This window comes from Martes martes, assembly GCF_963455335.1.
Source record: "Martes martes genome assembly, chromosome: 1".
Classification (NCBI taxonomy): Eukaryota; Metazoa; Chordata; class Mammalia; order Carnivora; family Mustelidae; genus Martes; species Martes martes.
This window is the reverse complement of record NC_137888.1, coordinates 56941125-57013213: the sequence shown is the minus strand read 5'-3', so window position 1 is coordinate 57013213 and position 72089 is coordinate 56941125.

Here is a 72089-nt window from a genome sequence, read left to right as displayed (position 1 = left end):
TGAAAAACCCACCGCAAATATCATTCTCAATGGAGAAAAACTGAAAGCTTTTCCGCTAAGGTCAGGAACACGGCAGGGATGTCCGTTATCACCACTGCTGTTCAATATAGTACTAGAAGACCTAGCCTCAGCAATCAGACAACAAAAAGAAATTAAAGGCATCCAAATCGGCAAAGAAGAAGTCAAACTATCACTCTTTGCAGATGATATGATACTATATGTGGAAAACCCAAAAGGCTCCACTCCAAAACTGCTAGAACTTGTACAGGAATTCAGTAAAGTGTCAGGATATAAAGTCAATGCACAGAAATCAGTCGCATTTCTTTACACTAACAACAAGACAGAAGAAAGAGAAATTGAGGAGTCAGTCCCACTTACAATCGTACCCAAAACCATAAGATACCTAGGAATAAATCTAACCAAAGAGGCAAAGAATCTATACTCAGAAAACTATAAAGTACTCATGAAAGAAATTGAGGAAGACACAAAGAAATGGAAAAAGATTCCATGCTCATGGATTGGAAGAACAAATATTGTGAAAATGTCTATGCTACCTAAAGCAATCTATGCATTTAATGCAATCCCTATCAAAATCCCATCCATTTTTTTTAAAGAAATAGAACAAATAATCCTAAAATTCATATGGAACCAGAAAAGACCTCGAATAGCCAAAGGAATATTGAAAAAGAAAGCCAATATTGAAAAAGAAAGTTGGTGGCATCACAATTCCAGACTTCAAGCTCTAGTACAAAGCTGTCATCATCAAGACAGTATGGTACTGGCACAAAAACAGACATATAGACCAATGGAACAGAATAGAGAGCCCAGAAATAGACCCTCAACTCTATGGTCAACTAATCTTCGACAAAGCAGGAAAGAATATCCAATGGAAAAAAGACAGCCTCTTCAACAAATGGTGCTGGGAAAATTGGACAGCCACATGCAGAAAAATGAAATTGGACTATTTCCTTACACCACACACGAAAATAGACTCAAAATGGATGAAGGACCTCAATGTGCAAAAGGAATCTATCAAAATCCTTGAGGACAATGCAGGCAGCAACCTCTTTGACCTCAACCGCAGCAACTTCTTCCTAGGAACATCGCCAAAGGCAACAGAAGCAAGGGCAAAAATGAACTATTGGGATTTCATTCAAGATCAAAAGCTTTTGCACAGCAAAGGAAACAGTCAACAAAACCAAAAGACAACTGATAAAATGGGAGAAGATATTTGCAAACGACATATCAGATAAAGGGCTAGTCCAAAATCTATAAAGAGCTTATCAAACTCAATACCCAAAGAACAAATAATCCAGTCAAGAAATGGGCAGAGGACATGAACAGACATTTCTGCAAAGAAGACATCCAGATGGCCAACAGACACATGAAAAAATGCTCCACATCATTCGGCATCAGGGAAATACAAATCAAAACCACAATGAGATACCACCTCACACCAGTCAGAATGGCTAAAATTAACAAGTCAAGAAATGATAGATGCTGGCGAGGATGCGGAGAGAGGGGAACCCTCCTACACTGCTGGTGGGAATGCAAGCTGGTGCAACCACTCTGGAAAACAGTGTGGAGGTTCCTCAAAAAACTGAAAATAGAGCTACCCTACGACCCAGCAATTGCACTCCTGGGTATATATCCTAAAGATACAAACGTGGTGCTCCGAAGGGGCACGTGCACCCGAATGTTTATAGCAGCGATGTCCACAATAGCCAAACTGTGGAAAGAGCCTAGATGTCCATCAACAGATGAATGGATAAAGAAGAGGTGGTATATATACACAATGGAATACTATGCAGCCATCAAAAGACATGAAATCTTGCCATTTGCGACGACGTGGATGGAACTAGAGGGTATCATGCTTAGCGAAATAAGTCAATCGGAGAAAGACAACTATCATATGATCTCTTTGATATGAGGAAGTGGAGATGCAAGGCGGGGGGGTTGGGGGGAGGTAAGAAAAGAAAAAATGAAAAGATGGGATTGGGAGGGAGACAAACCATAAAAGACTCAATCTCAAGAAACAGACTGAGGGTTGCGGGGGGGAGGGGGGACGGGAGAGGGTGGTGGGGAAATGGACAATGATGAGTGCTGTGAAATGTGTAAACCTGACAATTCACAGACCTGTACCCCTGGGGATAAAAATACATTATATGTTTATTAAAATAAAAAAAAAATATATATATATATATATATATATATATATATATATATCTGTTTGCAGTAGCTGTATCCTGGAATATTAAGGTTTGAACTGACATCCACTTTTTGCTAAATATAAATCCACATTCAAATACAATTGTTAGTATTTTCTTCATATGAAGCGTGAGATGTTTAAAAAAGACGTTTCTCTAAGTATATCTGCTCTAGTCATCCTTAAAAATGGAGTCTGTCAGGCCCTCTGAATGTTTGAAATTTCCTCTGTGGGGATGGACGTGTGGGGTAGAGGAGCTAATCCTTCCTGAGTAATCTTTCCTGAGCCCTGAAGTACCATCGCTTGTCCCATTTGCCTCTTCTGGTTCGCTGTTCCATCCCTCCGTCCCTCCAGGGTCAGCAAACAGGCTGTCCAAATCCGCAGGTATTTCAAGAGCTGACAAACCTGACGTGGAAATCCCTGACAACCACTTAGCATAGGGGCTGATTTTGTACTTCTGCTGACCATAGCGAGTTTCCTCATGTGATTCTGATGCTAATGCATGCTCTGTACATACAGAGAGAGACAGGAGTATGCGAGGAAATCTGCTAGTGATGCAGAAAAACGGAGAGAGATTAAGAGGCCAACTCTATCATCCATTTCCTTATCTCAAAATGAGGCAGGGATGCCTCTGTCAGACAGAGGCGATCAAAGAGATGGATATATTTGTCTTTTGATCTCAGAGAACAAAACCCATGTTTCTGTTTTTCCACAGCTTCTGGAATGATAAGGAGAAGAATCTATCTCTTTGTTGGGGGGTGGGGTGGGCCCTGAATAGTTGATGTCCTTTTATTTCTTGCCTTCCAATTGGGAACAGTAGTTTTTCTTGGTTCATTAAATTATCATATAAAATAATGTATGTGAAAAATGGGCACTTAATATGTTTATTGAAATTGTATGCATTCCTCCTTAATGAATAATTAAATTTCATATCATGTTTATAGAGCGGGCCTTTACAATTGTGGAAAGGGAATAAAAGATTACAACCATTACTTTTCCCCGAGATGACCATGACTGTGATGGTCAGAGAAAATCCTGTTGCTGTAATGCAAGAGGACACAATTTCTACTTACTTGGCTACTCTGCCTAGATCCTATATTGACAATGATTTTTGACCGAGTCTATTCCTGTGCACTAAAAAGTGTTCTGAACTTTGAGATGAAATGCTCTGTCACTCAGCCGACTGGGAGGGCAGGTGAATTGGGGCAATTTGAGGAAAGGTGAGAAAAATTATTGTCTTTTCCTTCACGGAATGGGGATAAGAATTATTTACATGGGGATAATAGAAAGCCTAAATTCAGTGGTCAAAAAGGCCAAATAGTGTTCTTGACTCAAACTTTCATTTATTATGTTTGTTCACTCATTCATCATTCCATTTCCAAATTGTAGTTATTAAATGACACTGACACTTTTTGTGTCAGATATTGTGCTAGAGATACAGAGAAAAATGAGACATAGATGTTACTAATTCAATGAGCTCACACTCTGGTAGGAGAGAAGATAGCCTTATTAAGAAATAATGATACATGGGGAAACTGGGTGGCTCAGTTGGTTAAGTATCTGCTTCAGCTCAGGTCATGATCCCAGGGTCCTGGGATCAGGTCCGTTGTTGGACTCCTTGCTGAGAGGGGAGTTTGCTTCTCCCTTTGCCCTTTCCCCTGTTCCTGATCTCTCTCTCTCTCTCTCTCCCACAAATAAATAAATAAATCTTTAGAAAGAAAGAAATAATGATGCATTACCGTATTATTTGTATAGTACGTAGATGCAGCTATACGGTACATAGTGAAGAGAAAAGAAAACAATGCTTTTCCTGCCTGGGGCTGGGGTCAGTAAGGAGGTGACAGAGGCCATGATGTGTGATGTGGGTCTTGAAGAATGGGTAAGAATGTAAATTTAAAAACTTAAAATTATTTGTATCCTGTACAGGATCAGCAATCTTACTTCTTATACTTAGGGTAATTTCTTAAGGAAGTAACCAGGCATATACATGTTATCACAACAATGAATAAAAACAAAATGCAATTCTGAACAATAGAGCATTGAGTAAATACATTATAGTGCATCCACACTGGGAAATGTAGCTGTTAAAAATTTTGTTGTAGAAAATAGGAGAAAAATGATCATTACATCGTTGAATGAAAAACAGTACTTATAAGTTTGTACATGTTATTTCCAAGTGTGTGCATATTTGTGTATATATATATAAACATACATATATATGTATATAAACATGCATATAATGAGAAAAAAACACAAGCTCCAGAATGCTAGCTCTCATTATCTTCATTTGTGTTCCCAGGTTTGTTGAGATAAAATTGACACGTAGCACTATATAAATTAATGTGTATAGTGTGTTGACTTGATATACTTCTACGTTGTGAAATGACTGCCCTAGGAGCGTTGGTTAATACTTCCATTACCTCACATAATTCGTTTCTTTTTTGTGGTAAGAGTATTTAAGAGTTATTCCCTTAGCCAACTTTCAAGAATACAATGCAGTATTGTGAACTATACTCCCCGTGCTGTAATCAGATTCCAAGAACTTATTCATCTTATTACTGGAAGTTTGTACCCTTTGACCAGCACCTCCCTGTTCCCCCACCCTCAGGCCCTGGCAACCACCGCTCTGCTCAATGAGTTCGGCTTTTTTAGATGTTGCATATAAATGAGATCATGCAGTATTTGTTTTTCTCTGTCTGACTTAGGTATTCGATAATCCTTTTAAAAATCAATAAAGTTTTTCATCATCCACCTTCCTCCAAGGGCAAAATTCCTTGAAGAATTTTGATTGTGCTCTTTATTTTCTGTAAAAGAATAATCACCTGATTTCTAGTAAGAATAAAAACATGGCGAGCTGCCCTTTCCAGATATGGCAACTTCAAACTATTATCAAAGGTATGGCAAGAGAAGTGGCGAAGGACACATAGGCCAGTCGTTTCTCTAAATTTCCTCTGCTCCCTCCTTGGATCCAGACAGCCTCCAGATCCAGGGGACAAGATGCTGTCCTCTTGGACCACTGCCTTCACCAAATCGGGCAGCAGTATTCTCTTTTAGGTTCACTGATGCTCCAGGAAAACATGAGACCTGTTACATTTCCTAACGGAATATTTTGAGAGGATTGCATCTCTCAAAAAGCCTACACGAGAAATCGCTTTTCTAGAAAAAAAAAATGTACTGGAAAAATGCGCTGCTTTTATTTCATCAATAGAAACTGTATAACTTACTCCATTTTTTTTTTGGCTTAGGCTAGTAAGCTTAGGGCCAAATTTGTGGGGATTTTGTGGTTGTTGTTATTTCTTTTTTGGGGGGGGTTAGCAGCTATTTACTACTTATGGTGGAAGTCTGGGATCTCGAAGAACTTTCATCCCGCGTAGCAGAAACATCTGGAGCACTGGCTGAAGGGCTAGGTGACAGCACCCAAGCTTACAGGGAGGAGAGCTGGGACCCATTGCTTACTCTTCCAGTGGCAAGAATGGAAGGGAGGTGGTGCACCTGTGCATTTGCTGGTCATGAGCTAGGTATTCTGTTTAGTTACCCTAACTTCACTTTTGACTCTATTTAATTTCCCTTGGCTCCAGGGTTTGAATTTCTTTTTTTAGCATCATAATCCATGTAACTTTGTATCAATTTCTCCAGGCAGTTGGTGCCATGAAGTATTTTAAGGTGAATGAATCAACGTTCCCCAAACTGGATACCATTTGAAACAAAGAGCAAGTGATCTTTCTGTAAAATAATATTAAGAAGTTTAATTCATAAAAACACTCAAATTAATACTCTTTATTATAGAGGGAGAATAAACAAATACTCTAATATTATATATAATATATACTATAATATGTAAGTGGTATATATTATGTATATGTATATATTATTTGAAATATACCAAATTTAGGAGCACATGAATAGTACCGAGGGGTCTTTAGTCTATAAAATCTATTCAAATCATCACTTCATAATCAGTAACTCTTAATTTCTTTTCCTGAAAAGCATGGAGTTTTTTATCTTGCGTCTTCCATCCCTCTCTCAAGTTCCCCAAGACTCATGAGTATGGGCTAACTTTTAAATTCTTTCTTTCTTTTTTTTTTTTTTTTTTTTTTGAGAGAGAGAGAGTGTAAGCGGGGTGGGGAGGTATAAAGGGAGAAAGAGAGAGAGAGAATCTAAAGCAGGTTCCATATCCAGACTGGAGCCCAATGCGGGTTTCAATCTTACCACCCTGAGATCATGACCTGAACTGGAATCAAGAGTCAGACACTTAACCAACTGAGCCACCCAGGCACTATGGGCTGACTTTTAGAGGAATTATTTCTCAGCGTTGTCTGGGTAAAACCGGTCTCCTTCTCCTCACTGTGTATTTATAGCATGCCCGGCCCTGTTCTATGTGCCAGGAATTTAGTAGTGAAGGCAGATGTCCATCGCCCCTGCTCTCTCAGGGATTCCAACCCAGATCCTGTCCTTTGAGCCAGATCTCTTGACATTTGTCTTCAGGAAGCCATCCATGATGGTGGGTAGCTCTTCCTGTTGAACTGGGGATCATACGACACAACCACGCTTCTTAATGTCACCGTGCTGAGAGGGCATCAATTCTCACCTTTCTTGTCTCTCATCCTTCTGGCTGTCTATGCTGACTTGGAAGAAGAACTGCTTCTTACATTCTGATCCATGGCTAACCTGTGTGCTCAAAGAACACTCTCTCTTCCTCCTCAATTTTACCCATGCATTTAATGCATTTATAGTAAGCAGTTCCATTTTTTCTTTATAATGAGACAGTTGATAGACAATTGATATTCTAATGAAATCTTGGCATCAGAGGGGTATGTGTTTTCTATTGATACATAACATAAGCTTGTTAAATATGTGGAGATTGTAAGGCTCCTGGAAACTGATGATTTATTTAACATAAACCTCCAATGTTTAAATCAATTCTCTTCTCTTGTCTTTGCTTTTCCTTTTTCCCTTATCTTCTGTCTGTACTCTTTCTTTCTCTTTCCCTTTCAGTACTTTCTGACACTAAACAATGTTCACATCAGTGGATGAGATTTACATTTCCCTCAGCCACTGCCTGATTTGTCCTTAAAGAGAAACAAAGGTTGTTGCCCTACATGATGATGATAACTCTTCCTTGAAAATTTATAGTCAGAGTTAATGCTGTTGATAGCTGAGGCATTTCTTCTCCTATGGCAATTACGCTGAACTTGGTCAATGTGGCAGCTGGTTGGATGAAGCCAGGAGGCTATTAAATAACAAACAACAACAACAACAACAACAACAAACAACACCTGGACTCTCAAAACATTTTCAAGCATAAATTTAATAAAAAAGATGCCTCAACTTCCCATACTTCTCATTAAACTTTGATATGCTATTCCCTCAGGCTTGGGGATTTGTTCTACTCTAAATCTCTGCTGAAACAACTTCTGAAGTATATCTTATTCAGCCGGGGGTTATTGTTCAAGAGGGGCCTCTGGTCTATACTGTCTTTAGGAGAGTTGGCTCCTAAAACACCACTTTTTCCTTCCTGACTGAAATGTGTAAGGAAAACACAACAAAACGTATAACTGCCTGTGAATTGCTGAGGCCCTCCCAAGCCTGTCCAGGTGAGTCCCATCTGCTGTGGGACATTAAACTCTGTCCAACTCCAATAGAACAAGAAAAGGAGTTGACAAAGGAAATAGCAGCTCTAAGCTCTGCTGGTTGGCATTCTTAGACGAAGTCCAGATCAGCTATTTAAAATACCACCAGGAGACTCTCCAGACTGGCTCTAGTAAACTTTGCTAGAATGGTTTAGGAAACTGCCCAGTTTATTACCGCTTCATAGAAGAAAAGCCGGCCATGGGTAGGGGACAATGGGGCATGCCCGGTGCACAAAGGGGGTCTCTCAGTTACTAATTGTCCAAGACCAGAGCAGCAGTTGGCTGCCTCAGCTTCCTGCAGTCCAAAGTTCCACTCTGTTTCCTGTGACATTTGAAGGAAACGTCTGAGTTTGCCCTTCCTTTCTCTTCGGTTCCTTCACAGCTGGGAACATCAGTGAAGTTTTCAGCTGAAGGTATAAGTTTCTCTTGTTATAGAAGCAAAGTAAGATTCAACAGAGTATGAGGTGACTCTAAGGATAATGTGTCAATTTTGGAAGCCATCACTTCTCACCTGGCTCAGTACACCCTCCACCCTAATTTTCCATAGCTGTCATAGCCACAGAGATGGAAAAGACCTTGAACGACTACTTGGCTCAGGTTCGTGCCTTCAGCAAAGTCATGGTCCCTCTCTGCCTGGTCCCCAGGAGGTCCATCTCAAGAAGCAGCCTCCGAAGAGTGATTTTCAGTAGCAGCACAGCTGGCCAAAATAACAACGCAAAGGGATTCACATTTATCTTTGGGGATTTTCACTTCCCTTCTGAGACCTTTTCCATCTCCTTAGCCACCTTTCACCAGTCCCTTAGTCCTTTGATGTCCTTTGAATGACCAGAGCAGGTCATTTGAGTGTCTACGCAGACTCTCCTTCTCTTCTTTCTATTCTTGGGGCTCTAAGTTTTGAATGTTGGTGTGCATCAGAATCACCCAGAGTGGTTACTAAAGAAATTCAGGGCGTGGGTTACTTCTGGGGAATACTTGGAGGGGTGGGAGCTATAAAAATACCAATTGAAAGTGGGAAAAAAAACCATGCACAGACACTTTGCTAAAGAGGATATATAAATGACAAGTAAGCCCATGAAAAGGTGTTCAACATCATTAGCCATTAGACATCATGCAAATTAAAGTCACAGTGAGATAGTAATCTATACTTTACCAGAATGGCTGAAACAAAAAATAGTAACATCAAATGCTGGAAAGGATGTACATAAACTCAATCACTCATACGTTGTGCGTGGAAGAGTTAAATACTATAGTCTCTCTAGAAAATAGTTTGGCAGTTTCCTTCCAAACTAAAATGCACCTGCCATAAGACCTGGCAATTATGTGGTAGACATTTATCCTAGAGAAATGAAGACTTTCGTATGAAAACTTGGACACAAATATCTCTAGCTTGTTTTTTCATAATATTCCAGACTTGAAGGCACCCAAACCTCCTTTAATGGATTGGTGGTTAAATAAGCTAGTATGTTCATATCATGGGATATGATTCAGTAATAAAAAGGAATACTTTATTCATAACACTGTAACTTAGAAGGTCCTCAAGAAAATCTGCTGAATGAAAAAGGCTAATTTCAAAAGGATACATACTTTATGATTCCATTTATGTATTATTTGTGAAGTAGCGTAATTACAGAAATGAAGAATCAACTTATTGTTCATGGTGGTCGGGAATTGGAGGAAGAGGGATGGGTAGGTCTGCGAGGGAGTAACATGAGAGGTCTTGTGATGTTACATTTGAATATCTTGATTGCAGTGGTGGTTTCGTAAGGCAACAGATTTGATAAAATTGTATAGAGCTATATACACACATAAACACAAATACACACACAATGCATGTGCCATTGGTGAAAATGAATAAGCTCTATGGATTGTATCAGTGTCAATTTTTTGGGTTAGACATTGAGTTACAGTTGTTTAAGGCATTAATATTGGGGCAGGCTGGAGAGAGGTATATGGCATTGCTCTGTACATTTCTTTGCAAACTCTTATGAATCTAGAAATTTTTTATAAGTAAAAAAAAAAAAAATAGCTGTAAGCCCAATCCAAACGCAAGGGGAGGATTTATATAAGAGTGAGGAAATCAAGAATTAGAATTGATGAGAGGGTCATCTTTGAATGCTAATTACCAGACATCTCCAACAAGTCATCTCAGATCATATAATGGCCACTTGGCCTGTAGACTTGTGATATTGAATAAATGCTTACACTGAATGCTCTGAGACTTAGTGGTTGTTATACAGCATTAATATGGTCATGATATAGGTAGGATCTGTTTTTATTTTAGTTTTAATTTTGTCCAATTAAACACTCAAGACGAAGGTGATGAATTGTATTTATCTGTGTTCGCTATAATTTTTGATAGTATGGTCAGAATATAGTGAGACTCAATAAATATGGATTGCTTTCTGAATATTGATAATTACCAAGTTCAAGATGATTTTGATGAAAATATTCCCCAATCCTTTATCCTCTGTGTCATCAGTATGTTGGAAATTTTTAATCACGAGAAAGCAATGGATCTTGCTCTTGAGGCTTTGGAACACTTCATGTTCAAGATATATTACTCATATGATAAATTTGTTCTGGAACTAATGCCATCATCTTTTCTGATAAATTGGTAAGTTTTGTGAACATTTTTCAAAAAATGCAAATATATAAACCATCATGTTTCCATTTGTCTCTTGGCAGTCATGACACTCAGAGCCAAATTTAATGTTCAGTAATATCAAATTTCATATTATTTTCATCCAAAAGCCTCACTTCCCACTTATGCTCTATATTTTTAGTCAGTCAACAATTGATAACTTAATAATTTTAACCTTTCATGAGTCAATAGAAAGATGTTAGAACATACAACGCTTTGTTTTCTGCAAAGTTCCTCATTTAAGCAAATTTAATTGAAGTATAACATATATACAAAAAAGGCTACAAATCGTAAGTACACATCTTAATATACACAAAAAGAGAATATCAATTCAACACTACTCCCCTTAGGAAATAGCATTGCTATCCTAGCAGAAATTTCTTAAGACATCTCCCCCCTCAGACTCCTCAAAAATTCTCCCTAATTCTAATCTCACAATTAGGGTAGCATGTTTTAGAACTTTCTATAAATAGACTTACACAATATGTACTTTTTGGGGGGCTATCTTATTTTAATCAAACTTTGTGTGTGAGATTCAGCCAGGTGGTTGTGCATAGCAGCAGTTCATTTATTTTCATTGTCATATGGAATTCCTTATGTATATATGCCACTGTTTTGTATTATTCTACTTTTTTTTTTTAAATTTATTTGACAGAAAGAGAGACATCACAAGTAGGCAGAGAGGCAGGCAGAGGAGGAGGGGGAAGCGGGCTCCCCACAGAGCGGAGAGCCCGATGTGGGGCTGGATCCCAGGACCCTGAGATCAGGACCTGAGCCGAAGGCAGAGGCTTAACCCACTGAGCCACCCAGGCGCCCCGTATTATTCTACTTTTGATGGACATTTGTAACATTGTACAGTTTAGTGTTACTATGAGTAGTAGTAACAGGAACATTAACAGGAATGCACATATTTATGAATTGCCATGGGACGGATACCCAGGAGTGCAATGCCAAGGTCAACCAAGAGCATGTCTAGGTTCAGTGTTCATAGTTATCACCAAGCAGGTTTCCTAACTTACACTCCCAGCAGCAGTATGTGTATTCACCACAGTCCATCACATTCTGGCTGACCCTTGGTATTATGAATCTATTTAATTTTAGTTATTCTGGTTGGTGTGAAGGGGGATCTCACTGGGTTTTAATTATTTTCCAGAGGAAGCTGAAAAACTTTCATATGCCTAATGGCCATGTGGATATCTTCTTTGGTGGAGTGCCTCTATGGACACTGTTGGTTCTCTGCCCAGAAGCCCCTAGTCCTTATTGTGTGTATGCATTTCTCCCCCAGCTTCTGGGCACAGTTCCTTCTAATGATCATAACTGAGACTGACTCTTTTCAGGGGAGCATCTTTGGGTTTCTGGAGTTTGCTTATTCAGTGTGCTGGTTTAGATTTTTCTTTAACATCTTTAGCAGATTTTAGAACCTAGGCTATGCTTGACTAACAAAAAGAGTTAGAAAGTTTTTCTACTTTTTCAGACCCTGGAAGAGTTTGCCTAAGATTGTTCTTTCTAGTTTATGAAAAGGCATACTGAAAAAGTACTTTCTTTTCACCTTGAATTACAATTTTTTCTTATTTCCACATACTACCAATGATCATAATTCTGAAATTGGGGTCTCTGTATTTCTAAGGGGATCTCTAGAAAAGTATGAACACATCATATGCTCCAGGACATCCATTTACATAAAGACATAAATTTACTTGTATAATAAAACAAATAGGAAAGTATTATTGAGTAGGAAACAAAACTTGTACACATTTTTAAGATAAAACTTGCTATCACTTCTGGCTAGATCTGTAGTCAGCTCTGGATTATTGCCTACTCTCTTTTACATTAAGGGGACTTTGGGGTGGGAATTTGGAGGAACAGTGAAATAATGTGTCTTTCATATTGACGGGAGGGTGTCATGATACAGTAGGAAAAAATGTGTCTTTTCTAATCAAAAGACATATGGTTTCAAATCTCAAGTCTCTCTCTTTCTGGCTCTATTACCTTAAGCCAATCCTTTATTTGTTTAAAGGTTCAATAACTATAAATTTGATATAGCACAGGATGATTATATTGCAATACATGTACAGTGGCTAGATATAAAAGTTACTTCCCATTATTTTGCCAAAGGTTTGCAACGGACATCTAGGTGTGGAGCCTTTGTCAAGAAAGAAAATGCTGCTTGGGGAAGGGAGACCAGAAAAAACAGAACTGGAACGTCTGGTTGGGGTGGAAGTCACCAGGATAGATGCAGGGATATGGATAAAAGAAAGTCATGAATTCTGGGTTCAAGGCTTCTCCTAGTTGCTGAGCAGTCTCTTGGAGATGTATTGACCTGTTGGTCCTCAACTTGTAGTGTAGGCGAATGAATGTTCCATTAATTCATATTGTCTTTGAACTTCAGCAGCACCTAGTTGCTTTAACTAAGCACCTGCTTACAGAATAATCTTGTTTCCAAATGCAATCTTGTTTCCCCAAGGATGCTGTAAATTCCCCTGGGAAGAAGCCCCTCACCATCTTGCGCACGGTAGTCGCATACCCAGTAGAGATTCAGATGGTCTTGTCAGTTACGGAATGTTTGACAGTACGACACAAATCACAACATGATATAAAGACTTGGTTTTCCTACTGCGAATGAACACGTCTTCTTTCATTGGCCAATAGTTTATTCAGAGGAAATGTGCGGCCTTTATAATAAGATGTATCTGGAATATTATTATTTTTTCTGTTTTTAAAGATTTTATTTTATTTTAGAGAGAGAGAGAGAGAGAGGGAGAGAGAGCATGTGCACAAGCTGGGGAGGGACAGAGAGAGAGGGAGAAGCAGGCTTCCCACTGAGCTGGAAGCCCAGTGCAGGACTGGATGTGGGGTTCCATCTCAGGACCCTGGGATCATGACCTGAGCCAAAGGCAGATGCTTACCCGACTGAGCCATCCAGGTGCCCTTATCACTTTTTCTCTAATTGGTGTGAGTGAACTGTGTCTCTCAGTTTAGGAACTTGTCTGCATGTTGCCCTCTCTCCCCCACTGAACACACCAGTACCCTTGCAGGGAGTTTCTGCCTGTTGCCGGTACACAAGAAGACCTTGTCACCAAATCTGGGCTAGGAATAAGTCATCTGGTTGCTGTTGTGGTGGAAGACTTTTTATTTCATTTTTTTTAAATGAAATTATCCTGAGTAAGTTTCTGTTTTGCTGCTTCTGAACAAAATGTTTGATCTGGTCTCTCATCATTAGCAGAAAGTAATTATTATGAACGTTCTTCTTGCATCTCACCTAAGCAGGGCTGGCTGATGGGTAGGCCCACTTCTTATGACAAAATATTTCCTTTTCTGGTCTGCCACAATTTCCAAAATTCTGAAAGTCCTTTGGGGGTAATAATGTGTGTTTTGTTCTACTTCAATGAACTTATCTGAATGAGGAAAACATCAATGTATTCATATCTTGTATATTAATTTATCAATTTGAGTGGTTTTTGGAAACCAGGGGCTTAGTTTGCTTAGGGATTAGGACAATGGTCCAATAAGTTTTATATGGAATTTCAGAGCCAGGAAAGGCAAAAAATCAAGGACCCTGGGGTCTGGGTATTTTGAGACAGAAAGGAAAACATACCTAAAGTGTGTATAAGCATAGAGGATTAACATTTCATCTCTTTGACCATTTTCCCTCAAGTTTAAAAATATCTCTAGTACCCACATTTATCTAAGAGTATTTAAATCTAGAACTCAGAGGAGGAGGTCTGCACATTGCTGTAGTAGGAATCACCAGTGAAAATGTCCATAGGCAGCAGGCATGGGTCATGAATGGATTGGATTTGGTGAGGCCAGTGGTGAACTGGAGATGATAAACCCAATAAAATAAACCCAATAAAATATTTCTCCATAGACCAAATTTGATTGGTAAACCAACCAGTTTCCACTGCTTGCTTTCAATAATTATTACTTCACTTGTATGGATACAATTAGAATAGCAACAGATTTTTTTTTTTTTCTTTTCCTGAGCTGAAGGGACCTTCACAGGGCATCCTACTATTTAAAAGTCAATATTCACAAAATTGGAGGCTAGATTAGGAAGCAGTAAATGGCTTCTTTTGTTGGTTTACTGCTTAAGCCAACTTAAGGCACTTTTATTAAGGTCCTTCCACAAAGCCAGATTTCTCAAACATGGTTTTAATCAGACCACAAGATAAGAGCATAGAATGCTATAATAGAAGAGATAATACTGTTTTAAGAACTGGTGTGTTTGGAAGTATTAGGTGTACCTAGACTTTTCAAGAAGGCTGCTCGACACCATCTGATATTTCATGTTCCATGAGGCTGCATTTGAATCAGGTATGGAGATACCTTTGCTTTGCTTTCTTGGAGGCATTGCCAACCTTGTCAGTCTCTTTTTCTTTTTTTCCTTCAAGCACTCTGCAGCAGATACATCGACATTTGAGCTGTAAATGTTTAGTAGCACAACCCAAAGCCTAGCAGAGAATTTTGAAGGGAAAACTTTTACTGCAAATACTTTGGTCAGGGATTCTTCATGCATTTCCCTGACTATTCTGCCAAACTCCAGTCCATCTGTCTCCAGCACAGAGAGACAATTGCATGAAATCTCTTTTAATTCCACTGCATTCTCCCTTTGTTTTTTCCTTTTTTTCAAGGAGTAGTTTTTCCAAGGTCTTACTTTAATGTATCTACTAAATCGATTGCAAACTGTCCACAAATTTTTCTTGAAGTGGAAGATTGCATGGGCATTGCAGTGGTTAATATTGTCAATAAAGAGCCACTTAAGGGTATTTTTGAAAGAGTAATCATTGTGATTCCCTTGTGTTTATTTGTCGCTTTAAAAAAAAAAGATTTTATTTATTTATTTGACAGAGAGAGAGATCAGAAGTAGGCAGAGAAGCAGGCAGAGAGAGAGGGGGAAGTAGGTTCTCTAGTGAGCAGAGAGCCCGATGTGGGGCTTGATCCCAGGACCCTGAGACCATGACCTGAGCTAAAGGCAGAGCCTTAACCTACTGAGCCACGCAGTCACCCCTGTTGTCGTTGTTGTTGTTGTTGTTGTTTGATGTTTCAAATTCTTATGTATAAATACGGAAGATTTCACCATAATTTTTTTTTATTGATGTGGTAACATACTTTAGTAAGTAAAGCCTCAAGTGTGAGCTGTGTTGTTGAATTAAACCACCAGTTTAAGAGCATCATGAGCTAGGAGTCAACGCAAAATGCCTGGATTGAATTCTTGACCTTGTGTTTGAATTTTCTTGTATATGAATTACCCCTCAAAGTTTCACTTTTGGTTCCAACCATTAGTAAATTCCAAGAAGTGTTTCTTCAAAACTGAAGACATCTGAACAACAAATAATCTAATTTTTTTTTCCTAGCAAGCTGGGAAGATGGAATTTTTTAATGTATGTGTGGTGCTATTGTATATGGGAGGCTGTGGTACCATTTGGTGCAGTAATTTTCCATGAAATCTCATGGCTCTGCCAAACATGAAAGTGTGGTGGCATTAAATATCTTTAGATCCTAAGTTAACTTAGTATTGAGACTTATAATTCTGGCACTTCAAAACCCCAGATGGGCTACAGAGTCTCAAAAAGTTTAACATTTTCTGACCTTCTGTGGTTGAAAGAGAATTGGACTGGAAGCCAGAATACGTGGGTTCTAGTCTTGGCTCTGTTACTAACCAGCTGTGTAATTTTGGACAAGTTAATTTTCTTCTGTGATCCAGGCTCTATCCCATTATAAAATGAAGCCATTAGGCTAAATGACTTCATAGGTCCCTACCGATCTAACCCTATGTTACACAGGTGATATCAGGGGTCAAATACTACATTTATCATGTGCTAGTCAAATCTGCTAAGGTAAATGAATTTCTCTGTTCCTCAATTTTATTAATGGTAAAAGAGGTATAATAATAGTATAAGGTAAGGAATAAATGAGGGGTATATACAGCTTACCACATAGTGTTCAATAAAGGGTAGATATCATTATTGTGGATCTGAGCCTATCTAGCAAATTGAACACTGAATTTGAGTCAAATCACTTGTATTTGAGATTTGCATTCTCCACTGAGCATGTGACCTTATCAGAGGTCATTTGATTTTTAGAGAAATAGCTACACTCTTCCAACCTCCTCCACTTAAAATTTAGATAAATTAATAAAAAACTGGAAGAAATTTGAATCTTTAAGAGTCCATGTGCTATATAAATAAAGAAATAGCGGTAGCACTACCTCTATGCTCTTAAACACATTTCTTTGTCAGGGTTTTAGCATAGTGGAATCACACCTCATTGCAGAGAAGCTTTGTGGGGGCGGGGTGGGGGGGTGTTGGAAGCACAAATTGATCTGTAGATCTTGAAAGTTTTACCCTAAATGCAGTGGCACCTCTAACCTCAAACTAAAATTAGCTCTGTCTTTATTAAAAATCAGAAATCTATGAGTTTTTTTTTTTTTAATGAAACAATTCAACCATGCACTTAATGTAAATGTTATAGACGTCACCTAGAACTCTCAGAAAATGGTCTTGGGTACTCAGTTTCTACTTCAATGGTAATTGTTCACCTGGATTTCTGTTGAATGTATGGAGTAAATAGCCAAGGACTTACTGAACACATCTAGTTCCATGGCTAGTAAATACAAATAATACAGAAAATTTTATACCATGAAATAGTAGTCCCCTCCTCTGTCCTCCAGTCCCAGCTCCACACCCCTGAAGCAATTACCTCCTACCATTTCTCTACTTAGTTCATCTGGTGGTTGCCTCTGTAACTCTATTAACCATGCTGCCAAAACTACTGATCAACATACTAACTTTAGAAATTATTTTTAGATGTCCTTCCTCTGATGTGAAATATAAATATTCTCATTTCCCCATCTCTGGCTCTGACTTATTGCTAAATGTATGTATTACAATACTCCATTCTTTCACTTCAACTTCTATCCACATCACTTAAATATTTATTTCTGATGACATCAATCATATGGAATATTTTGATCTTCACGCTGGAACATGAGGACCTAGTTCCTTTGTCTGTTCTCAACCCTTTTACCTAGAAACTTACAATGACCTACTCAAGGTGAAGCTTAATGACTCCTGCAATTTGTCTCTAGATTGATCTTAAAACTTGAAAAAGGAAAACTGTGCTTACATCAAAATGAGAAATAAAAATTGTTCACAATATACCTAAGTCATTTACAAGGATTGCATATCTTTTTCTACAGTTCCAGTATCACAGCCTCTGTGACTCACAAAATAGATTAGTCTTGGTATCAATTTCAAGTTTCATTTTTTTTGGGGGGGGGTGGTAATATATTTCACCAATCACCCACTCATGCTGCTGTGTTATAGTTTTCCCTTTTATTTGGACCATGCCTTTCTTATGGCATTATGGTTCTTTTCCTGGAGTTCTGATTGATTTATTTTATTCCTTTTCGGTCTTTGCACTTACGGGATTTTTCAAAGTATTTTGGATAAATATTAAAAGTCTGCTATTCTCTCGGTCAGAGTTGTGACTATCTTTCAAATCATTATGTTATATGGCAGTATGACAAACTGCCATCTTAATGCTCTGGTAACTGGATGGTTGAGTAAGGCCAGGGGGCCAGGACCAAAAATAGGAGACAAGAGCAATACTTGAATCCTGGACTCCCTTTGCATCTTGTTGCCAAGACAACGGAGTACTGTCTTACTCGTTGTGGCTACTCTGCCTATCAAAAATGGCTTTATAACTCTGAGCCACTTACTGCTGAGAAGTCAGAGGTGAAAATAAATTCCAGAAGACATCATTGTGAAAACTCGGTGCTACAGCTATTATGACAATACAAGATGCTTAGGGGTGCCTGGGTGGCTCAGTGGGTTAAAGCCTCTGCCTTCAGTTCAGGTCATGATCCCGGGGTCCTGGGATGGAGCTCTGCATCGGGCTCTCTGCTCAGCAGGAAGCCTGCTTCTTCCTCTCTCTCTGCCTGCTTCTCTGCCTACTTGTGATCTCCATCTGTCAAATAAATAAATAAAATCTTTTAAAAAAAATACAAGATGCTTAAAGGCTTGTTGTTAGTTCATAATATAGGCATAAATGGTATTATTGTCTCTTAGGACTTCTGAACTCTAAGTATTTGGGTACAACTGTGGGCAAATATTTATCTCTGATCTCTGAGTTCTTTGGTTCATCTTGAATCTTTCTAAAATGCCTAATTAAATGATGTCTGAGAAGAAGGTAGTGATGGATTAGATGATTACAGCTGTCTGAGGTAAAATTGCCACCTGAATTCAAGGGACATTTAAACCTATTACAGTTGCCAGGTGGTATGTTGTTCAGACTGATACATTGTGGTAGTAGGTAGGTGGGGTTGTGGATGGGCTTGAGTATATTCTAAAACATTTTACAACTTAAAGGTTGAGTCGGGATCTTATTCAAATGACCGCAGATTAAAAGATTTCATAGTTTTTTTTTTTTTTTTTTTTGCTCAAATATTCCCAGTTTGTTCAATGGAGGTGTGAACAGGTGAGTTCAGACACTCCTCCATACTTTCTGAGGTAGAGTTCTTGTCTGACTATGTCTTCTTCAGCAGATGGTAGACTTGGGAGGGAACATGTATGGAGTAGTGTGAAAGACATAGCATACCTAACAGTCAAATACACTGAGTTACAAGGCTGACCTTGTAAGCATGACAGATATCAGAGCCGGATCATGCTAACATCTAATCCCTGCACATAATCCCCTTTGCCAGATTTTTAAAAATAGGATGTTAAACAGTTTCAATGGAATTCTATCAAGCTAGGAGAGAAGATCAATAACTACTCAAGTCCCTGGAAGTGAAATGACTCTCAATCTATGCAGGCTATGTGGATTACTAGAAGGAAATGGAAAAATGAATCCTGATCTCACCCAGGTCAGGATAGAAAGTTTTCAAGGTGGACTTTGCTATAGCCATGGCGTTATTACTGTCAATTCCACTATTCACCCACACGTGGCTCAATTCCATGTAAAAATGTGTCTTACTTTAAAAAAAAACAACAACAAAAAACAAAAACAAAAAAAACACCCCAAACTTAAATAGAATGAGGTTAGGCAGTCAAATGCCCTAGAGTCCATTAACATAGAAGCAATAGGACAGACTAGAATTTTCACATAAAGGTGAAATAAATTAATAATGTTTTCTGGGCAATAGGTAATACTATTCATTCTGATTTAGCCTAGAGGACTCAGACATTTTTTTGCATATTTGAGGGACTTCCTTGTGGAAAAGGGACTTGATTTATTATAGGTAGCTTTAGGGAGCAAAAGTCAGACCAATGGGTAGCTGTTAGAAATCTCAGAGGCAAACTGTTGTCCCATTTTTAGCAAATGTACAAGATCAAGGGCAGCCTTGTATGCAGTAATTTACTTCCTGGTTTTACCCTGTTTTCCCTTTCATTTTCTCGGATTTTTTTCATTTGCTTAATTTAAATTTTATTTTATCCTATTTAATTGATTACATGTTCCTAAGTAATGAGAGAGCATGAAATAAACAAACACATAAATAGCCAATGAATGAAACCTGCAGTGTAGCAGATTTTCTCTTATATTAGGGGAAAGAAAAACACAAAGGAACTTAGTAGTTGTGTGGCAGATGCTGTTAGTTGCTGCACCATATACCCATGACCACAATGAGAGAGGTACTGGGGCTGTACCCTTTGGGATTATTCAAAGATTTAGCAATTCTTTTATGCTGATGCAAAGTTTTAAAGAATGTCCTATTCTCTATAAATTCTTGACATAATGAGAAGGAAGAAAAATCTTTTGGAGTATAAAAAGAATGAAAAAAAGACATACCATCAAGATTCCTTCTTGGACATATCATTACTGATTTGTGTCGCTTCTGTTAAAAATGGAAGGATAAGACTGACTTTTTCAGTTGCTTCTAACTGCCTGGCTAACAATCACAAATGATTATGCTTAGAATTTTGAGGACAGCTGTTTTATAGAGAACGTGTGTTACATCAGCTCATTTCTGTTGCAGGCAAAAAATTGAAGCAGAAAAAGTTGAAGGACTTGACCACAGTGACAGCCAATCAGTAACCAAGATGGGAAATAGATTTTCAGCTTCCTGTCATTCAGGGTAATTTGCCATTCACCAGATATGTACTAAGGTGTGGCCAAGTTCTAACTGGCTGCATACCTAAAGTGATTATTTTGATCAGCACTTTATAAAACAAGCCAAATTCAAGGATTCTCTACAATCGCTGCTAATGGAAGATACATAATCTCATTTCTAATTGGCATTCAGTGGACACACAGTCCACAAACAGCCACGAGATTTGGTTTAAAAATAAATCCAGTCCAAGCCCTACCTTAGATTTAATCTCTATATAATCCTGACATAATTATAGTATTTTTCTGATACTCCTTTTGCAGATAGAGAAGTTTTTCAGGTATAGAACTATCTGTCATCCCATCAGGTTTTCCTTTTTCTCCATTAGTTTTGAGTTAATAACCAGTATAAGAAGCTCATGGCCCCAATTTACTGAGAGGGAATTCAATGAAAGGCAGCTGCTGTTATCTGAGGGAGGGATGCACTGACAGGACAGAGACCAACCATGGATGGCTACTTGCATCCATGTTGTTTGGAGAGGAATTAGGAGGATGCTGTAAGAGAATCTGGGCCAAGATATAAAGGATCAAGCAATAGAGGGGTGCCTGGTTAGTTCAGTCAGTAGAGAACGCAACTCTTGATCTCAGGGTTGTGAGTTCAAGTCCCATGTTGGGTGTAGAGCTTATATAAAATAAAATAAAATAAAATAAAATAAAATAAAATAAAATAAAATAAAATATCAAGCAATAGAAAAGAAAAGGGAAATTGAGAGAATGAGGTTTGAGAGAGTTTAAACAATTGGATATGAAGAAAAATTTTTTGAAACTTTGAATATTCTAGGGGCAGCTGGGTGGCTTAGTTGTTAAGCATCTGCCTTCAGCACAGGTCCTGGGATTGAGCCCACTTTGGGCTCTCTGATCAGTGGGAAGCCTGCTTCTCCCTCTCTCACTCACCCTGCTTGTGTTCCCTCTTTCACTGTCTCTCTCTGCTAAGTAAATAAAATAAAATCTTGAAAATTTGAATATTTCACCACTTCCCCCAAATAGAATTATGAGAATTTAATTACAATTCAAAATTCATTTATATTATAATTTTGAAGTTAGAAAATAGGTAGTGCTTAAGAATAATGAGACAAATTTTTAAATTATCAGCTTTCCTCAAAATTTCATGTGTTGTGAGGAAGAACCATTCAACACAAATTATGACTACTCAATTTTTTATTTAGTTTTAGTTTTTTTCCTTAGTTTTTAAATTTTGTTTCATTTTATCCTTTTAAGAGCTGTTTTAGGTTTACAATAAAATTGAGTGGCGGTACATATATTTCCCATCTCCTCTCTTCCCTCACACATGTATCCTCTCTCCCATTATCAATATCCCCCACCAGAAGGGTACATTTTTACCAAGGATAAACCTACCCTGACATGTCATAATCACCTAAAGTCCATTGTTAACCTTAAGGTTCATTCTTAGTATTGTAAATTCTATGGGTCTGGACAAATGTGTAATGATATGAACCCATCTTTATAGTCTCAGAGTATTTTCATTGCCTGAAAAATCCTCTGTGAGTTGCCTATTTAGCTCTCCTTCACTTATCCCTGGCAACCACAGATCTTTTTACAGTCCCCATAGTTTTGTTTTTTCCAGAATGATTGGAAGCATGCAGTATGTAGCCTTTTAAGATTGGCTTCTTTCACTTGTTGCATTTAAGGGTCCTCTGCATCTTTTCATGGCTTCTTTAGGTCATTTCTTTTTAGAGCTGAATAGTAATGCATTGTTTGAATGTACCACCATTTATCTATTCAGCCACTGAAAGGTATCTTGGTTGTTTCCAAGTTTTGGTAGTTATGAATAAAGCTCTATAAATGTCTGTGTGCAGGTTTTTTGGTGAACATAAGTTTTCAACTCCTTTGGGTAAATACTGAGGAACGTGATTGATGGATCGTATGGTTAAAGTATATTTAGTTGTATAAAAAAACCACTAAACTGTCTTCCAAAGTGGCTGCATTATTTTATTCCTACCAGCAACGAATGAGAGTTTCTATTTCCATGGCTCCACATCCTTGATAGCATGTGGTGTTGCTAGTGTCCTGGATTTTGGCCATTCTAGTAAGCATGTAGTGGTATCTCATTGTTATTTTAATTTACATATCCCTGATTACTTATTTTTGTGGGAGCACCTTCTTAAAAATATTTTTGGTCATCCTTGTGTCTTCTTTGATGATGTGTCTATTGAAATCTTTGGTCTATTTTTTAATTGGGTTTGTTTGTTTTCTTATTGTTGAGTTTTAAGAGATCTTTGTGTATTTTGGTAACAGTCCTTTATCAACTGTGTTTCTTGTGAACATTTTCTCCCAGTCTGTGGCTTGTGTTCTCATTCTCTTGATATTGCCTTTTACAGGGCAGAGATTTTTAGTTTAATGAAGTCCATTTATCATTTCTTTCATAGATCATGTGTTTAGTGTTATACTTAAAAAGTCATCATCATGCCAAGGGTCAGTTATATTTTCTCTAATGTTATCTTCTACGAATTTAGTAATTTTGCATTTTAAATTTAGGTCTGTGAGGGACGCCTGGGTGGCTCAGTTGGTTGGGCCGCTGGCTCAGGTCATGATCCCAGGGTACTGGGATCGAGTCCTGCATCTGGTTCCTTGCTCGGCGGGGAGCCTGCTTCTCTCGCTGCCTCTGCCTGCCTCTCTGCCTGCTTGTGTGTACTCTCTCTCTCTCTCTCTTTGGCAAATAAATAAAATCTTAAAAAAAATTAAAAAAAATTTAGGTCTGTGATACATTTTAAGTTAATTTTTGTAAAGGGTGTAAGGTCTATGTTTACATTCATTTATTTGCTCAGTTTTCCTGTTGAAAAGACTCTCTTTGCTCCACTGTATTGTCTTTGATCCTTTGTCAAAGATCAGTTGACTGTAATTATGTGTGTCTATTTCTGGATTTACTATTATGTTTTACTGATCAACTCATCTATTTTTTTTTAATACCACACTATATTGATTACTGGAACTTTATAGTAAGCCTTGAAGTTGAGTAGCATCAGTCCTCCAACTTTGTTCTCCTTCCATATTGTTTTGGCTATTCTGGGTTTTCTGCCTCTCCCTATAAATTTCAGTAGCAGTTTGTTTATATTCATAAAATAACCTGCTGTGCTTTTGAGTCTGTCTGTATTGAGTCTACAGATCAAATTAGGAAGAACTGACAACTTGACAATATTGAGTCTTCATGTCCATGAACATGGAATGTCTCTATTTGTTCTTTGATTTCTTCCATCAAAGTTTCATAGTTTTCCTTATACAGATCTTGTGTTTATTTTGTTAATTTACACCTAAGTATTTCATTTTTGGGGGTGCCAACATAAATAGTAATGTGCTTTTACTTTTAATTCCACTTGATCATTGTTGGAATATAGGAAAGCAACTGACTTATACACTAAATCTGTATCTTAAAACCTTGTATGGGCACCTGGGTGGCTCAGTGGGTTAAAGCCTCTGCCTTCAGCTCAGGTCATGGTCCCAGGGTCCTGGGATCGAGCCCCACATCGGGCTCTCTCCTCAGCAGGGAGCCTGCTTCCCTTTCTCTCTCTGCCTGCCTTTCTGCCTAATTGTGATCTCTGTCTGTCAAATAAATAAATAAAATCTTTAAAACAAAACAAAACAAACCTTGTAATCCCTTATTAGTTCCAGGATTTTTTTGGTCAATTCTTTTCAACTTTCTACATAGGTAATCTTGTCCTATGTGAACAAAGGTTATTTTATGTTCCATCCCAATCTGTATACTTTTTTTTTTCTTGTCTTTATGTATTAGCAAGGATTTCCAGCACAATGTTGAAAAGGACTGCTAAGAGGAGACATCCTTGCCTTTGTCCTGATCTTAGTGAGAAATCTTTGACTTTCTCACCATTAAATATGATGTTAGCTGCCAGGTTTTTGTAGATAGTCTATATCATGTTGAGAAAGTTCTCTATTCATAATTTACTGAGAGTTTTGGTCATGAATGGGTACTAGATTTTGTCAAGTAGTTTTTCTGTATTTATTTATATCATCACGTGATCATTTTTCACTTTCTTTCTTTCTTTCTTTCTTCCTTTCTTTCTGGTTATTGATGTAATGGGTTACATTGACTGATTTTCAGAAGTTTAATCAGCCTTGCATACCTGAGATAAATCCTACTTGGCTGTGGTGTATTATTCTTTTGATACATTATTAGATTTGATTTGCTAATATTTTGTTGAGGATTTTTTCCCTGTATGTTCATGATTGGGAGTTGTTTTCTTTTCTTGTTTACTATTCCATAATAAACATAGGACTAGAGGAGAATTTTCTCAACTTCATATAGACTGTCTTTGTTTGGCGTTGGTATGAGGACAAAGCTAGCATCATAGAAAGAGTTAGAAAGTGTCCTCTCTTCTTCCATCCTCTGAAAGAGATTACAGAAAGTTGGTATAATTTATTCCTTAAAGATGCAGTTTTCTAAGATACATTCACCCTCCCCCCCCATACTTATCTGATCATGAGAATCATCAGGAGCATGTGTTAAAAATTAAGGTTTGCAGAATGTACTCTAGCTCCTGAGACAGATTCCCAGGGAAGTTGCTTGGTAATCGACAATTGTTTTATTTTAAAAAAATATGATATTAAAGGTGATTTTTAAGATCTGACAAATTTGGAAAACAGTGCTTTAGAGAATGTTGCTTAAGAGCCAAAGTCATGGGTCTAAGTTCTGTCTATGGAGGGAAATTACTCTGAGTGGATGCCTTGGCCCAAGGTGACCCTCTCACTTCACTGGTCCCCCAACATAAACTACTGGTCCTAATAGGTTTATCACCAAATTCATAGAACATTGATGAAAACCAAATCGGTTCCAAAATGCACCTTCTATTGGTTCTCATTGTTTTTGGAAGAACTGTGTTAAAATGACTATCATTGTTACTATAGTCACTCTTTATAGTCCCTATTTAGCTAGAAAGAGAAAGTTAAATTAACTTTACAAGTCTCATGAAAGACTGTATTTTAAGCCACCACCCGTGGCTAATTAACAGCATATGTTGTATGGAGTCCAGTGACTGCAGCCACAATAGATAATTTACGTAACAATGAAAAAGAGAGTCACTTTGAGGCCAATTTAATTTCTTTTCTAGGGCTAAGAACAGAGGAGTAAGTGATGCTATTAACTGTGGTACCTTCATTTGTTTTTGTATATTTTTCCACTTTATAGCAAAACGATTCTACCACCTGCAAAATCTCAATTTTTCTCTTTTTCTTAAACTAGGAATATGAGTGTTATAAAAGGTATTGGTGCTGTTATGAAAATAGTATGGGGTCTATGAAGTCGAAACTACACCTTATTCAAATTCCTGCTTGTGTTTTCATTTGTTGTGTGATTTGGGGCTTTTTATTTAATTTGTCAGAATGGCAGTCTACTCGTGATTATAATTGTGGTACTAAAATCTCCCTATATGGAGAATAAATAACATAAACCCCGTGTTGTGGATTGCATTGTTCCCTAGTCTTCATTCTCTTCTACCATGTGGTCTTGCAATGTATAAGGGTAAGTGACATATACTTCCCACCCCTTGATCTGGGCTTTATCATGTGGATCATTTTGGTGGATGGAATAAGGGCAGACGTGGCAGTGTGGTAGTGTCAAGCTAAGACCTTAAGAGATCTTGGAGTTTATTCTTTCACTCCCGAGACCTGTCATAAAAAGAATATGCCCTAGGAAACCACTGTCTCTCAGCCTAGGATAATCCAGAATGAATATATGTGGGGAAGTCATAAAAAATTCCAAACTATCTTGAATCAGTGATGGCCCAGCCAACTTGGAGACCCATTGGTAAGAAAAGTAAATAGTCATTAGTCACTGAGTTTGGGGTAGTTTGAAATGCAAGTTTATTGTAGTAGCAGAAGTTAATTTGTTATGTAATACTTCTGATGTAGTGGGCTCACAAAAGTATTAGATCTCCCTTTAAATATTTCATTTAGTATTGTTTGAATTTAAAATACAAAAGCAGGGGTGCCAGGGTTCAGTGGGTTAAGGCCTCTGCCTTCGGCTCAGGTCATGATCCCAGGGTCCTGGGATTGAGTTCCGCATTGGACTCTCTGCTCAGCAGGGAGCCTGCTTCCCTTCCTCTCTCTCTGCCTGCCTCTCTGCCTACTTGTGATCTCTGTCTGTCACATAAATAAATAAAATCTTAAAAAAAGAAAATAAAATACAAAAGCATATTGTCTAAGTAGGTATCATCAGTAAATGTTTATCTAGTATTATAGGAATGCTGGTGAACAAAACATGAAAGTCCATATGAATGCCCAGGTATTAGGAACATAGAGGAAATGGGTGGTTTATTGGGGCTTTAAAAGGAGAATCTGACACAGAATTGATAAGGAGACTATAGAGACAAATAAAAAAAGACAAAAGACAAATAAAAAAAAATTTAAAGGAGGTAATGAAAGCAATTCATTGAGCACTAGAAAATAAATCTTCGTTTGGAAAATTGTCCATCCAGATTTACTTACTTTGCTAAGGTACCATGGCATCATAAAGAATTTAAAGACAGAAGTCTATCAGCTCCCCGGGAAGGTAAGACCCACAGCCACGTAAGCTAACACTGTAATGGTGTAGTGCATAATAAGCCCAGTAGCAAATGAGAAATATGTCCACAGTACCTAGCCAGTGTCAAGCACAGAATGAATGTTCAGTACATTGTGGTTGCTTTTCTACTGGCTTGACCCAGAAATGTTGATGGTTTCTCCCCAGTCAGGGATAAAGTTCTTTTTCCCATCTGACTGTGGTTCATTAAAGGTAGGGCCAATATCTTCCTAATTTTTGTGTCCTGAGCACTCCATGTAAGAGACAAGCATGCACAGAAAGAACCTTTTTTCTTCAAAATAAAAGCTGAAAGGAAAGAGGTAAAAGTTTCCGAAATACCTCCTGAATTAATCAGTGGCAATATTTACTGTGTAAGAAAGAGAATTTACTCTCTTAAGTGATCACTAAGGGTGAGTTATGCTTTCTTATAGCTTTGTTTTTGACACCTGAAACCCACCTGCTGGACATTTCTGGCTCCTGATACTGTATTCCACCTTCTTGTCAAGGTAAAAGAAAAAAAAAAAAAATCCATTCATTATGGAGTAAAGTCCTTTAAATAAACACAAGATTTATTTGTTTGATTGATATCCGTATTTTACCTAGACTTAAGAGGAATTATTAAGTCTGTATTCTTCAGTCTTATGCACTTTTATAATAGAAGACAAAAACCTCAGGCTTTGCCTTAGGTAGGTCCTATAAGACACCTGACAGAACATTGATCATGATTTGCACAATACACTTCACTAACACCTTTAGTGAAAGACCTTAAGAGGAAGCATAAGGCACCATCCCTCCTTTCAAAGAGATTACAGTCTAGGAAGGGGATTGGAAAGATACACAAAGACCTAAACACAGGAAATTGAGGTAAGGGCTATAAATGGCTTGCAAACAGAGACAGCACTTTACCTTCAAAGAAGGTCCCAGAGAAACCCTGTACCTGCAGTCAAACAAAGCCAAAGAAATAAATGAATTTACCTAAAATTAGTGCTTAGCTTATCACTCAGAAACTTGGCCAGAGGTAAGTGTGAAAATTCAATCTTGAATATGTGCTCTTCTAATGGGGGTTCTGAGAGTCTGCAGGGTAAATACCGAGGAGCGTTCTCTGCATACTTTAGCAACGAAATGCATATTAACCTGATGTGTTAACGAGTTCTTCAGAAGTTCTTCCCAGCCTAGCTGCAGTACTGGAGTTTAAAAGGCAGGCATCTCAACCGCCTGTCAGGGAACAGAGTCTCGGGAATCTGGAGGGCTTTTATCTGATCAGGTGGCGGGAAGAGAGTACGAGGTTTTCTGGAATTGTGGGTCTGTCAGTCTGAAGGCTGCTTATGTGTGAGGAACGAGCCCTGCCTGCATCTACACTGTGCATAGATGGAAATGAAGATGTTTTAATGTTAAATACACTAAACACTTTCCCTGATTCCCTTTCAAATATCATTCATCTTCCTAAATTCAAATTGCTTATCTTTATCTTCTTCCTTTAGGATTTTTCACATGGGAGAATGACAAATAAAACCATATTTGAAGAACTCTACCTATCATAGCCGAATAGATATTAAGCTTACGACAGAACAGATTTTTTTATATATGTCAAAACTCATTTATTTTTCATATCCACAAAGAACAGAATAAAGAAATAGGAATATAAGAGATTGAGGTAAAAAAATATTCATAACCACATACAAGGCTGTGACTTTTTGTTCACTAAATTTAGTCTTCTAGCAGTTCCTTTCTGCATGGATCTGACTTCGGTATAGAGGTGGCCTTAATGACAGTTATCTGTTTCTTTAGAAACCAAAATAAAAAGAACAGTGTCCCTCCGACTGCACTTAAACAATATATGCTGATCCCAGCCGTTACGGGTTCACCAGATTTTCTAAACCAGCTGTTAATCATAATTTCATTACTTGAGATGAAATTACACAGAGTTAAAGTAAATTATACCAAAAACAGAGGTAATAAATTCCCAAGCCACATTGCTTTCTAATTATTTTACTGACATCGTAAGGTCATCTATACCTTTGAGTGTGGAAATGCCATCTAACAGTGTGCTACTGCACACGTCTTTCCAACCCTGAATCAATGATGTCATGTTGGTAGGTGGAGGCTAGGTGCAGTGAGAATATTCATCCCGTGGAAATCAGCAAATGCTATGATAAAGGTTTAATTTGTTGTTTTGTTGATTGTCTAGACTTAAGGAAGGGAGGAAGAAAATATTAATAATGAAGACTAAAGTTAAAAGTATGTCATGTCTGGTGCTGAGGCTGAAAGAGATTTCAACTTAATGGTTAGCATTTGTACAAAAGGGAGAATTGGCTTAATTATACATCACATAGCACATCTAATGACAATAAGATTATTAAGAAAATGGTTCCTGGAACGGGATTCGATTCTATTTGTCCAACCATGGTTGAATTGCACTATAAGTTGTCTATGTATAAAAACTGGTGAAAATCAATGAAAGCATTCTGCAAGAACCAACTGGCTACATGAAATTTGTAATAAGTAATATTTCATATGTTCTTATTTTTGTAAATTGTGTGCTACACATCTTTCATATCATTAAAACTCATAGTAAAATTATACACACATGCATATGCACACATTTCTGCTTCCTGGGAGCTGCTCGTTAAACACTTACCAGCACACCAACTGCAAAAGATTATATGAAAGAAAAATAAAATTTCCTCCCACTCAAAATTTTGAATATTTGAATAAAATACTTCTTAACCAAGTCATTATTAAGCTGGGGAATTCTTTGACTTTTTTGATATTGGGAAAAATAAGGCATAAGGGAAGGGGAAAAAAATCAGAGTGGATTAGAAACAGTATTTAAAGAACACTGAACCAGTGACCCCTCAAGGTCGTGTTTAGTTCTTAACTAAGTGACACCAGTGGTTTAAGTGTGAGTGGATTACAAATTAGATTCAGTACAAGTTTTTTTCCCCCCAAGTACTTATTGTCTTTCTCGTGAAACATGGCTTTATTTTAAAGGTTTTGAATTTTGAAACTCCCCCGGAGTTTGAGTCAAAGCTTTTAGGCTTAGGGTGGGATTTGGAAGGATAAAGGGTCTCCCTTTCATTCACTGGAAGGATGTGGGGAAAACTGACATTTGTGTTTCAGAGAAAAAAATAATTTTCGCCAAAGCCAAAACATGGTGTTAAGCAATAGACTAATTCTTTTAGGCAGGGCAATCAATAAAGAACTAAAGTAATACTGTTATTTCTTTATTAATTCTTGATAAGAGTAAGGTCTAATATCTGGCCTATATCTGACATTGAATGAGAACATTGATTGACCAGTCAACACAAACATGTCTATTAATTTGGGAGGCTATTCCTGACATGGTTAAACTTTGAAAAGCACTTTTAATCTATGGTATTTTGGTGCTAGGGCAATAAGAGCAAAAATTATTTTTGCATTAATTTAATCCATTGATTATCCATTGCTGGATAATAAATCTTCCCAAAATGTAGTGGCTTAAAACAATGTTTCATTATGCCTTACAAGCCTGTGGCCTGCTACTATTGTCTGGCATTTCTCATGCTTTTTGTTCATCTGAGGGGTCAGCTGGGCTGGGGTTGGAGGGCCTACTATATCCTTACCTATGTCTGGGATGGCTGAAGTCTGGGGCCATTCTATCTGTAGGATCTGTCATTATTCTGTAGTCCCATCTAAGTTAGTTTTCATAGTGCTGTGTTTGGTCTCAGGACTTAAGGTTTCGGAAGGTTCCAGGCTGTTTGCGGCATAGGTTTGGAATCGGCAGGGCGTGACTTCCGCCACATTTTATTGGTCAAAGAAGCCAAAAATCCAGTATAGCTATAAGGGAAGCAGGAACAGGATGGGAAGAGCTGCAAGGTTGTATAGCAAAAGGAAAGATTATGGTCACTTTCTGCAAGCAGTCAACCTCAGTCACATCCCCTGGAAAATCTATATAGGTTGCTTGGTAATATTATTTTATGTGACCTTCCAGTCCTAGTTGTATCTTAACAATTAAAGCAGGTATCCTACTAGTGTTGCCTGAGAGTACATTAAGTAATCTAATTTGCAATCATAAAAAATATACAGCATATTAAGGATGAATTGTTCTGGCTAATAGACAAGACGAAGACTCAGTGGTCACCCTGATAATGTGTAAAATGCACCTCTGTTTTAATTTCAAGTCTCTGGCACTGCTGATCTGGTAAGGCTGGCTCTTAGTGATTCCGTAGCTGAGCATTCAACAGACTAGAATGTCTTTTCTGCCCAAACTGGTTAGATGTTTCTACGTTTGGAATGTGCCTACCATCACTTCTTTTTCTAAAAGCCAAATTCCCTGATCTTCTAAATAAGAGGAAAGTAAAATGCAGTGTCATTGCGTGGGCTTGTACATATTTTGAATATTTTCATAAGAAAATTAAAAAAGAAAACAAAACAAAAAAAACGCAAAAGAGAAGTTTGGAAGTTGGTAGAGTTTTGTTTGTTTGTTTTTGTTTTTGTTTTTTAAGATTTTATTTATTTATTTGACACAGAGAGAGAGAGGTCACAAGTTGTTAGAGAGGCAGGCAGAGAGGCAGATGGGCGGGGTGAGGGGGGAGCAGACTCCCTGCTGAGCAGCAGAGAGCCCAGTGTGGGGCTGGATCCATGACCTGAGCTGAAGGCAGAGGCTTAACCCTCTGAGTCACCCAGGCATCCCTGGAAACTGGTAGAGTTTTGAGGGATGTGGTTGTGGTTAGAGTTGGCATGGAACTAACAGTCTCCCCCCCCCCCCCCCAGCGATAATAAATTCTGATACTCCTTAAATCCTGAGTCCTGGATCCAGGAAGATCAAGACTGCTGATGCAGAAGGCTGTGCGCTTGTTATAAGGGAGAGAGGAGAGGACTGCCTTCTTTTCTTGGAGGGACAGAGGGGGAGAATTGGAAAAGGCAGAATCAGATTCAGCCATAGGGCCTTCTTGACTCTAACCTGAGGTGTGAAGGGCATTTTAAAAACAAAAGTTTTGATGCTGTGGTTCACGTAATTGTACGCAGGAAGTTGTTGTTGAAGGGCTCCAGAACGTAGGTTTTTGGGCCAGGCAGACCTGCCTTGGAGGACTGGTTCTACCAGCTGTGGGCATTGGGGCAAGTTATTTAAGGTTTTTTGTTCTAGAGATAATAAAAAATAATAATATTTACCTCAAAGGGTTACTTGAGGTTGAAGTGAGACACTGTTAGCAATTTGTAAAGCAACTTGCTCCATTGAGCTTTAAAGAGCTGGAAGCTACAGTTATTATTAGCTGTAATTAGATATTAAAATTAAAAATAATTTTTTAGAAATAAAAAGGCCAAGCATAGCTCCAAATGAAACTATTAAAATGGACTTAGGAGACATTAGAGAGCATCATATTTTTGTAGGTTTTTCAAATTTGTATTCGTTTTGCAAATAAATATATAATTTTCCAATTTGTATTACTTAGTAGGATTAGGGTAACAAAAAGGAAAATATAAAATTATTGTACCTACTTCAAATTCCGAATATCTCAATTACCTACCTTGAAATGCGATTTTTGTGTTGGAGAGTCCTCTTCTATAAAGGGCATGCTCAGGGTGGGGTGAGGGAGGATTACTCACAGCTTTTCACTCGATTTTAGATGCCATTCATTTCAGAGATCGTTCACTTCCTCTTCCCTTATTTAAAATACTCTCTCAGCTTTTCTTTAATTGTCTGCTGTAGGATCCTCTTGCTGGTGCTTTTTCTTAAAGCAAGAAGAGTTTTTTCTATAATCCTCCCTTCTCAACTCACTAAGTATTAGCTTGGTAGCATGGGAGCTTTCTAAGTGCTAATAAAATTCCTGAATTTTCTTCTGTTGTAGCCCTATAACTTAAACAAAGTACATTTCTGACCAGGAAGTTTTTCTCTCCAAGATCTGTTTTATTCATATTTGTATTTCCTGGTCATTTTATTTCATGTAAAATGACATTACTACAACAGAGAAGGAAATCACAGCCTCTTAGAAGGTTTCTTTTTCAGAAGTGGTTTATAAAAAATAGCAGAAGTGGGCTTGGGCCTGAAATAGGGTTTTGAGTCAATATGGTTATTCCATCTGGATTTATGGACCAGTTCCTCAGCTCTACCCCCAGTCTCTGGGCATCTATTTACATGAATCAAAATGCATGCAGGAGAGGAATCTGCTGGGAGGAAATGCAGGGTTAATATTCCTTGGGGAGAAAGAGCGAGATGAGGGAGGCAGTGTGGTGCCTGGCCAAGGAAGGTCAGCTGCTCCTTATTTAGAAGTGTCTAGAGCAGAAGGTGAGAGCCACATTATCATGAAGGAATATTTAGTATTTGGGCAGGCATATGCTTGGAATTTATGTCCAAAGGTCCACACACAGCTGAGGATGTTGCTACTCCCCTCAGTTCTGTGCTGAGATACGTGTGATTGTTTTAGCCATGTAGCACTGCATAACAAATCACCCCAACATAGTGGCTTAAAGCAATGGCGGCATTTCTTGTACTCACTTTTTTTTGGCAATCGGGGCAGAGTTTGGCAGGGATAATTCAAGGCTGCTCAGCTACCTGTCAGCTGGAGCATCTCCAAAGCTGGGAGTTGGAATGGCCTTAAAAGTCTCTCTTTTCACACATCTAGCAACTGATGCTGGCTGTGGGCTGGCAGCTTAGCTAGGGCCGCTGGTGAAAACACATGGGCTCTCCATGCGTTGTGTTCTTCCTCACAACATGGTGGCTGGGTTCCAAGCACCCAGATCCCAAAGAGCCAAGAGCCAGGAGGAAGCTATGTCCTTTCTATGATCCAGTCTTCGAAGTCACATGGTTTCACTTCTGCCTTCCTCTGTTGTTTGAAACATCTGGAAGCCACCTAGGTTCAAGAATCTATTTCTTGATAGGGGAGTGGCAAAATCATTGAAGAGCCCGTGGGACCAGAAGTAATGCTGTGACCGGTTTTGAAAAATGCAGTCTTTCCTAAAGACTCCTGGGGTTGCTGGAGTTCGTTAGGGTTAAACAGTTTTAGAAGAGCTGAGGAGACATTAGGTTTCTCGGGAATCATCCAGGCACCAGTCCTGGTAGTGAACTGTGCTGTTCTCCTGGCTTTTAGGCAGAAGATACCACAGGGGAACCACATAAGAACCCAGGAAAGGAATGATGCTAGTCTTATACCCAGCACCCCAAGAAACCCTGATGTATTTGAGGCAGTTATGCCTCAAATTAATTATATAAATTTGTGTATCAGTTTGAACGTGAATTCTTCTGGGCCATAGGCTGGTAAGGCCTACAGCAGTACAGGCTAATAATATCAGTCATTGAATAACTTTCCTGCAGTATGGTTTTATACCAGAAATTTTGTTTCTCAGTATCATGGAATTATTTCCCTTAGCCCTGAATCTATCTTTATTTTATTTTATTTTTTTTTAAAGATTTATTTATTTATTTGACAGACAGAGATCACAAGTAGGCAGAGAGGCAGGCAGAGAGAGAGGAGGAAGCAGGCTCCCTGCTGAGCAGAGAGCCTGACTCAGGGCTCAGTCCCAGGACCCTGAGATCATGACCTGAGTTGAAGGCGGAGGCTTTAACCCACTGAGCCACCCAGGCGCCCCCTGAATCTATCTTTAAAGTGACTTCTTCTTCAAATTGAAACCAGAAAGTATTGGATCCTTTTAAAATCAACAAGTAATTGTCTTTGTTACCATAATTTCAAAGATATTCATGGGTAACCTGTTAAATTTCTTATCCGGACAACTGGCTTATGTTACAATTGCATTCTTATCTTATCTCTTGTCCATTCATGTAGATACTAGATGTTCTTTTAACTGATTCACTTCTCAAAAAAGATTTCAGGGAAGTTTGACTTAATTTATGCTGATACAACTTTTGGTATAAGTTGACTTAAGAGTGCTTTCATTTCTGCTGAAATCCTGAAATGCTAAAAACACGTGATAATGTTCAAGGCTCTTGACTGATTACCATCGTTGACCAAAGCAGAGTCACTGGCAGATTTGGCAGTCAGATTCTATTTCCCTATCAACTCACCTCTTAGTTTCTCTTCCTTTGCATTTAATACGTTGTACTGAACAATGCTAAAACCAATGCTAGACCCCTTGTGTCTAATTATTACCTTTGTTCTTGGCCACAGCTGTTCATAAAAACTGCTGCTATGACCTTTCATGGCAAACCTTGACAATATCCTACCCTTTACCTTCTGGTGACTTCTTTCCTCTCATAATCTATTATAAGGAAACTTCTTGAAAAGCTTTTTGAAAAACTGAGCAAATTATACCTACTGGGTCACTTATATAGTATGCTACAAGTAGATCTTACTTAAAATGGGGAAATTTAATAGATTGGAAACAATTTTTTTTTAAGTGCTGTTTCTTTGGTTCTGCAAACTTTTACTATAGGCATATTGGTTTGCCCCTAATTTAATTCTCAATCTATTTACTCAAGAAGGAAAATTAGTTTTGTTAGTATATGGTTTCTTGAAGTCCTTTGGAAGTTCTCATATTTTTATGATATATGCCATATTAATGGTGATTTCAGGCACACTGGTTGTGTGTTTGGGTAACAAAATATATTGTATGATCTACCAGACATAAAAATTCATCATAAAGACTAGAAATACAGGTGTGAATATATTCCCATGTACTTGCTGGCCCAAGTCGGCTCAGGTTTAGTATGTTTAAGTTTACTAGGTGTGATGGTTAATTTTACGTGTTAGCTTAACTGGGCCACAGAGGGCCCACATATTTGATCCAACATTATTCTGAATATTTCTGTGAGGATATTTCTGGGTGAGATTAACACTGAAGTAGGTAGACTGAGTAAGGCAGTTAACTCACCCCAGTGTGGGTGAGCTTCATCTAACCAGTTGAGAACCTGAACAGAATAAAAAGACTGACCTTCCTCTGAGCAACAGAAAATCTTTTCTGCCTGACTGCCTTTGAACTGGGGCATCGGCTTTTTCCTGCTTTCGGACTTGAATTGGAATGCCATCTCTTCCTGGGCCTCGAGCCTGCTGGCCTTGGCACTGGGACCCCACCATCATCTTTCTGGGTTCCAGGCCTTTGGAAGTAGACTGGAACCACACTATCAGCTCTCCTGAGTCTCCTGCTTGCTGACTCACTTGGTACATCTTGGGGCTCACTGGACTCCATATTCATGTGAGCCAGTTCCTTATAATACATTAAAGAATATGATGTGTGTATATACCCTATTGGTTCTGTTTTCCTGGAGAACCCTGACTTATTAGTGACACTAACACACTAGGGGACCTCAGAGTTGGAACCACAGCTACAAACAAATCCCTATTCATTCTTCAAAGCAATGTCTTGAAATATATACAGTTTAAGAGGTAACAAAACAGGCTGAAGGAGATTGAAAGGATCTTGCAATATAATAGCAAGAGTAAAGGATGGGCTCAGGGTATGATGGAGGAAAATTCAAAAACCATGTGAGTTCTCCCCACACAGATGGCATTGATAAGGAGAGAAAGTAGGGGGAGTTGGTCCTGTCAATGTTGACAGTCTCCATCCTGTCTCACCTGCAGACAGGAGAGGCAATCACATGGGCTCTGCCGGGACTGGGATGGCACAGTGAGGAATGCAGCATGGACCAGATCTGCTTGAATCTGAACGAGATCAGGTAACCCACACCTGACATGCTACTTGCTGTCCCAGTGCCTTTTCAAGTGATGAGAGCGGTGATACTCAATCCAACGTTGCAACAGAGAAGAAGAATCAAAGCAGGACCTCCAGAGAGCCCCAGGGAACACTAGGCTTTTATGCAGCTAAGTGCAGTGATTAAGCATGCCCACAGCTTCCTCCGGGGAATCTCCCATTAATACAAAGGAAGGAGGAGTGGGAGGCCATATCTAGCACACAGATACCATATTGACCAGGAAAGGGGCTCAGGGGCCATGGTATCTCTGCCATGACTTGTTCAGGGTCTACAGGAAATAAGACCATGCCTGGAAGCAAAAGAGATGAAGTATAACCAGAAAAAAGACGAAGCAGCTAAGTCAGTAGACTAAGTCAATCACAGGAAGAACTGTGACTGGTGAAAGTGAGGTACTCGGATCTATTCGATCCTCCATGTCCCTCCATGCCACCATGGGAAGGGTGGGGGGCACCGGGTTAAACCACGCCTGGGGTCCTCTGACTCCACCTGCTCCGGCTCCTCACTGGGGCCATAGAGGGTCCCGGCTGCCATTTCTCTGAAGCTGCCTGCTCGGAGTGAGAGCTTCAGCCACACCCTGCAACAGGGGTTAGGATTATGTTCTATTACTAAGCGTAGGGTCTGGTGATGCCGAGTCCCTGGGTTGCCAGATCTGTCCCAGATCCCTCCCTTCTCCATGATTCCCTTCCTTGGGTACTTCTATCTCTTTCTTTCTCTTTTCCTCTTTCCTCTCTCCTTTCCTTTGTAACTCACTTTGAAAAATTAGCCTTGGTCCTTTCCCTTCAGTTCTTACCTTACTTATCAGGTGTGGCATGGCTAAGATCTGGCCAGCCCCTCACAGTAGCTTAGGTCTCCATTTCATTTTCCATTATGCCCCCCATTTGGATTGGGTGCATTTTATTTCCATCCGACCTGCCCCTCGGTTGATTCTGAGCCAGAGGCACTGGTCCGAGCTGAGGTCTCAGGAGCTGGCCCTGGAGGAGGAAAGGGATGGGAGTCATCCCGGGCAGGAGCTGACGGGAAGAGGATCTATTATCTGGGGAGTTAGGGCTGAATTGGAAACCAGAGTAGGTTGAAGCTCTGAAGTCAAGAGCTTGGCAGTCGCTTGAAACAGGACAGGTTTGGTAGCCAGAACCTGGCTAGATGTGCTGAAACTCAGTGTACTGGAGGCTGAAGGCCTTGTGGAGAGCAGCAGAGGGTCCCGCCTTCTGCTGGGGTGAGCAGTGAAAACACCCCCGAGGACCGTGCAAGTACAGTCTGAGCCTCACCTTGTTCTGGCTGTGTGAACTGTGTGACCTCAATGATGTATTTCCTCTGAGTTTCCATTTCTTTGTAAATGGACCATCCTTGCTCACAGTCCACTGTGAGGATTACAGACAGAGAATGTAGAGTTACTAACAGACGTGGCATGCGTAAGTGCTCATTATACAGTCACTGTCACTTAACTGCATGGCCTTGGGGAACTCATTTCACATTTCTGAGCTTCCGTGTCTCCTCCAGCAAAGGAAGCGGTCAGGTTACATGATCTCTAAGTCCCTATCCAACTCAAGCATCCTAGCCTCTATCCTAAACTCGCACTTGACAAAGGAGTCCTGCTTTCCAAGGCTATCGTATAGCCACCCGGAGACTCGGGCCCAAACTCACAAATTAGATTAAATCCCATTATTTTTAAAAACCACTTTTGAAACATTAAAGCCCACATATATGTTTAAATAACCTTGTCAAATTTGCTCTCCCTGCAGAGGGCTTTTCATTATTCTTTTTCATTAAAATAAAAATCCCTCTGGTTGACTTTCTAAATGTGTTTTCGTTAGACCTTCAGCCTGTTGTTAACCATTTTCAACCTAATATTAAACTCTGTCCTCCTAAATCTGAGTGCTCTGCTACCCTCTGAGAAGTCACCCACGATGATGATAGACTGGGCACTTAATATGCTAAATAATAATAATACAAAATCTAAATGTGTAGTGATCACTGGCTGCCCAACAGGGGTCTGTCACTCACTTCCTTTATCAGTAATTTTCACTATAAAATTCTTCACCGAAAGGGGAGGGGAACAACCCTGCACAGAAAATGTCTCCAGGCTACAGGCTGTGGTAAATAGGGTATCTAATATCCAGAAAATGAATATGCAGCCTCCAGAGAAACGTACGCGGAGAGGGGAAATGGATTCTCAGATTAGGAAGTTCAGTACCAAGGCAGAAAAGGAACTATTTTGCAAGAGAAAAGATCCGATGTAGTCAGTTTCACTTCTACTGATAAACTGCCCTTGGTATCGTTTTCCTCTTCTTTCTTTCAAAAGCTTAAGTCAAAGGTTTCTTGTTTCGTTATGTTCCATAAACCAAGTCATTCAGATAAACAGCCCTTTGCTGTATCCACTAATGATCGAGTGATTTGCTTTGATCTATTATTCAGGCGGTAAATTTCAGCTTCCTTGCCCTCATAATGTATAAACCCGAATGTAACCACCGTTGCCAAAGGAGATAACATGAAGTTGTCGATTTAAAAGAGGCATTTCCTTTTCCTCAAGAAGTCTGGTATGGGATATGTACACTTCCCATGTCATTCAGGCAACTGGGCTTGTTGCAAAGCCAGTCCACACTCAGGGGCTCTTTTTGCCAGAAAACAGTGATTTATCATGCTTTGGAATTTTAAGATACATGGGACACTATTATGCTATTCCTGTCTGTTACGATATGCTCCTGTTCCTGAATTAAGATGTTTTTTTCTTTTCCTTTCTTTTTTTTTCTTTGAGTGTGGCTTATGGAATCAGTACTTTATAGTACAGTGTTTATGTATGTTATCAGCTTCACCACAAAGTTCTTTCCTTTTTTGGCTCAGCTACATTGAGAGATATTTCTGCCTAGGTTGTGTTTTTGTTTTGTTTTGTTTTGCCTAATTCATTTGAACCAATTGGGCTTGTAAATTAGAATTCCCTTGGAATCTATTAAATCCGCATCAGTCCATATGTTCAGAGCCAGGAGAACCATCAGTGAGAATGATATGGGCCACCATGACTACTTTTACTTTAATCTTTGTGAAATCACGATTCACTATCCATTTGGCTTTAGGAAAAAAAAAATCAATTTTTTCCCAAAATCCCATGTGAACAAGAGTTTAAATTTTTCAAATGATTCTATACAGTGAAAAATATTATGACTATTGGCTTTTCATTGAAATGCATTATTTTATCATCCACTCTCTTTCCCTCTCATGTTTCTCTTCCCCTTTATGTACTTGCATATATGGACAGATGGACCATACCCTAGTCTATGCTCTCCATTAGTTCTGGGTGTGGAAGGGATCTCGTAAGACATTAATTCCAAAGCATTCAGATCTTTTATGGGCATTTCTCCTCTAGTCACTGCCTGGGTAGCTTTTAAGATTCTAGGCACAGAAAGAGAGCAATCAATCTTATTAGATTAGCTCTTCATTAAGCAATGTCCTAACATACATTACTCAAGCTCTATCGTCTGGCCTTCGATACAACTGATCATCTACTCCAAATTATCTTTCCTTGTGGTTCTTAAGTAATTTACTCTACCATGTCCTTCCTTCCCACTCCAGACCCCATGTAGCAACTTTTCTTTTAAGTTTTACCTGGTTTCCTAAATATATCTGTTATTCTAGAGCAGCAAGTTTAGGTCAGAATAAGACTGACATTTCTCTCCTACATTATTTTACCTGGAAAGGACTTTGGAGAACAGTGACTTTTGGCCTCCTTTTGAGAGCTAGGGATTTGATAATAATTAACTTCCTTGATAAACAAATTAGTGAGGAATTTGAAGGCCATGGTACCCGTTGTGTAAACGGGCCAGTAGCCTGGTCACTTGTTCTTTTATGAAAAGAAAGGAATGATTACATTGTATTCTGGTCTTGTCTATTGCGAAAGGGCTCCTGGTTTAGAATTGAGTCGGAAGGATCTAGCGCGGCACGAATGAAACTGGATGTTTGTGGTGGCGTGTGAGTTTTCTTAGTCTTTGGCTCCTAGGAGCGGAATTATATGACTTTGCAAATAAAGAGGTAGTTGGTATTTAAGGGCAGTATCACTACCATAAAAACTAACGAGTGTTCAGATTTTTGTATTATGGGTAACTCCTGGACTGACAAAATCCAACCTAACTCAATTGCTTTCAAAGTTCATTGCAAAGTGCTTTGGGATTTGCCTTGTCTGTCTTCTTACTGGCAGGGATCACCCTTCTGGCTGCCTGATCCTTAACTCTCTGAACAGCTTCTTCTCCAGTAAAATGGAAATATGTATAGGTTCTGCCCATGAGGTTGTGTTAGGATTAAATGAGGTCATACAGGTGGATTTGGTGAGATAATATATGGGATCTGTTTTGGACAGCACCTGGTATATAGCAAGCCTTGGATACACATTGGCTATCATGTCAGCCTCATCCTTACCACCACCATCGTCATCTGAGTCATTTAGGTCCTGAGGAGTTAATTTTGGAAAGAAATTGCTCCTCTAAACTTTAGTAATTCAAGGGTGGGAGACTTGCTGGGAGTTGTACTTTTATTTAGCTCCCTACCATCAGTGTGGTCCATCTGATAATGTGCTCACAGTCGAAACCATTCTTGACCCCTCCTTCTAGGTGGAAAACTATCTTCCTTCATCCATTTCCCCAATTTTATTTTCTATTGACTTGCAGAAGGTAGCATAATGGCAGAGCCTTTCCTGATCCTTCTGGCCCCATGTCCACCTTCTAAACTGTTAGAGCATTCTTGGGTATTTTTATTTTCACCCAATCCAAATTTCCTAATTGTGCAGTTTGTGTAAGAGCTCACAGAGCACTGCCTAGTGCAAAAGTGCTTTTGATGGCAGCACCTGTTTTTGTCCTGTTTTGACCACCCTGTAATGTTTTCAGTGCTCTGTTCAGGAATCCTTCAGTGCATCCTGTGAGGTTTATCAGATCACAGGACATAGTCTCCTACTGGTAGTAAATACAGTGCCTTTGAATGGTAGAGCAGGGCTGGGATATGTCTAGTTCTTGCCACAAGAAGTCACATTTCCTAGTAACACCACGGTATTTTACCCTCCACTAACTGGGTACAGAAGAAGAGGTTACATTTACTGATATCTACTATATACAAGTCACTTTAATAAATGCTAATATCCACTGGGTTTTGTATATGTCTTACATGACCTAACTTATTGAATCCTGAGATACAAAGTCTGTGAGGTAACTACTCTTCTTTCTGTTTCACAGAAGAGGATCTTGAAACAAAGAAAAGTCACACAACTTTCTTCTGTTCCCCCAGCTAGGAAGAGGCAGAAATGGGACTTGAAGCCAGAAAATCTGGCTCTTCCCAGCGTGCTGGTTAATTCCCAGAGCAAGCCATTGTGTGGATGTCACTTTCTTAGAGAGGAGGAATTAGAACTCAGGGACATGAAGTAACTTGCACTTTCCTTCTACCCTCTAGCATACGGAGGAAAGGAGGTAAGTGTCATATAACACACAGTAGCGGCCAATTCTTTACTGGTTAGAAGGAAGCCAAAAGCAGGTATGGATGGGGTTATGCCTGCCTATGGTTGTTTGCCAGAATCCTGCATGTTGTCCCAGGAAAGCAGGTCCATGAAGATGCCCAGGAAAGCTGAGGGAAGTGTGAGGAGCCAGTGAGGTCTCTGTCTGGAAGCACATTGGAAAAATATGTTTGCAATCCTTCTAGCGCACCTGCTGGCTGATTCAAAAGATGGACTGAGTTTGTTCTCAGAAACTGTAATCCTCCTGGGCCCATCTCCAACATGCTGGCAGGAGAGGCAGGTTGGCCTCCCCCTCATCCTAAGGGGAGCCAGCTGAGGAAGCTTTCTCTGCAGATGGTTCTGCCAGACCAACACGAAGGTAGAAGGGTGTTGGGGAAGAGAACCAAAGCAGGGGAAGCAGAAAGAGAGAAAGGACAGGAAATAAAAGGGAATGAGGGGAAATAGGGTAAAGGCAAGAAGCCCAGCACTGGAGGGGAGAGTGAGCCTACAAGGGACCCCAGGGTCTCCTGTTTTCCTGCTTCTGGGGAGAAAGCCGATTTCTTCCCCTCACAGCTCAGAATTCTACACCAGCCTCCCCAAAAAACTCATTTGAAAAATTAAATTATGTCTGAGAAGTAAGCACCCCACCCTCAAAGGCCCTGGAGGTCAGAATAATCAGGATTTAAATTAATTGCTTAATGGAAGAAAAAAAAAACGATTCTGAGAACAATGCTGATAATGTGCTAAAACTAGGGTATGTTTGTAACTCTTTGAAATGAATCGAATTGCTGGTTACAAGAATTAATGCTTATAGAGAAATTGTGATGGAAATCCCCGAAGTTAAGTATTAATTCCTTAAAGCAATTGGTAATTAGTGAAGAATTGTGCACTTACAGTCAGTATTACATTCAGCACTTAATTATACACTGTCTCCAATTGTTTCCAGTCGTTGCCTGTATGTTACTCTTGTCTCCCCAAACCTGATCATGAACTCGGTGCAAGCCGTGCCCTGCCAGGATTCCTTCTTTCACTGGTGTGTCTCACCATCCCAGCACAGCCCTAAACATACACAAATACTCAGAAGTGGATGGATGCTGATTGGGCTCAATCTTGGAGCTTGGAGAAAGGTGGCCTTTTGAAAGAAAATGTATTTCGTTATCCCAGCATGCTCAGAACTGGGCATATTCCTCAGGAAAGCCAAAGAAGTAAACACATTAGGTAGCTTGAGATTGCATGCGTTGAATGGAATAGAAGATTTGAAAGCAGCCATCTTAGTGGAGTGAAAAGAAATTGTAGACCACTCGAGATCAGGTGCTTGCTGTGGAGCAGCTGGATTGGGGTTTTGTTGATTTCACATTTTACAAAGACTGAAAATAGTCATTAGGCCTGGAAGGGGATCAAGAACAGAGGGCTCCAGTGCTGCAAGGCTGCCTCATAATTTGGGGTGGGGGGGAACCTCTACACTTTCCAAAAGCTTTAGCTGCGATTTGTTTATTTAAAAAGCAACTGAAAAAGCATAACGTTGCCACGTTCCATTTGTGACCCAAAGAAGCATTTACTGGGGCGCCTGGGTGGCTCAGTCAGTTGAGATCTGCCTTCAGCTCTGGTCATGGTCCTGGGGTCCTGGGATCGAGCCCCATGTCAGGCTCCCTGCTAGGCAGGGAGCCTGCTTTTCCCTCTCCTCCCCACTCGTGCTCTCTCTCTAGCTCTCTCTCTCTCTCTCTCTCTCAAATAAATAAACAAAATCTTTAAAAAAATGAAGTATTTACCATTATGTTGACTAGGTTGAAATTGGTTTCTCCATGTGGCGGACATAAATAGTCACTCTGCTTTTAGGAATATTCACTCGTATTTTCACATCTTTCTGAGTTAAGTCACATTTAAAAACATTTAATGTGTGTGTCTTAATGACAGCTTTTTTGGAAAGAATCTGAAGATTAGCTTACGTTTCATATATGTTCACTTTCATTTTTTATGAAAAGGGGCACTGGTGATGGAAGGTTGGGAAAGTACAAACAACGGTATTTTGGAATAATTATCAGGTAACCAAGAGATGAGTGCAGATATTACTTTCCATCAGTTCCAGGTAATACTCTTACACTAAGGAAGGGACTTCTAGAACTCGCCTGTATCTATTCTCAAACCTCTTTCCCACTGTTCTTCATGTTACCTGCTACATTCTAGTAACTTCAAATCGCTTATGGCTCCCTGCATATGGCATGTTATTCTAGTTCTTTGCTTGGCCTAGAATGCTCTTCCTTCTTCCCACTCTTCTTGCTCTTACTTATGCTTTAAGACTTCTCAGCAAACCTCCAGAAAGGCCCTCTCCCTAACTACACAGATTGGATTGGTACTCTATTGATCTATGGTGCTGAGGGTAGCCTAGCATGACTCAATGTCATTGCCTTCCATATTATATGGAAACCCTGATTGTATGTCCCCCTGGTCCACTAACCCGCAAACCTACACCTTTCTTCTCCTTCTTCTTCTCTCCCTCTCACCTACATCTCTCTCTTGTTCTTCCCTCCAACGACTAGCACAGTGCCTAGCAGCACACAGAAAGAAGTACTCTCTAAATTTTGGTAGTCACAGCTATTGTTGTTATCAAAGGGCTAAGAACAGAATCTTTTTGTGTGGTCAAGGTAAAGAATATTTCATCTTAGGATTTTTCCAGATTGGGGAGGGTACAAGGTCCTTTAATTAGGGGTGTGTGTGTGTGTGTGTGTGTGTGTGTGTGTTATTTTATCCAAGACAAATATATGTCTTGAATATTTTCCTCTAACAGGATTTCAGAGGAAATAGTGCTATTGGAATTTGAGGCTTTGTGGATGCTAGTATTCTCAAAAATTTGAAAATATTTTTATACTTGAAACATGGAGTTTTACATTAAGTATGATATTTTATACCTAGTGGGATATGGGGCTATTTAAATGCAAGAAGCTTAATAATGACTAAAGGATTCTTTTCAAATCTGCAAAATATAACACAGTTGTTAATTATTTCAGAAGAATAAATGAGTCAAGCAATGTGATATAGCAGAATGTGTCCTTGCTCAAGAATTGGGTGCCATAAATTTTCCTTTAATTGGCTCTGTGATTATTCCAAGCTGCCTAACTTCTCCAGTCCTTATTTGATTAAAACAAGAAAGATTACCAGAAAGGAGCTTAAATTCCACCCTAAATGCCCTGCTGGTGTTATGATACTATATTAAAACATCTAAAATTATCTAGCACAAATGGACTATATGAATGCAAGGGAGGACGTACAGGACGACAGATTAGAATAGAGTGTGCCTCATCAAGGAAAACTTCTGGAAAGAGGTGAGTTCCTAATTCAGTTTTGAAGGAAGAAGTAAAGAGAAGCCTTACAAAGTAGGATAAAGGGGAGCTGAAATGTTTCTATGGTTTTCATCCTTTCATGTATCTCTCACCTGTGGGAAATAGAGGAAGCAGAAAAGCACACCTTAAGTCAGGCTCAGATGTGCAGACCTTATTCACTAAGGGTAGAGGGTAGAGAGGAAGCTCGGTCAACAGAAATGGATTTCCTGAGGAGGCAGGAGACTTATGATACTTTGGGGTTCTGTGTTCTCCCCTTATATCTTGTAGAGGAAAAAAAAAAGTATATATCTGAATCTTCCTTATATAAAGTATTATTTTCCCAAGTCTGTTCTTGGCCCTTCTTCCGCCAATCCTCATCTGACCTAAGAGCTTTTCTCTTCTGTCTCTCCTCTAGTCTCTCCCACTCCTTTTTTTCTTCCTATTTCCCTTGCTTTTGGGGTGACTGGGATAAATATAGCAGAATGGGCTTAAAAATAAGTGTCCACTTAAAAATGTAATTAGCTAAAAATGGCTTTATCTTGTCTGTTCCTACATCTGTCATATTCCTTTTATATTGTTAGTGACTTCAGTGCAAACATTCAAACATATGAGGGGCTTTGATTTTAGGTGCTAGTAGCAGTAAAATATGAGACATTGTTTTAGGTTGGGGGGAGATAGAAAATTATTTTTTTTCCTCATTGACCTGATCCACAGGGGAGAAAAAAAATTATAGGGTCTTGGCCTTACTCTATTTCTTTCATAAAAGAAATTCAGCATTTTCTCTATGCCCTTCAATCCCTTTTTAAAATAAGAACCAAAGAACATAAAATGTTACTCAATAAAGAGTGTAAATTTTTAAAAATTTGCATAGTGGTATTTTTTAAGGAAATCAGAGACGAAGGAGATAGAAAGAAACAATGTTAACATGGAGAGAGATATAGAGAGAGCTGTCCATATACAGAAAGAGACCAGTGGGAAGGCAGGTGTGACATCCTGGCAAGACTATATGCTTTGTTTCCAAATTGATGTCTAGTTTTCATTCCAATTTGCTACTTTTCTGCTGCGAGACAATTTACACAATCTATTCCAACATCGTTTTTTTTTTGTTGTTGTTGTTGTTTATTTATGAGGAAGGAAAATACATATTCTACTGGGTTACTAGTGAGATTAAAATGAAATATCCATCCTATAACTATGTATTGAGTCCCTGTAATATGTCCTTGTTTCTGTTTCTAACCATTTGTTTTTGGTCCTTATCCCACTTGTAATCGATACCTTTTCTTATGGCTCCTGCCTTTCCCCATCTGTCATGTCTTGATTCTTATCTCATGAAAATGTAGGAGACCAGAATATGACTAGTGGGGACGAGAGCATGCCGCACAAAATATACCTTTTTGGCATAAGGAATATTTGGAGAAAGAGCAGATGCAGGAGAAGCCCTGCAAACAGAGTAGACCTTACCCTGGTGTAAGGCCATCTCCCATTTGTAAGGATACCAAGAAGAGAAAGAGGGCTGTAAACCACAAGACAACCTTAGAGTCGGAGAAGACACTGCTTCAATTTGGATGAACAGCCTTACTTTTGTTTGCCATACATTTTCCTGACTGCCCTTTCGTAACTGGCCTCCAAAGACTTTGATTTAGCTGAAGATGGAATTTGAGCCTGACTTCTTAGCCACTTCCTTGAAAGTCACTCATTTCCCTGAGGGTCTCACATGTATATATGAGATGTACATGTTACTGTACTTCTGTTTGTTTTCCCCTTGTTAACTTGTCTAGATAGATAGAGAGAGAGAGAGAGAGAAAGAGGTATTTAAAAAGATGAACACACTCAAGGGCCTGCACAGAGAGGTAGTATTCCTGCACACAACGGAACAATGGAACAAGAAAAAACAGACATAGGAGACACGCTTTGTAGGTGATTACTGCATCTTTTAACACAAAATTTTGGAAGTAGTATTGCATTTTAACAAATGCAATAATGACATCCTTTCCTTTCATACCGTGTATGGATGTTGGTGTGGAGGGTATAGTATTTAGCCAGGGGCTGCTGATTTTCTATACTTGCCGGGGAGAGACAAGGGCAGTACAGTAATGAAGACCGGGATTCCTCAGTGGGTCCTTTATCTGACCTACTGTTTCACATGCCTTCTCCAAATTAAATGTTGATATCTGGATGGGATTATTAATATAGTCAGAGTAGGTATGAGCCAATAAAAAGATCAGGAATCATTCTGCATTCTATTTATTTATATCTTTCAATTTCTCATGGTATTTTCACAGTATTTGAAGGCATTTTTATGGTAGAATGAATATCTGTGCAGAAATCAAAATAACAGAAATAAATGGAAGAACATCTGGCTGATTCAATCATGTTAAAATCTGAAGTCAAACTTGGCTTATTAATAGTTATGACTTGAAAATATGTCCTTGGGTTTTGTCTAATGGTATCTAGCATGATATCTAATGATCGAAAGATTTAGCTTTTTTTAGTTATTTAAATACCGTGGCTTAAATTTTTTGTTATTTGAAAGTAAACAAGTGCTTGAAAATTCAATCTATCACTTCATACTTTTCCCTTTAGGATAATAACACATCATTTACATATTTACTTACATTTACTTAAGGCTCAAGCGTGTGATTACAGTAAACTTGTTAGAAGTCAATACTGTTTTGCTCATGTTAATGTAATACCTTTAAAATTTAAGGTGGTAGTAAGTGAAGGTGATGTACCATGTAAGTCTAGAAATATGTAATTAGTTCCTTGGTAATTGAAGCTGTGGGTGTGAAAGTTTGTGTCTCGGCCACAACCTGCACTAGCTTCAGATGAGATCTAAAAACAAAGTTTAAAAATACACATTTTAAGAGAAGTATAAATAATAATTACAGTTACCTCTATTGAGTACTTACTTTTTGGCAGACAGAATCCTAAGGAGGTATGCGTATTATCTATCTCATTTCCCACTCTCAGCACATCTTCAAACTAGCTATTTGTTTTTATCCCTGATGAAGAGGTGAAGAAACAGAAGCTCACTGACTTGACACAAATCGCAAAGTTCTTATAGCTACTGAGGGGAAAGGCCAGAATTAAAATTTGTATTTGTTTGATTCTAAAACTTTGAGACTTCTACGTATTAGGTTAATTGATGTTCTATTCACTTTAACTAGATAAAAGGGATTTAGTAACTTCCTTGGCATTTGTCCATTATTGAATTAAAAGTATTGTTTTAAGAAAAAAAAAAAGTATTGGGGCGCCTGGGTGGCTCAGTGAGTTAAGCCTCTGCCTTCGGCTCAGGTCGTGATCTCAGGGTCCTGGGATTGAGTCCCGCATCGAGCTCTCTGCTCAGCAGGGAGCCTGCTTCCTCCTCTCACTCTCTGCCTGCCTCTCTGCCTACTTGTGATCTCTGTCTGTCAAATAAATAAATAAAATCTTTAAAAAAAAAAAAGTACTAAAAAAAAAAAGTCCCAATGCGGGGATGGATCCTAGGACCCCAGTATCATGATCTGAAGACAGATGCTTAACTGAGCCACCCAGGTGCCCTGTACCTCTTCTAAATGGGGATAAATTGCTGCCACTTGGCAGGTTGGAATTTGCCTAGAATGCCTGAAACTTTAGTGCAGAGAATCAACAAGATGTCTGTGACCATACCTCATGTAAAGGGTTGGGCGTGTGTTAAAGGTCTACCTCCAGTTTGCAGAACTACCCACAGCACTGCCCTACTTGACTTGATTTTAGCTTGATCCCGTGGCTTGTCCATCCATTTCTGGCCTCTTACTATCCGACTAACCTGGGGATCTTGGACTATACATTGGATCACTGAGATAAGCAAGCCACACATTTCATAGTTTCTGTTTTTACTTTATTTAAATTGTGCAGATTGCATAGGTGTATTGGTGAACAGAATGATGTGTACTATTAAAAATTTTTTCTCACTTCCTTATCTTTTTTATTTTATTTTATTTTTTGTTATTTACTTAAGGAGAGGCAAAATGAAAAGTAAGTAAACAAGTAAAGTTGAACTCTCCTGAATTAAATGGTTACATAATAATAACAGATGCATATTTTTCAAATCTTGCCTCATCCAGACATAACATTTAAAAGTACTGCTTCATGTATTTTTCCAAGAAGTTTCAATCAAGGTTTCTAATTTCCTTTAACAAAGAAAATGAGAAGAAAATCCATGGTTAAGTCTGTACCTTTGATCTGTAGTTCAGATTAGTGCTCAACTGGTAAGATTCACTTATGTTGTTGCAAGCAATGTTGCAAATCTATCAAAATCTTGCAAAGACAAACCTCTAAAATGACAAATACCGGTCTTGTTATTCAATTCTGCCTCACTGAGCTTAAAATAATGATTACACTTGAACTGTCACCTCTCATTCTATTTCCAATAGCTCCTGTCGTATGTATCTTTATACATACAAATCTGAGGCCTCCTCTTTCTGTTTAGTGACAGAAACAAGCCTTGTACATTCTGCCTGGGCTCTACGGCCCCACACCCATAGGTTGATGGGACCAGAATTTTTATACAGGTGTTTTAGGTTTGTCAACCTGTTTCCAAGTTGAATTGGGTTATTTTTTCTGAAGCCATGTTTGTTAAATTAGCACATTTTATTTTCTTAGTTCCTATGTTTCCTTGGCGGGGCTGGGGAACCCAAGGAATCAAACGTGAGGGGCTACATTTGTTATATGCCTGGACTAAAATTCAAATGGCCCCTTAAATCATGGGTTCCAATTCATAGAGGTCTCTATTCCCATTCTTGTTCTTTGTTTTGTTCCCACAACAAATATTTATTGAACACCAGACTTGTTTTAAGCATATTATAGTTAATCTGTTTCTGATTAGTTAATTGACTTCTTTGAGGTTATTTAAATCCTGAAATATGGATCGGCTTACACACTCTCTTCTCTACAACCGGAAGTTTTGTTGGCTATAGTTACGTCTCTAAGTCTATTTCTTATTTCTATTAACATAGAATGCCCAGTGCAGTAATCTTTACTCTATTGAACAATAATCTTACTTTAACAGACTTAGATTTTTTGCATTCAGTTGCTTAGCCTGTAGGAAAGGCATACCAGTGTAGTCTATTGAAAGAGTCGAGAGTAATAATAGTACACAGATTGAGGACCAGCTGTACATCAAAACGTCATCAGCACTTTATACCTTATCCCATTTAATCCCGACTCTGGGCAGGTTATTGTTGGCATATTATCAATGAATTCACTGAAACCCAGTGAAGTTAAAAATTATAAAATGTGAATTGCCAGTACTTATTTACGATTATGTATTTAGCTTTTCCATGAAGCTAATTATACATTATCTTTTATTACCCCTTAGAAGTTTTGTGCGTTTGGCTTTTTCTTTTCTCCCAGTTATATTCAGTTTGAGGGTAGAGAGCATATTTCAGACTTTTTCATTTCCTCACATCACTCAGTTAATAATTTCCTTCAAACAATAATTATTAAATCAAATTATTGTATACAGTCACAAACATTTTCCTCTAATCAGCATTTTTGCCACTTCAATAGAGCAAATATTTACTGGATGCCATTGCTGATTGTTTCCCTGGGGATCAGGAACTTAGTTCAGGGTGATTCGCTCTCAGATGGACCCTGCAGAAGAAGGATTAGAAGAAGTAATCACTGTTTACTCCCTTACTTTACTCTTAACAGGAAAAGGTATTCATATTTCTTAATTTCTATAACCTGTTTTTCCAAGGCGACATGAGATAAACATGAATATCCTTTTCAAATTTCCCTTTCAAATTTTAGAAGGGGGCATAGATGGAAGAAACATGTTTTTGAAGGTTAGTAAGTCCATCACTGAGATGGGAATTAAAGGTAGCAGCTGGCCTAAAATAAAAAGGGCCTCTTAGCTCTATTTGCCTGAGCTCTTGCAGAGAGAACACTTGTTTTAATAGGCTTGGGACTTTAAGGACGCAGTTGAGACCATTACAACCTGAAGATCACAGCCCTATTATTACCAAGGAGGATTTAGGGCTATGGTTATAGATAAGTATGTCCCGCCGATGAGTTAGCTAACCACAGAAGTCTCAGATTCCACAATGTCACAGAATCCCCAAGTGCAGGTTGTCATAAGGACTCAGCACATATTTTTGAAATGATTTTTTAGTTTTTTTTTCCCATTGGAAGTTGTCCGTATTGAGTCAATACCTTGGTTATCCTTTGTCTGTATGACTTCCGTTCCCAGCAGGCAGCCTGGAAAGAATGTTATTTTTTATTTGGGGGGGTCATGACATCAACAATTTGAGAAATCTGAAATTCTTACTCAAAAAAAGCAATGGTTTTCCTGACAAGACTCTGACTGTGGGGAACGAAAAAGAAAGCCTTGACAAACACATACCTGTGTCTCCATTCTCTTTCGTTTTGTTTAAGATTGACTATTGTTTCTACTCACCTCTTCCTTGATGAGTCAAAAGAGTATGTATAGCTTTGGGCACAGAAAAAATAGCAAAGATTTTGCCTTTTCGAGGTTAGGTGTTTGTAGCAGGAGAAAAAATTGTGGACATCATGTTAGAAACGTTGGGGTGAGAAAATACATGAAGAACAGCACTCCTGTTTACCAAAACCCAACTCAGCGCTCTTAATTACTGGAGTCCAGCAAAAAAATCTTATGGGAGCATAAGTAATAAGGGAAAAAAAGGGGTGGGGACAAAGGCAGCTCTGGGGATTCGAACTGGGGACTTGACCACTGTCAGGCTTCTCTCTTTGTTGCCGTCTTTCCTCTCTGCTTTTCTCTGTTTGTGGGTCTCATATCCTCCTATAGAAAGTCAGACTTTCCCCATGAGTCAGAGAACAGAGTCACCAGCATAATTCCAGTTCAAGTCCCATTTCCTCTAGCCCATAACTCCTTAAGCTGCTATTCTAAGTAATTTCATCTTTAATCATAAAATGCTTAGTATTGCCAATATATACATCTTTCTCCATAATGAGATTATGAGTTCTATGAAGTTAGGGCCTCTCTCTTATGGTACTTTAATTTTTATTTTGCCTTCTATTGCCTACAGTATAGAAGTAGATGCTCAACACAATGTTTTATAATCCAAATCAATAGATTTATTTCCCCATTTCAATAGATGTTTAAATTTGCACAGCACTTCTAAATTGTAAAGAGCCCTCATATATATTTTTAATCAACACTGATCTCCTTTTCATTCTACCTAGTGGCCTTACTTCACTACCCTAAAGTATGTCCACATGGGAGGGGAAGTAAAGTGTGTGGGGGAGGGCAGCCTTTGTGAGGTGAGTTTATTGTGAATAAGAAAAGACTCTTGGGATGGAAAGCTGGGATGGAGCTTCCAGTAGATCTAAACCCCAAGGGGCATTTGGAAGCTAACAGTTCAAATTCTACCATCACTACACTTGTGAACATAACATAAGGTACAGAGTTGTTGAATCACTATGTTGTACACCTGAAACTAATGTAACATTGTGTGTCAACTATACTCAAATATGAATAAATAAATAAATAAATAAATAAACAAAACCCTACCCTCTATTAAAAAAAAAAAAAGCTGCTTACCTGTTTTTGCTGAGAATCACATCAGGCAAATGTGAGTAAATTGTGCTACAGAACGTGGTTGAAGAGATTTTGCTTGTGATAAGTCAGTTATGATTAAAGGCTGTGAAGACTCAGAAAGAATATAATGTTTGCCGACATCAATCTAGCCCCGTTATTTAATGAAGATTCAAACTGTGCTACAGTGACTCTTGCCTTCTCATCAGAAAGCCTCCTCCACCCATACCACTCAGAACACCTTCCTCTCTGCGCTCAGGAGCTGAGGACCGCAGGGCACGGGCAGCGACAGCACAGTGATGGAATGTGAAGGAGGGATTCAGTTTACTCAGTAAAAGGGAATTCCAGGGCCTGGGATTTGATCAGTCATGACCTTGGGCAGGTTGCTTAACTTCTCTGAGTCTCAGTTTACACCTCTGTAAAATGAGGGGCTTGATGAATAGGTGCTGTTCACACATTTTCAGGCACAGAACATACCATCTCAGCTTATAACTGTAACTGCCCAGTGAGACAATTGTCAATATTTTCATTATTTCACAGATGGAAAGAATGATAACCAAATTAAACAAAGTTGGCTATTTAATTAAGGTAACGGAGCTAGAAGAGGTGGGCTGAACAGTCCAATTCTGAGTTTTTAGTTTCAAATACTTTCCCTTTATTTGCACCTCAAACTGCTTCAGTATCTGTAGTGGAAAGACCAGTGGGGATTACACAGTACCTTTTTGAAAACCTAAACTAATACAAATCCAAATATCTCATCTTATCAAGTTCAAAATAACTTGCGTTAGTATTTTCACTAATTTGCTCATGTAAGATCTGTTTTCATCTTCTCTATGCCAAGGATGATGGTAATAGAAAAAAAGAGACTTATTTTTGTATGATGTTCTTTATAGGTGACAAAGGCAAATTGATAATATCAAAACTCCTGAAGGGTGAGAATTTAGAATTTCTCTTGTTCTTTCCATCTATTTCATTGTTTAGGTTCACGTCAAGTCAGTACACACACGTATCTGAAAACAAAACTTACTGGTCCCATTACATTATCGCATATGATATGAGAGCAGAATAAAGCCAGAGCCGATGTTTTCTTATTAGCTGCCAGCCTTGCCAGTTAAGTTGTAGCTGTGGATGGATCTGGGCATCAGAGCTGAATTGGCTATAGAATTACATTCTTGGCAGTACCTGTGAACTTCAAAGGGAATGTCAAACCACCTGTCAATAATCCAGAAATAGGGGATCAGTCATTTACTAAATATTTTAGTGGAAACAAGTGCAAATAAATACACTTTAAAATCTCCATAAACAAGGAAACAATTTTGTGAAATTTGGCCTGTTTTTTGCAGAGGGATTTCTTGACATATAACATACTTCATAACAATGTATATCAATTTCAAAAACTACCCTGCTTCACTAAGTCATTTTGCAGCTTTTGTCTCAGGAATTGGAGAATATTCCCGGCAAAGATGTTACACACCTCTTGACAAAAATGTTTTCTGAAAGTGAAAGTAATACATATTACTGTTGTTTGTTACATGTTTCCTTTTACTGTCACTTTCATATTATCTGTATTGCACTTGATCATAAATACAGAAAAGTGCACCGAACACTGTGTAGTAGTAATTAACACAAAGAAATCACTTTGTAACCATCACCCACGTCAAGAAAAATAACACTGGTAGGGCACAGAACCTCCTTTGAGTCCCCCTCCAGACAACACACCCTCCCTTCTTTTGCAGATAACCATTACCCTAACTTCTGATAGAATGGTTTAGTTTTGCTTCTTTTTGGAGTTATACAGCATACACTATTTTATGTCTGATTTTTTTTTGTTCAACACCATGAGACTCTTCCTTATGGCTGAATGTGATTATATTTCATTTATTTTTATTTCAGTAATAGTATTTCATTTCATGAGCATATCACAGTTCATCTGTACATCTACTGCTGATGAACATCGTGGATGCTTTGATTTGGGGACTATTATAAAAAATACTATGGACTTCTGCTTGGAAGCAAGCTGGGCTAACAGGATGGGATAAATCATTCCACCTGAAATAACAACAAAACTGGACCAGGTATGTAACTGTTTTCAAGACTCTGGGCATAGGCAAGGAAGGACTGTGATCGTGATTCCTGTAAGATAGGAAACACACAAGGGAGCCCTATGATTTGCCTTGAGAGTTTCCAGGCCATGATGCAGGAGGAGGAGCCCAGGTAGCTTCCCTGAGTTTGTAAGAGTGAGCATGGGACAGGAGAGAGAGAGTTGCCTAGAGAGAACTCTGGGAATCTTGAAGGTTCCTTTTAAGTAAACAGAAGAATACTGATCAGCACATACATAAAGTAAGCTACCTGAGGCAGGAGGAAAAATCATCTGAGTACATTAGAAGGATCAACACTAGTAGTCACACGGGGAGGGCATCCTGCCTGACTAGAATATTTGATTGGAAAATTTGATGATTCCCAGGGTATTGGGGTAGAGTACTTTGCTTTGGTCCCACCTAACACACCTTAAAAGCAATTCCATAGTTTGCGGGACTATGCAAAGATGGTGCAAGATGGAAATGCCAGGTCCCATGTTCAAAATCATTAAGACTTTCCAACTGCTGTGCGTAGAATGCTAACCCAAGCCTAGGGCTTCTGTAAACCCCCGGGGGCCCTGCGTACTTAATCAGGTCACATGCCCATGAAGCAGCCCTGCTTAAAAAGCAAGCCCAGAGGGGCACCTGGGTGGCTCAGTGGGTTAAGCCTCTGCCCTCAGCTCAGGTCATGATCTCAGGGTCCTGAGATCAAGTCCTGGGACTGAGCCCTGAATCGGGTTCTCTGCTCAGCAGGGAGCCTGCTTCCCCACCCTCTCTCTCTCTGCCTGCCTCCCTGCCTACTTGTGATCTCTGTCAAACAAATGAATAAAATCTTTAAAAAAAAAATAAATAAATAAAAGCAAGCCCAGAAAGGATCAGACTCTTCCCAGGTATCTTAACTTTATCTCTCAAGCCCTTATAGATCATCGCTACTATCTGTTTTTTTTTTTTTTTCTTTCATAGGATTCTGATTCTTCATAGGCATGATTATTTTTGATTGCGTGCTGGATAGTATGTGTAAGAAACTGTAGCAATAATCTACAAACTAGAATAATGATATCTACATCCATAGAGGATATACATATTTTTTTGGCAATCTGGGACAAAAGAAAGCTAAAATTCCCTTAACCTATTTTCAGAGGTTGAGTTAATTCAGGGATAGCTTTTAGTTACAGTGAGGGCTGATCTACTTCTGGTTCATTACTACTTAATGGGTAGTCCTTCATTGTCCCAACCTGAAGCTTGCAGCTTTTTTTTTTTTTTTTAAAGAATTTATTTGTTTATTTGACAGAGAGAGATCACAAGTAGGCAGAGAGGCAGGCAGAGAGAGAGGGGGAAGCAGGCTCCCTGCTGAACAGAGAGCCTGATGCAGGACTTGATCCCAGGACCCTGAGATCATGACCTGAGCTGAAGGCAGAGGCTTTAACCCACTGAGCCACCCAGGCGCCCAGCTTGTAGCTTTTTAAGAGATCTTTACTTGTACAGGCCTTGGAGTCCAATCTTTTATTTTTATTTTTGTCCCTTTGGTCCTGTTAGTTCTGATCAGCTTATTAGCCTTTAGCTCTCTCTCCCTGAATTAACAGTTGCCCCAGGGAAAACTCGGCCCCTCAGCGCTACCCAAGGATGATTTTAGAAATCAGCATAGTTGGATTTAAGCGATAGCTTAAGTCTTAAGAAGAAATTTCATTGTTTCCGCTGTGTTAGATGCTTTACGAATCTCATTTTAATATGTTATTTAATGTTTAATATGTAATGTTAATGTTTTTTAACAACTCTATCAGGAAGGGAGTAGTATCCCCATTTTGGTGAGCTGGAATGCCTTTCTCGGGTGGGTTAAATAAGGTACCTGAGGGGCGCCTGGGTGGCTCAGTGGGTTAAGCCTCTGCCTTCGGATCTCAAGGTCCTGGGATCTCAGCAGGGAGCCTGCTTCTTCCTCTCTCTCTGCCTGCCTCTCTGCCTACTTGTGATCTCTGTCTGTCAAATAAATAAATAAAATCTAAAAAAAAAAATAAAATAAACAAGGTCCTTGATGCCACACAGTTGGAAAGTGGTGGGGCCGCTATCTAACCTGGGCCTTGCTAACTTCAAAGCCTGTCCTCTTTAAACTACATTCTCTCATTTAACATAATGTAGATTGCAGATTTTTACAAGTAATATTTATAGTGTTAGGAGACTGCTAGAACTAAATTTAAAAAGTACATTTAAATGAGTAAAATAGCTGACAGTGTCAATTATGGTCTTTTACGACGACACACTATTTAAGGACTGTTTTAAAATCTATTCCAGTTGGTCGATTAGACGATGAAGATTTCTGCCCCTGTATGGAAGTAGGTTGAGGACTCTGTGGAAGAACCTTTTGCAAATACCCTTGTCAGTGATACACGTGGACATATACGTGTGTGCCCATGCATGTGTGTGTCTGGTGGAGATCAGAAAATAGGCAGGTGCCTTGGAATCGTTTTAGTCCCTCTTTTTGCACTTAACCCTCTGCATTGGGTTCATTCACTCACTGGAAATGGTAATAACCTGGCGATGCATTACACCTTTATGCTGTATTTGAATGGCTTTGAAGGCCTTACTAAAGCCTCCAGAGCTGTGGTTTTATCATAAATTCTGACATGAAATCCAGTAGGATCCTTCCCCAAAGACTTGGCTCTGCAATATTTATCATTTATACATGTAAGCATAGATAGCCAGGCTGGTTCCCTTTTACTTCACAGCCAATATTAGTGTGTTACCACAACCAGAAGGAAAAAAAAAAAAGAAAGTCCAATTTTTAAAAGTACTGAAGGTGTTTCAGTTTACCAATGCAGTTGTACCACTCATCGCCCTGAAAACATTCCTAAAATTTCACCTTAAGCATCTCTTTCTTCCCCAATTTCCATTCCTCAGTACAGATACCTAAAGCCGTATCTTTCTTATCTTTCCCTCCCAGCCCCTCCCCCGGCTGCGGGGTCTTTGGTGTGTAAAGCTGAGGTCATCACTGGAGGACCTGGGGCTGAGTACAGCCCGTGGGTATGTGGAGTTTGGCCTTCACAGAGTGTTGAAAAATTTGAATGAGTTGCCAACCTCTGAAAGTCAGAATATGTCATGTTAAAATCCGGGTATCTCGGCTTCCCTTGGCAAACCAGAACATTTGGTGACCCTAGACTTTCTTCCCACATGGCACTTCTCACTCCGTGCTTTCCAACAGTTAGTGGTCCCCATTTAGCCCCTTCGTCGACATTGGAATTGGCAGCTTTTGTGATAAAGAGGGCCAGGCTGGATTTGGCTTCTTTTACTTGCAAACTCTTCACTCGGCTAAATATAAATGAGCTTCTCAAGGGCCTATATTTCTTAAAAGGCTGAGAGAGGGCGAATGTAAATACTTATAATTTAAATATTCCCATCAAGTAAAAACCAACAAAAAGTGCAAGTGTCTGCCCTTTATAATCTATGTGGTGTCAGAGGCCATTTCTCAGATGGGGGCATCTATGACTGCTCCCTGGGCTAGTTAGGGCAGGGGTCGCTGAAAGGCAGAGAGGGAGGGCAAAAAGTTGCCCATATTCTATATAAATCTGCCCAACATCCTCTTTCATGATGTGCAATTCTCCCTCGTTGGTGCTGAGCTTTTTCACGCCCTTATGTATAGGTAGCATCAAGATCTCAATCATCCCGGGGTGGGGGTGGGGTGCTCTATAAAGGAGAATTTCCCTCTGTTCTCAGTCCACATCATGTACTGATTTGCTCTGAAGTTCAGCATGTCATTTTTTTCCTCCACAAGGAAGCTTCTGCTGCATTTTGCCAATTAAGTATTTGACTGCTGACATTTTTTTAAACAACAGAGAAGTGAGACTGAGATCCAACTACTGAAGGCAGAGAGAAGCAAAGAACTATAGGTACTGGGCCCTTGAGAAGAGAAGTAGGAGATGCATGGATGTTACAGGTTAGCGAAAAGGGAGTAAAAGGACCTGGGGTAGGTAGTGGGAGATAAAATATGCACGCATATGATTTGCAGCATTTGAGTATCAGAGATAGACAGCAAAAATCAAGAATTTTTAAGGTTTGAAGTCTTGTGGATACTTAGTTATTAGCCTGCCGGAAGTTAGCAGCTTCTATATACAGACTCCATTTTAGTTTACAGAATTTGATCTCCTAGGCAACTACCTTATTACATTCACAATTCCCCACAGTGCCTAATTTTAAGGTATTTACAAATTTAAAGCATTGCTTTAGGATAGGTGTTCAGATTTTTTAATTTAAATTTATATCAAATTTATTATAATATAAATAAGTGCTTGCTCCCTGAACCATTACCATCTTGGTCTATGAGCTAAGATATTTTATTTTTTTTTTAACTTGAAAAAATTGTTGTAAAATATACAGAACAGAATGTAGCATCTCAGACATTTTATTTTTATTTATTTATTTATTTATTTTTTTTTCATCTCAGACATTTTAAAGTGTACAGTTCAGGGCACCTGAGTGGCTCAGGGGTCAAGCAACTGCCTTTGGCTCAGGTCATAATCCAGGGTCCTGGGATCGAGTCCTGCATAGGGCTCCATGCTCAGTGGGGAGTCTGTTTCTCCCTTTCCCTCTGTGGCTCCTCCTGCTTGTGCTCTCTCTTTCTGTCAAATAAATAAATAAAATCGTTAAAAGAAAAATTAAGTGTGATCACAGTGTTATGCACCAATCTCAAGAATTTTTTTTTAGGACAAGATCTCCATCAAAGGATGTAAATTCTTTAAAATGAGTCAGTTTATTTACTTGTTTTTAATGATTTATTTATTTATTTTAGAGGGGGGAGGGGTAGTAGGAGAGGGAGAGAGGGAATCTCCAGCAGATCCCCCACTGAGCACAGAGCCCAATGGAGGGCTCCATCTCAAGCCCCGAGATCTGACCTGAGTGTTCAACTGACTGAGCCACCCAAGTGGTCCCTAAAATTAGTCAGTTTAAATATCAGTTAGCTTTAAATGCAAAAATCATAATGCCCTTCATAAAAGAATTGATGAATTTTTGATATTTGCCCAGGATGAAATGTGGTTTTTAAAATATGAAGTAGTGTTTTGTCGCACAGTACATAACATAATATTAGTGAGATATCCTTTCAGCAAGATTGATCCCAAATATACAAAGTGTTAAGAGAACAAATATCACTGGATACCCTTAAAAGCCATGTTTATGTTTATTTTCCCATTGGCATCTCTCCAATCTCCTCCAGGCTGAAGACATCCTTCCTTCTGCATGTGTGACTCTTCCAGAATTTTAAGGAAACCTAGAGGTGCTGTTTGGGGAACTAGGTATCTTCCTAGTTCCTGGACTTTTTTTTTTTTTTTTTTTTAAGTAAGCTTTATGCCCAGTGTGGGGTTTGAACTCACAACTCTAAAATCAAGAGGCACATGCTTTATCTACAGAACCAGCCCGGCACCCCTGGGCTTTTCTTTTGTTCCCTTTGGATTCCATTCCAAGATACCCAGCTTAGTTCAATTTTTTCCCCTTTCTCTTACTCTTTTTTATCTATTTCATTCCATTATTCTGCAGTCATTTCTTATTATTTTCTTTTTCTTAATTTTCACATTCTTTGCTTTTTTTCTCTCCTCTTTTCTTTTCTTTCTCATGTTTTTACTTATTCTTTCAGTTATTTAATTATATTAATTACTTATTTTTTTAAAATTTTTTAAAAGAGGAGAGGTGGGGGAGGGGCAGAGGGAGATGGAGATAGAATCCCAAGTAGTTTCCACACCCAGCACAGAGTCTGACATGGGGCTTGATCTACAACCCTGAGATCATGACCTGAGTTGAAATCAAGTCTGACACTCAACCAGCTAAGCCACCCAGGCACCCCAATTACTCACTTCTTTTTACTCATTTCATATGTGTATAAAAAACTAGCTGTCATGTGTGCTATCCCATGAATTTGTTTTAGCCATAAAAAGATATAACATTAAAGATCAGGAAGGAACTGTGTATGCTTAAAGTGTCCCCACCTGTCTCTTCTCTGCCCACAAGGGAGGAGGTTCAGTGTCCCCAGTTCTTCTCTGTCCCAGGGCCACCTTCCTCAGGTGTGCAAGAGTATGCATAACAAGAGGTCCAGTGTGTCTCCCATGATCGTTTGTTGTTCTCCACCCTGTGTTGCTCCAAGTGTGCACCTGGCTCAGCAGTGTCATTAATACAAGACTGTTGGGGGTTAAAGCCTCTGCCTTCGGCTCAGGTCATGATCTCAGGGTCCTGGGATCCAGCCCCAAGTCCTGCTCTCTGCTCAGCAGGGAGCCTGCTTCCCTTTCTCTCTCTCTGCCTGCCTCTCTGCCTACTTGTGATCTCTGTCTGTCAAATAAATAAAAAATTTAAAAAAAACCTTTAATACAAGACTGTTGGTGTTGCTGGCTTTTAGAGAAGGTAGAGGATATGGCAGTAATTGTAGCAAAGTCAAAAAATACCTTCATCTACGTGTTAGACATAAATTTACCTGGAAATGTGCCAGCCATTCTCCATCACTGAGAACTTTTTTCTCAGGAGCAGTGTTTCTTCTAAAGCCCTGAGCTCCCTTGTTAATGTTCGGGCTTTATTACAAACATGTTGATATTACATATCAAGATATTTTAAAATCCTAAATTTCCCTAAGCTAATTTAAATTCAAAACTAAATATACTATCAACATAATGACACCTTCCTACTTTTGTATCAATAGGAAAACTCTATGTTCATAATTTATGGAATAAAATTAAACTTTACAGTAGTTTAACTGAGTATCCCAGAACAGAGAAGTTTTATTTCATCAACGTATTTTGAATAAATCAATTAATTTTCTGCTCTCAAAAATGAAGTTGTTAGTTTTAATCATCAGAGTAAAGTTGGAATTTTTTTATTATTTTAAATTCCAAAAAGTGACAATGAATCCAACTAGCTAAAAATATAACTTTAGTTCTGCTTTCAGTATTCCAATACAGCTCAATTTCACTTTAAAAAATTTTATGGTTACCAAGATATTAAACATTATTATTTAAAAACCCAGTACCATCATTATTTAAAAACACCAAATGTACCCATCATACTAACATATTCATAGGCAATTTTGTTTAGTTGCATGATTGTTGTTTTCTACTTTTTTTAAACATTTTTTAAAGGATTTTATTTATTTATTTGACAGAGAGAGATTACAAGTAGACAGAGAGGCAGTCAGAGAGAGAGAGGAGGAGGAGGAAGCAGGCTCCCTGCTGAGCAGAGAACCGGATGCGGGACTCGATCCCAGGACCCTGAGGTCATGACCTGAGCCCAAGGCAGAGGCTTAACCCACTAAGCCACCCAGGTACCCCTGTTTTCTACTTTAAAAATTGTTTTATTATAAACATTTATCTTTTATTTTTTTGAGAGTATGCCTGTGCACCCATGTAGGGGAGGGGCAGAGGGAGAGAGAAAGAAAGAATCTTAAACAGGCTTCATGCACAGTACAGACCCTGAGATCACGACCTGAGCCTAAATCAAGATTCAGAGGCTTAAACAATTGAGCCACTGAGGTGCTAGCCCCCTTATTGGAAACATTTATACAAAGGATGCAGTTAATATAATTATTGTAATGGGTATTTGATATTCTTTCTTTTTTTTTTTAACTTTGTCTTTTTTTAAAATTTAGTTTAATTTAATTTAATTTAATTTTTTTTCACTGTTCCAAAATTCATTGTTTATGCACCACACCCAGTGCTCCATTCAACAATACACGCCCTCCATAATACCCACCAGGCTCAACCAACTCCCCACCTGCCCCCCCAAATCCTCAGTTTGTTTCTCAGAGTCTACAGTCTCTCATTGTTTGTCTCTCGCACCAATTTCCCCCAACTCACTTCTCCTCTCCATCTCCCATTTCCTCCATTTTATTCCTTATGCTTCACAAGTAAGTGAAACCATATGATAATTGACTCTCTCTGCTTGACTTATTTCACTCAGCATAATCTCCTCCAGTCCCACCCATGTTAATACAAAAGTTGGGTATTTGTCCTTTCTGATGCTGGCATAATACTTCATTGTATATATGGACCATATCATCCAGAAGAGACCCCAAATTTCTAAGGAAATGTTCAAAAAGAAAAACAAAACCTGGGGCATCATGTTGCCTGATTTCAAGCTTTATTACAAAGCTGTGATCACCAAGACAGCATGGTACTGGCACATAAACAGACACATAAACCAGTGGAACAGAGTAGAGAGCCCAGATATGGACCCTCAACTCTATAGTCAAATAATCTTCGACAAAGCAGGAAAAAATATACAGTGGAAAAAAGACAGTCTCTTCAATAAATGGTGGTGGGAAAATTGGACAGATATGTATAGAAGAATGAAACTCAACCATTCTCTTACACCATACACAAAGATAAACTCAAAATGGATAAAAGACATCAACGTGAGGTAGCAATATCAAAATCTTAGAGGAGAACATAAGCAGTAACCTCTTTGACATTGGCCAAGCAACTTCTTTCAAGACATGTCCCCAAAGGCAAAGGAAACCAAAGCAAAAATGAACTTTTGGGACTTCATCAAGATCAAAAGTTCCTGCACAGCAAAGGAAACAGTCAACAAAACAAAGAGGTGACCCACGGAATGGGAGAAAATATTTGCAAATGACACCACAGTAAAGGGCTGATATCCAAGATCTATAAAGAACTCGTCAAACTCAACACACAAAAAAAACAGATAATCACATCAGAAAATGGGCAGAAGACATGAACAGACACTTCTCCAAAGCAGACTTTCAAATGGCTAACAGACACATGAAAAAATGTTCATCATCATTAGCCATCAGGGAGATTCAAATCAAAACCACACTGAGATACCACCTGACACCAGTTAGAATGGCCAAAATTAACAAGACAGTAAACAACATGTGTTGGAGAGGTTGTGGAGAAAGGGGAACCCTCTTACACTGCTGGTTGGAATGCAAGTTGGTGTAGTCACTTTGGAAAACAGTGTGGAGATTCCTTAAGAAATTAAAAATAGAGGTAACCTATGACCCTGCAATTGTGCTACTGGGTATTTACCCCAAAGATACAGATGTAGTGAAAAGAAGGGCCATCTGTACCCCAATGTTCATAGCAGCAATGTCCACAATTGCCAAACTGTGGAAAGAGCCAAGATGCCCTTCAACAGACGAATGGATAAAGAAGATATGGTATTTGATATTCTATTGAAAAGTATCATTATTCATTTAGCTATTCCTTTGTTGAAACTGTAGGTGGTTTCCTGCCTTGCTCTTTTAAATAATGCTGAGATAAATAGCTTATCCCAACACTGAATAAATATTTATTGAGTGCCTACTATACCGCAGGCACTATTCTAGGCAATAAAATACAGGCATCAACAGATGGAAATTCTTGCCTTCATGGACCTTATATCCACAGAGAAAGAACACAGAAAATAAGTTAAATGAGCAAATTATATTATATGCTTGAAAGTGATGAGGGCATTGGAGAAAAATAAAGCAAGGAAGAGCCTGGAGAATGCAGAGGGTGGCAGATGTCATAATAGGATGATCTGAGAGGCCCTATAAGAAGGTGACATTCGAACAAAGACTTGAAAAGTTGAGGGGAAAAGTCTGGAATACCCAGCCTTGGAAAAGAAAAATGCCCAGCACAGTTGTGGTCCTAGGAATAGTGAGCTGTCCTTGTGAATGGAACTGTGGGAAAGGACATCGGATCCAGGATCTTACATAGCTTTGCAAATTTGGTAAGGCTTCTGACTTTCTTTCACTCTAGATGAAATAGGGAGCTATTGGAGAATTTTATTTTTTATTTTTTTAAAGATTTTGTTTATTTATTTGAGAGGGAGAGAGAGAGAGAGAGACAGCACAAGCCAGGTTGGGGGGGTGTGCTGGGCAAAAGGAGAGGAAGATGACTCCCTGCTGAGCAGGGAGCCCAATGTGAGGTTCCATCTCAGGACTCTGGGATCATGACTTAAGCTGAAGGTGGCCACTTAACTGACTAGGCCAACCAGGCACCCCTACTGGAGAGTTTTAAACAGAAATGATATGGATTGACTTGTTAGCAGAATTAGTCTTGCTACTGTGTTGACTCTGATGGGGTAATAATAGAGGCAGTGAGACCAGTTAGGAAGTGTTACAATAATGCAGTGAAGAAATGGCAGTGCCTTGGATCATGGTGGTAGCTGAGATGTTTATGGAAAATGGTCAGATTCCACATGCATTTTTAAAGTAGAGCTGGAAAGATGTTTACAATGCCACCATAATACAAAGGTATACTATCTAAACATGAGTGTTATATATTTTTTCTCAAAAAAAATGCTAATACTTGAAAATTATTCCAAAGTTTACTTTTACTTTCATGAACTAACAAAAACTCCCACATGTGTATGAACATCACCTCTTCCATCTCACCTGGCTCACTTAGCGAATTTCACGGGCATTGAACTAAATTTCAGACCTTTTTTTGTTTTCTTTCATAATTGAGATGTTATTGGTCATTCTGAGGAATGACCATTCCTCATACACAGACATTTCAATTTGTGCACAATTTTTAACATAGGTGCTGAACATCTAAAAAACCAGGTCTGTGATTCTTTTCCAAACAGTTATTCCAGTGACTTTCTCACTTAAAACTTGAAGGCAAATCTTCCTTAACAGGATATCAAGTAGGAAAACCTGCAAGCGTTGATACGCTGTCATATCACTAGTCCCACTAATTCCCAATTTAATATCACCTACACTACGTATTCAAATTTTCAGCTTTTTCCAGCACATTAACAAAGTTACCAGGAAAAGCAGGCCACCGCCCAAAGATGTTACAGAGTGCACAAAATTCTCACAGGGAGAGCCAAGATCAAGGAGTGGTTTTCTTTAGGAAACAATCTACAAAAAACAACACAGGAATAAAAGTAATTTAAAATATTCAAGACATATTACATGCACGACTGACTCTGAATTGCCATTTAGTATGCTTTGTACCGCAGGATAAAAAACTACCACTTCTATGGAATGTTAAGCTGACACCCAAGACAATCAAAGCCTCTGGTATTCCATATCCTACAATCTTCTGTTTGTATCACAAAATAAACAACCAGCAAATGATTATGCATTTTTAAAAAAAGGGGGGAAAAAAGCACTTATACTAAAATATGGGATGAGGCAGGATTCTCTACTTCTTTTTTTTTTTTTTTTTAATTGGGGGAGGGAAGCAGGCTCCCCGCTGAGCAGAGAGCCCGACGTGGGGCTCAATCCCAGGACCCCAAGATCATGACCTGAGCCGAAGGCAGAGGCTTAACCCACTGAGCCACCCAGGCGCCCTGGACTCTCTACTTCTTAAAAATGTTTCTGGACCTACTAAAAACTTGCATTTACAAAACAGTTGATAAAAACATTCCTGAGACAGGGACCAGGAACACTGGTAAGGCATGGCGTGTGACATTAACCGGATTTTGCTTCTTTCTCTCCTGCTTCATCAGAGGCTGGACTCTCCTTTTTAGCTTCTCCGTCTTCTGCAGATAAGTCTTTTTTTAAGTCATTTGGTTAGCCACTTCCACTTGTTTTCCCTCTGCTCCCCGTTTCCCTTTTGTTTGCGCTTTTTTTGTCTGAAGTTTCATCCTTGCCTGCTGCCTTTTTTGGCTCATTTCCACTTTTGCAGAAGCAGGCTCTGGAGACATCAAGAAGCCCCTCCTGGTCTCCTTCGCGGCCTCCGCAGCAGAGTGGACCTCCCTCTTGGGCTGCCTGGCCACTGCCTCTCTTCCAGCCCCAGGAAATCCCTGTGAAAATAATGAACCATGCTTTACCGATAGTACTGACAAACATTATGCATTATATAGCCCCTGTCCATGCCAGCTCTTTGTTTCTCGTTTTCAAAATATGCTGCAAAATAGCCATGTGATGTTGTAAAAGGGATCAACTAACCCAAACTGCACAGAATACTCTTTCAGTTTTGGCATCCATTGAACAAAATTGTAACATCTTTATTATTACAGTTTTTTATTCTAAAGTGATATTCCTAGGAGGGGAGGGGCAGAACCTCCAGGAACCAAGCTGCAATGGCGGTGCCGGATGGTCTTTGGCTGGGTCCTCATGTGTGAGCCGGGTGCTGTGGGGGGGGGGGGGGGGCTGACCCAGCCAGAGCTCACTGTCGGCAGTGGCCACCCCGGATGATCTTCAACTGAATCCTGTTGCTGAATTCTTTGTCTTCCCACATCATTTGCTATGTCAAACAATCCTGAAGATATTTTCATGGCTAGTGCTCACAAAAGCCAAATTCCATTCAGGGGCCATGTTTAGTTCCTGAATGAGTTTCCCCATGCTGCCATAGATAAGCACCACAAACCTGGTGGCTTAAAACATCAGAAATTTACTCGTTCACAATCCTGGAAGCTAGAAGTCTGAAATCAAGATGTCAGGAGGACCATGCTCTTTCTGACAGCTCTACGGGAAAGTCTGTTCCATGCTTTTTTCTTAGCTTCTGGTCCGGCAGGCAGTCCTTAGTGTTCCTTGGCTTGTAGACACATCATTCCAACATCTGCCTCTGATGTCACATTACCTTCCCCCCTTGTGTCTTCGTATCCTCTTCCCTCTGTGTATGTCTCTGTGTCCCTTCTCTTCTTATGAGGACTCCAGTCACACTGAATTAGGACACACTCGAATTCAGTATGATTTCCTTTGAACTTGGTGACCTCTGCCCAGACCCTGTTACAAATAAGGTCACACTCACAAGTACCAAGGGTTAGGGCTTCAACTTATCTTTCTGAGAAATACAATTCAATGCATAAACATTGATTCGAGAAAAAAAATGGCTTCCCAAAGAACCAATCTGAAAAAAAAGAAATTATTTAGAATTAACATTAGAGTAGAACCTATTCAGAACTTGAGATTAAATTTGTGGTATTAGAAGGAGAAGATACAGATTCTCAGCTGTCTTGCCCCCCCATCTTTCAAGCCTTAGCTTAGTTCTGCCTTCTTACTGAAGGCTGTTGAACAACTCTCTGGATCTCTCCTACAACAATATTATTTATATCAGATGTCTTTGTTTACAGTCAAATATTCTTCTGTATTATATCCTCATTGGTTTTGATTGGTTTAACTCCATCTTCTGCAGCAAAATTGCCATCTTTTGAGGACAGGCATCTTGGTATTTTTATTTCTCTGGTATCCTCTTGAAATTTCTATCACAGTATTAGAAATATTGATTGCGTTAAACTGAAATACTCAAAGCCCAAGCTTGATTGGATAGCCAGTACGTTTGGCAGAGAGTTATTTTCCAGACCAACCATTTACCCATCTTTCAAGTCACAACAAAGGTGTTCTTTCTTTAGGAAATGATACTTCCACTCACCAAGACTGAGTTAAGCGCTCCTCCTATGAGCTCCTGTATTACTCTGACCTTATGCTTCCCACGCTGCATTTTAATTTCCTGATGACTTGTCTCTCTCCCCTACTGAGTTGTGATCTCCATTGATACACAGCCTGTGCCTTGTCACTATGGTCTTTCCTGTGTCCAGAACAGTGGCTAGCCTGTGGCTGGCACTCAATAACTAATGGTAGAATTAGCTCAGTGAATGCTTAGACACTACGTTGAATTATCTTTCCCCTGGCTTTATCTTCCCTGTGTGTAGAGTCAAGGAAGAGAAATGATGATGCTAAGCAGAACTTGCTTGCATTTCTAACTGAGGTTAGTTGAACATGGAAAGGGTTAGGCAGCTGTACCAATATAGAGTTTTGAGAACTGTGATTGGTCCCTGCTGTGGCTCTGGTCAGGTTGGTAGAGGGCTCTAACTTGGAGCTCACTTTTATGCAGGCTCCAAGGAGGAATCCAGATGACATTGTTTAAGTTCAAGTGCGTAAAATGCCAGGCATGACAAGACAAAAAGATATGCTGCTGGTGACAAATAAACAGGAGCCAAGAGGCACAATAGTCAACTTCCATCAATTTATTTCCATCTGTTCATATCCACTTAACTACCCTGAGTTTATTTAGAGACAATTATCCATGGCAACGAACCACAGTGGTCCCTCTGAGGAGTCTGTCATTTTTCATAAAAAGACTCAATGAAAATTCAAAACCAAAAGACACCACAGTATAATTCCCAAACTAGTTATTGTTAATTACAAAATAAAATTAAATGTGCCAAAGGGGAAGTAGTGAAAGGCACTCCAGTCTTTCATAAAGGCACCAAGAGGAAGAAGTATAAATTTCCTCCAAGACACCCTGATGTAGAAGATTATGGATGAAGCCAACAAATCTTACGTGGCTACTCTCTAGAAACCCTAAATTGCTTCACCTTATCTGAGCAAAGTCAGTATTCAGTACTGTGAATTAGATGAACAAATCAAAATAGTGAGCTTTCCCCTCATCGGTGCATTAGAAGCCATTTTTAATGGACATTTTTATGTGAAAATTTTTCCTTCCATCCAAGGTATTTGACAAACTAATTAGCTGGACAAGAATGTGATACGCCTATAATTAAGTTTAATGTACCTTTGACAAATACTCAATCCAGTTTGAAGGTTTTATAGGATTGAAATTTCCCATCTTGCTGGGCATTTCAGTTGGGGTTATTTGCTGTTATCTCAGACTCTGGGTACCTACCAAGTCGATCATGTCCTGTAGCTCCCTTCCTTGTTCTGCCTTAACTATTTCTGTAAGTGGTATGACTATTTCTCTAGGCATCCTGACTGGAAATTTTGAAGTCGTTGTGGTAGCCTTCTTTTCTTTTAAAATATGGATCTGTGTTAGCATTACTTGTGTTCTTTCTTTTTAAATAAGATTTACTTGTTTATTTTAGAGAGAGTGAGTGAGCGTGAGGAGGAGCAGAGAGAGAGGGAAAGAGAAACTTTAAAGATTTGTTTTAATTTGTTTTAGAGAGAGAGAGAAAGAGAATGTGAGTGGTAGCAGGAGCAGAGAGAGGGACAAGCAGGCTCTGTGCTGAGTGCAGAGCCTGATGGGGGTGGGGGAGGCTCTTACTCCCAACCCTGAGATCATGACCCGAATTGAAATCAAGAGTTGGATGCTTAACTGACTGCTCCTCCCAGGGGCCCCAGCATTATTTGTGTTCTTAATCAAGGTGAAATTTCTTTGTAAAACTGTGTTCTTCACTAGGTGTCAAGTGTCCAATGCTTCTTTTCACTGCTTGGTGACCACTGTCCTGTGTGTTTTTATCTTACAGGTTAATTATAGTAATAGTTCCCTGATTTATTTTTTTTCATTTACTTTACCACATTACTGATTAATCGTCCTAAAAATATTGGTTTAATATTCTAAGCACTTTGTGAGAGCTGTTTCTCTATCTTATTTTCCTACTTCCTGATGTTGTAAATTATTTTAAAGTATTCTTTTAAAGATTTTAAAAAATTTATTTATTTGAGAGAGAGTGAGAGAGAGAGAACACGAGTGGGGGTGGGGTAGAGCAGAGGGAAAGGGAGAAGCAGACTCCCCGCTCAGCAGGGAGCCAGCTGTGGGACTCTGGTCACGGGACTCCAGGATCACGACCTGAGCCCAAGGCAGCCGAAGGTGGCTGACTGAGCCACCCAGGTGTCCCCTAAAGGTTTATTTTCTAATTGTTTGTGTCCATAACTCACAGAGTTTATATTTCACAGGGATGTTGCAGATCAAATCCACGTGCTCTTAGGTACATAATAAACCTTGGGTAAAAGCTCAGCATACCAGGTGGATAAAAGCAGAAATGCCATAGTTGAATGGGGAGGGGATAATAGCATGTGGGTGAGGTCAGGCTGCCAGCCATTCTCCAAGACCCAGGTGAAGGATCACTTCCTTTCTGAAGCTTCTCAGGTCTCTCCAGCTTCTATTGATGCGAACACCCTCTAGTCACTGTGAATCTTATTAAATACTATATCATGATAGCTTTTTTACAAATTTTATTTTCTCACTTGCTTTATAAACTTTGAAGAGTGGGGATACAATGCCATGAAAAATATTGATTAATTATTGCCAAACAAAATATGAATAACACCTTATTATTTATTTATCTATGTGTTTGTTTATGTATTTATTGTTTTAATTGGTCCTTCTGTTTTTTTCTCTACCTTCACACCCATTTTCAGAAATACTATTAATTTTTATATGTTTGGGGTCTTTTCCAAGATAATTAGACTGCTTCTCAGCTTTTCTTATTTATTGAGTGTTCCAGAAGCCACATTCTTGGATCGAGGGTAAGGGTTAGGCGTAGGGTTAGGGCTTGGATTTGTGGGAAAGGATCTCCTGCATGACAAATGACATTTACATATTTAAGTAGTGAGAAAGGATTACATAGTGTTACTCATGAAGAGTGAGGGGGAGTGTCTACGTTTAGTTTATATGCTTTGTTAAATGAAACGTGGCACATTGTTGTTCTGACACATGTATAATGTGTATTACTTCAAAAACAGTGAAGGATATAAATCATTTTTATGTCCTAAAATGTGTACAGTTACTATGAATTTTCCATATTTGAATTACTTTTTGTGTTATTTCCCCTAATACCATGACCAGTTAGTTTTCAAGCAATGCACATTAACAGCTACTGCATGCCAGTTAATGTTGGATGTCATGTATAAGTTAATTTTTATTTCTACAGAATCATCTAGACACAGAGTGCACATCCGAATGGTTGGTATATTTACTTTAGGAGGAGCCGTATGTATAAGGCAAAGTCAAAACAGGAATGCAGCGATCACTGTAAACATTTAAAACTGAAGAAATGTAATATCAGGAACTGGTTATACAGATGACAGAATCTCTAGGAAACCAAAGAGCAGATGGCAAGACAACCGAGGGGTTTAGCGGCAGCAGGAACTTCCTATCTCCTGCTAATGAAAGGAGGAGGAGGAGGTGGACTGTGGTCCCACAGCAACTGGAACAGAGTCGGCCCCTACAACAGGAGCGATGCTGTCACAGAGGAGATGTAGTCCCTGCCAAGGACAGTGGAGAAGGGGGAGAAATTCCCCAGCTCACCCGCCTCTCCTGTCCTTCAGTCCTCGGGCA